At 43.7% G+C, this 72,089-nt stretch overlaps 1 protein-coding gene across 1 annotated transcript; it reads right to left on the reverse strand.

Annotated features, from left to right (window-relative positions):
* Positions 1–14,894: 14,894 nt before the first annotated feature.
* On the reverse strand, positions 14,895–37,637 carry LOC311149716 (uncharacterized protein). Its single transcript, XM_084186924.1, has 5 exons — positions 37,360–37,637; positions 26,706–26,871; positions 17,851–17,932; positions 17,287–17,632; positions 14,895–16,900 (listed from the first exon to the last, which is right to left on the reverse strand). Exons 1-5 carry the CDS (start codon positions 37,429–37,431, stop codon positions 15,335–15,337), a joined length of 2,232 nt encoding a protein of 743 aa, XP_084043050.1. The 5' UTR covers positions 37,432–37,637; the 3' UTR covers positions 14,895–15,334.
* Between the last annotated feature and the right edge of the window lie 34,452 nt (positions 37,638–72,089).

The raw sequence follows: 72,089 nt of genomic DNA on the forward strand, positions 1-72,089 counted from the left end.
TCAACATGACAAGCCACCAGGGTCAGACAACTTGGATGGAAAATTATTGAGGGCAATAGTGGGTGATATTGCCACTCCTATTTGCCATATCTTCAATCTAAACCTACTAGAAAGTGTGTGCCCTCAGGCCTGGAGGGAAGCAAAAGTAATTATGCTACCCAAGAATAGTAAAGCCCCCTTTACTGGCTCAAATAGCCAACCAATCAGCCTGTTACCAACCCTTAGTAAACTTTTGGAAAAAATTGTGTTTCATCAGATACAATGCTATTTTGCTAACAGACTTTCAGCACACTTACAGGGAAGGACATTCAACAAACACAGCACTTACACAAATTACTGATTGGCTGAGAGAAATTGATGATAAAAAGATTGTGGGAGCTGTTTATGTTAGACTTAAGTTCGTTTCAGAATGGGTGGCAAGGAATAAGTTAGTCCTACATATTTCGAAAACTAAAAGCATTGTATTTGGGACAAATCATTCACTAAACCCTAAACCTCAACTAAATCTTGTAATAAATAATGTGGAAATTGAGCAAGTTCAGGTGACTAAACTGCTTCATGTAACCCTGGATTGTAAACTGTCATGGTCAAAACATGTTGATACAACAGTAGCTAAGAAGGTGAGAAGTCCACCCATAATAAAGCGCTGCTCTGCCTTTTTAACAACACTATCAACAAGGCAGGTCCAACAGGCATGTCTAGTTTTGTCACACCTGGACTACTGTTCAGTCGTGTGGTCAGGTGCCACAAAGAGGGACCTCGGAAAAGTACAATTGTCTCAGGACTGAGCAGCACGGCTGGCCCTTAAATGTACACGGAGAACTAACATAAATGTAAATCTCATGGCTCAAAATGTAGGGGAGATTGACTTCATCACTACTTGTTTTTGTAAGAGGTGTTGACATGCTGAATGTACCGAGGTGTCTGTTTAAACTACTAGCACACAGCTCGTACACCCATGCATACCCACCCCACAAGACATGCCACCAGAGGTCTCTTCACAATCCCCAAGTCAAGAACAGACTATGGGAGGTGCACAGTACTACATAGAGCCATGGCTAATATTCCAAATCAAATCAAATCAAATGTTATGTCACATGCGCCGAATACAACAGGTGTAGACCTTTCCGTGAAATGCTTACCTACAAGCCCTTAACCAACAATGCAGTTCAAGAAATAGAGTTTAGAAAAATTTTACTAAATAATGTAAAAAATTAAATAAAAAGTAACACCATAAAATAACGAGGCTATATACAGGTGGTACCGAGGCAATGTGCAGGGGTACAGGTTAGTCAAGGTAATTTGTACATGTAGATAGGGGTAAAGTGACTATGCATAGATAATAAACAGCAGCAGCATAAGAACAAAGGGGAGGGGTGTCAATGTAAATAGTCCGGGTGGACATTTGATTAATTGTTCAGCAGTCTTATGGTAACTGATGCAAGCAGTAGAATCAGATTTTAAAAACCAGTTAAAAATACACCTTATGGAATCGCTGTGAAGAGACGCACACAGGCACAGACACACTCTTACACATACACATGATAAGACACACACTCTACACACACACGTACACATGGATTTTGAATTGTAGCTATGTGGTAGTAGAGTAGTGGCCTGAGGGAACACACTTAACGTGTTGTGAAACATTTTATGAAATGTAATGTCATGTAATATTTTTAATTGTATATAACTGTCTTAATGTTGCTGGACCCCAGGAAGAGTAGCTACTGCCTTGGCAGCTAATGGGGATCCTTAATAAATATATAAATAAATAAATACAAATACCTAACAAATCAATACACGCAAATCCCAAAAAATAAGAAATATATAATTATTAGAGCGAGCAATGTCAACTATCCGGAATATAAATGTATATGTATATGATGGTGTGGATTGACATTATGGACAGCATATGAATAGAAAAGGTGTGTACAGCAGCAGTTATATAGGATGAGCCATGACTAGAATACAGTATATACATTTGAAGTGGGTAAAACGGTATGTAAACATTATTAAAGTGACCAGTGTTCGATGACTGTGTACATAGGGCAGCAGTCTCTAAGGTGCAGGGTTGAGTACCGGGTGGTAGCCGGCTAGTAACAGTGACTAAAGTTCAGAGTGGGGTACTGGGCGGAGGTCGGCTAGTGGTGAATATTTAAAAGTCTGATGGCCTGGAGATGGAAGCTGTTTTTCAGTCTCTCGGTCCCAGCTTTGATGCACCTTTACTGTCTCCGCCTTCTAGATGGTAGCGGGGTGAACAGGCCGTGGCTCGGGTGGCTAAGGGCCTTGATGATCTTCTTGGCCTTCCTGTGCTGTAGATATCCTGAAGGGCAGGCAGTGTGCCCCCGGTGATGCGTTGGGCTGACCGCACCACCCTCTGTAGAGCCTTGCGGTTGAGGACAGTGCAGTTGCCGTACCAGGCGGATTCAGCCCAACAGGATGCTCTCAATGGTGCATCTGTAGAAGTTTGTTAGGGTCTTTGCGCCTTCTTCACCACACTGTCTGTGTGGCTGGATCATTTCAGGTTGTCAGTGATGTGCACGCTGAGGAACTTGAAGCTTTTCACCCTCGCCCACTAAGGCCCCATCTATGTGGATGGGGGCATGCTTCCTCTGCTGTCTCCTGATGTCCACGATCAGCCCCTTCGTTTTGTTGACATTGAGCGATAGGTTCTTTCCTGGCACCACTCCATCAGGGCCCTCACCTCCTCCCTGTAGGCTGTCTTGTCGTTGTTGGTAATCAGGCCTACCACCCAGGGCCCCTAGCTTAGTGATGAGCTTGGAGGGCCCTATGGTGTCATCTGCAAACTTGATGATTGAGTTGGAGATGTGCGTGGCCACGCAGTGATGGAGTACAGGAGGGGTCTGAGCACGCACCCTTGTGGGGCCCCCGTGTTGAGGATCAGCGTAGCAGAGGTGTTGTTGCCTACCTTCACCACCTGGGGTCGGCCCGTCAGGAAGTCCAGGACCCAGTTGCACAGGGCGGGTTTCAGACCCAGGGCCCCTAGCTTAATGATGAGCTTGTAGGGCACTATGGTGTTGAAGGCTGAGCTGTAGTCGATGAACAGCATTCTTACATAGGTATTCCTCTTGTCCAGATGGGATAGGGAAGTGTGCAGTGCGATGGCGATTGCCGTCATCCGTGGATCTGTTGGGGTGGTGTCACGGTTTCGGCCGAGGCTGCCTCTCTTCCTTGCTCGGGCAGGCTTCGGCGTTCGTCGTCTCCGGAATACTAGCTGCCACCGTTGCATGTTTCTATGTTCGTTTGCTTTTGTCTGATTGTTGTCACACCTGTTATCATTTAGTGTCATTAGTGTCCTATTTAGTTCTCGTTGTGTTTTTCAGGTGTTGTGTGTGATTGTTTTACTGTCGTGCCGGTAGGCTGGATATTTACTGTTTGCTCGGTTGAGCTAGTTTGCTCCTTAGTTTTGGAGTATTTTGTCGCACCTGTTTGTGCGCTTGTGTTTACGCCTACGTGCGGAGCTTTTGCCTCAGGGCATTTATTTCGTGTTTGTTTTGCTGTGCCTCACTAAAGTCTGTTGGACTAACGTACTGCGTCCTGCGCCTGATTCCACCCACACCCACCTACATCTACCTTGACAGAATCACACACCATACTCGATGGAATCAGCAGGAGCCGCAGCAGCACAGGCGACGTTGGAGGACAGGATCCGTGAGCAGGATGACCAGATCCTGCGGATGGGGTCCGCACTGCAGGAGGTGATCACCACCATCCGAGGCTGGGAGACCCGAGGGACTCCTCCACCGCCATCCTCCCTGCCCGCACCATCGGCCACTCAGCCCATTCCCGCTCCGGAACCCAGAGGAGTTCGACTCTCGCTCCCGAGGGCCTATGATGGGACCGCGGCCGGGTGTCAGGGATTCCTTCTCCAGGTGGAGCTTTACCTGGCCACCGTGCACCCGGCGCCCTCGGGACACGAGAGTGTGTCCGCCCTGATCTCCTGCCTTTCCGGGAAGGCGTTGGAATGGGCCAACGCAGAGTGGAGGAGGATCGACGCTAACACCATCACCTACGAAGAGTTCTCCCGCCGCTTCAGGGCGGTGTTTGACCATCCCCCGGAGGGGAAAGCGGCGGGGGAGCGTCTGGTCGGCCTCAGGCAGGGGAAGAGGAGTGCCCAGGAGTTCGCCTTGGAGTTCCGTACCCTAGCGGCGGATGCAGGGTGGAATGAGCGGGCTCTCATCGATCACTACAGATGTAGTCTACGCGAGGACGTCCGTAGGGAGCTGGCCTGTAGGGACACCAGCCTCTCGTTCGACCAGTTGGTCGACATGTCCATCAGGCTGGATACCCTGCTAGCTACCCGCGGACGTTCCGAGGGGGGTCCGTCCATTTCACCCTCCAGCGCCTCCGAGCCGTGCCCCATGGAGCTCGGGGGCGCTGGCGCTAGAGAGAGGAGGGGTCGGCTTACGAGGGGGTCCATCTCCTGCACCAACTGTGGTCGGGGAGGACACACCGCGGCTAGGTGCTGGGGATGGCCTCCTCGGGGAGAGGACGACAGGTCCCGCACTGGGGAGTCCTTCCAGGTGAGTAGGCGCCCCACTCACCCAGAGCTCTCTGTTGCACATTTCTGTATATCTGTGCATTTTCCACAGGTAGCACCTCATTTCTGATTGACTCGCCTGCGTATCCGGTGGTGCTGGGCATGCCCTGGTTGAGTACCCATAACCCATCTATTTCGTGGCAGGAGAGGGCTCTGATGGAGTGGTCTGCCCAGTGTGTGGGTCGATGTTTAGGCGTTTCCATAGGGGCTACCTCGGTGGAGAGTCCAAACCAGGTGTCCGCATTGCACGTTCCCCCTGAGTATGGGGATTTGGCTATTGTGTTCAGTAAGTCGAGGGCGACGCAGTTGCCTCCCCATAGGCAGGGAGATTGTGCGATAGACCTCCAGGCAGGAGCTGCGCTCCCACGGAGCCATGTGTATCCTCTGTCTCAGGAGGAGAAGAGAGCTATGGAGACGTACATAGACGAATCTCTGAGACAAGGATACATACGGCCTTCCACTTCCCCTGCGTCCTCGAGTTTCTTTTTTGTGAAGAAAAAGGATGGAGGATTACGCCCGTGCATTGATTACCGTGGTCTCAATCAGATCACGGTGAAGTACAGTTATCCACTCCCGCTGATTGCGACCATGACGGAGTCATTGCACGGGGCGCGTTTCTTCACTAAATTAGATCTCAGGAGCGCGTACAACTTGGTGCGCATTAGGGAGGGCGATGAATGGAAGACAGCCTTTAGTACCACCTCGGGCCATTACGAGTATCTTGTCATGCCATACGGGTTGATGAACGCTCCTTCAGTTTTCCAATCATTCGTTGATGAGATCTTCAGGGACATGCAGGGGCAGGGGGTGGTCGTGTACATAGATGACATTCTCGTGTACTCGCCTACCCGAGTCGAGCATGTGGCCCTGGTGCGCAGAGTGTTGCGGAGGCTGTTGGAGCACGACCTGTATGTCAAGGCAGAGAAGTGTCTGTTTTTCCAGGAGTCGGTCTCCTTTTTGGGTTATCAGTTGTCTGCGTCAGGGGTGAAGATGGAGGTAGACCGGGTGTCGGCCGTGCGTAATTGGCAAACGCCAACCACTGTGAAGGAGGTGCAGCAGTTCTTGGGGTTTGCGAATTACTACCGGAGGTTTATCCGGGGTTTTGGACAGGTGGCAGCTCCCATAACGTCTCTTTTGAAGGGGGGTCCGGTGCGTCTGCAGTGGTCAGCCGAGGCGGACAGGGCGTTTGGGAGGTTGAAGGACCTGTTTACCTCGGCCCCGGTGCTGGCGCATCCGGATCCCTCTTTGCCATTTCAGGTAGAGGTGGACGCGTCAGAGGCCGGTATAGGAGCCGTGCTTTCGCAACGGTCCGGCGCGCCACCTAAACTCCGCCCCTGTGCTTTTTATTCCAAGAAGCTCAGTCCGGCGGAGCGAAACTATGACGTAGGGGACAGGGAGCTGTTAGCCGTGGTACAGGCCCTAAAGGTGTGGAGGCACTGGCTTGAGGAACACCCTTTCCTCATTTTGACGGACCACTGTAACCTGGAGTACATCCGGGCAGCGAGGAGGCTGAACCCTCGCCAGGCGAGGTGGAATATGTTTTTGACTCGGTTCACATTTAAGATCACATACATCCCTGGGTCACAGAATGGTAAGGCAGACGCACTGTCTCGGCGGTATGACACGGAGGAGAGGTCCGTGGAGGCCACTCCCATACTGCCGGAGTCTTGTCTGGTGGCACCGGTAGTGTGGGAGGTCGATGCTGAACTCGAGCGAGCGTTACGCACCGACCCTAGTCCACCTCAATGTCCGGAGGGTCGGAAGTACGTTCCGCTCGAGGTTCGGGATCGATTGATCTATTGGGCTCACACGTCACCCTCCTCTGGACACCCTGGTATCGGCCGGACAGTGCACTGTCTTAGTGCCAAGTACTGGTGGCCCACGTTGGCGAGGGATGTGAGGGTTTATGTTTCCTCCTGCTCGGTGTGCGCCCAGTGTAAGGCGCCTAGACATCTGCCTAGGGGTAAGTTACTACCCCTGCTCGTTCCACAACGACCATGGTCTCACCTCTCGGTGGATTTCCTCACTGACCTTCCTCCTTCACAGGGGAATACCACTATACTGGTCGTTGTGGACCGGTTTTCTAAGGCCTGTCGTTTGCTCCCCATGCCGGGCCTTCCTACGGCCCTGCAAACTGCCGAAGCACTATTCACCCATGTGTTCCGGCACTACGGGGTACCCGAGGATATTGTGTCTGATCGAGGTCCCCAATTTACCTCCAGAGTCTGGAGAGCTTTTATGGAGCGGTTGGGGGTCTCGGTGAGCCTCACCTCGGGTTACCACCCGGAGAGTAATGGGCAGGTGGAACGTGTGAACCAGGATGTGGGTAGGTTTCTTAGAACATACTGCCAGGACCGGCCGGAGGAGTGGGCAAGGTACGTTCCCTGGGCCGAAATGGCCCAGAATTCCCTACGCCATTCCTCCACTAACCTAACCCCTTTCCAATGTGTGTTAGGTTACCAGCCGGTTCTGGCACCTTGGCAGCAGAGCCAGATCGAGGCTCCTGCGGTGGATGAGTGGGTGCGGCGCTCGGAGGAGACATGGAACGCTGCACACGTCCACCTGCAGCGGGCCATCCGTCGTCATAAGGCGAGCGCCGATCTCCACCGCAGTGAGGGACCGGTGTACGCACCTGGTGATCGAGTCTGGCTCTCTACCAGAAACCTGCCCCTCCGCCTGCCCTGTCGGAAACTGGGTCGGCGGTTTGTAGGGCCATTTAAAGTCCTGAGAAGGTTGAACGAGGTGTGTTACAAATTACAACTGCCTGTGGAGTATAAAAGTATTAACCCCTCGTTCCATGTGTCTCTTCTCAGGCCGGTGGTAGCTGGCCCACTCCAAGAAAGTGAGATCAGGGAGACTCCTCCGCCCCCATTGGACATCGAGGGGGCACCGGCGTACTCTGTGCGGTCCATCTTGGATTCGAGACGTCGGATGGGGGGTCTCCAATATCTAGTGGAGTGGGAGGGGTACAGCCCGGAGGAACGGTGCTGGGTGCCGAGGAGAGACATTTTGGACCCGTCTCTCCTGACGGAATTCCATCGTGGGCACCCGACGCATCCTGCTCCGCGTCCTCCTGGTCGTCCCCGAGGCCGGAGTCGGCGCACGTCTGGAGCCGCGCGTCAAGGGGGGGGTACTGTCACGGTTTCGGCCAAGGCTGCCTCTCTTCCTTGCTCGGGCAGGCTTCGGCGTTCGTCGTCTCCGGAATACTAGCTGCCACCGTTGCATGTTTCTATGTTCGTTTGCTTTTGTCTGATTGTTGTCACACCTGTTATCATTTAGTGTCATTAGTGTCCTATTTAGTTCTCGTTGTGTTTGTCAGGTGTTGTGTGTGATTGTTTTACTGTCGTGCCGGTAGGCTGGATATTTACTGTTTGCTCGGTTGAGCTAGTTTGCTCCTTAGTTTTGGAGTATTTTGTCGCACCTGTTTGTGCGCTTGTGTTTACGCCTACGTGCGGAGCTTTTGCCTCAGGGCATTTATTTCGTGTTTGTTTTGCTGTGCCTCACTAAAGTCTGTTGGACTAACGTACTGCGTCCTGCGCCTGATTCCACCCACACCCACCTACATCTACCTTGACAGGTGGTATGCAAATTGTAGTGGGTCTAGGGCAAGTGCCAAACTCATTCCACAGATGGCCGAGTGTCTGCGGGTTTTCGCACCGCCCTTGTACTTGATTGATGAATTAAGGTCACTAATTAGTTAAGAACTCCCCTCACCTGGTTGTCTAGGTCTGAATTGAAAGGGAAAACCAAAAACCCGCAGACACTCGGCCTTCCATGGAATGAGTTTGACACCCCTGGTCAAGGGTGTTGGGTAAGGTGGAGGTGATATGATCCTTAACTAGCCTCTCAAAGCACTTCATGATGATGGAAGTGAGTGCTACGGGGCGATAGTCAGTTACCTTCGCTTTCTTGGGTACAGGAACAATACATTTTACATTTTACATTTTAGTCATTTAGCAGACGCTCTTATCCAGAGCGACTTACAGTTAGTGAATACATATTTTTTTATACTGGCCCCCCGTTGGAATCGAACCCACAACCCTGGCGTTACAAACGCCATGCTCTATCAACTGAGCTACATCCCTGCCGGCCATTCCCTCCCCTACCCTGGACGACGCTGGGCCAATTGTGCGCCGCCCATGAGTCTCCCGGTCGCGGCCGGCTGCGATGGCCGTCCACAATGGTGGACATCTTGAAGCAAGTGGGGAAAACGGACTGGGATAGGGAGAGATTGAATATGTCTGTAAACACTCCAGCCAGCTGGTCTGCACATGCTCTGAGGACGTGGCTACGGATGCCGTCTGGGCCGGCAGCCTTGCTAGGGTTAACAAACTTAAATGTCTTACTCACTTCAGCCACAGAGAACGAGAGCTCAGTCCTCGTGAGCGGCACTGTATTTTCCTCGAAGCGGGCACAAAAGGTGTTTAGCTTGTCCGGGAGCAAGGTGTCGGTGTCCACGACGTGGCTGAGTTTCCCTTTATAATCCGTGATTGTCTGGAGTCCCTGCCACATACATCTCGTGTCTGAGCCGTTGACTCCACTTTGTCTCTGTACTGACGTTTTGCCTGTTTGATTGCCTTACGGAGGGCATATTGCTTCCATCTAACAGATCTGCAAACATCGAAGGGATAGGGCCAAGGGGAAGGGATAGGAAGTGAATTGGGATCAGTTGAAAGTCAACATGGGTGCCAGTATTCTCGGTCACCTGTCACACATACTTCCTGCTTCACACAGGAAACTGCATTTCTGACTTCCTCTGTGGCTCACTGGAGAGGGGTGGTCGCTCACCAAAGGTCAAAGGTCACCCTGCAGAGGATGGCCGACAACTTCCACACCACCGCAGTCCTCAGGAGCAGCTTCTCAACATGGGAGAAAAAGGTAGGGAGACGAAGCACAACTGCCTCTCCTCCAAGTGTGCACTTGTACACTAACCTCTCAAGGAATTTACTGGTGTAGGGAATATGATGGAAAATCCCACCAGCCCATGCTTACACCAATCCAATGCTGGAATACCTGAAAGTATTTTTTTTTTTAAAGGGGAGTGAACAAATGTTCACTTGGGAGAGAAGAGGAAGTGGGCTAGAGTGAGAGATACAAAATATAATTTTCATAATTGACTTTTCTTCGTCCAGTGACATCCAAAAACGCAGACCATTAGTGAACATAAACAAACACAATTTCTCAGCTAGGCAAAAAAAGGCAAAAGTTAGAACGTTTTACCCACACATCGATTTATCCTCCAATTTATTGCTGTTGGTATAATGGGTTAATAACATCCTCTCTCTCAGCGGATGTTGATTAGAGTAAGGCCAGACCCGGAGGCCCGGGCCCAGCTGGTGAGGAGGGCGGTGTGGTTGCGGAGGAGAGGAGAGAGACTGAGGACACACAGCGCCTTCGCCCTCTGGACAGCACGCCTCAGACAAAGCCAGGCCGTCAGCGCCTTCTACACACACACCATGCTCACCAGGTTGTGTGTGTGAGAGAGAATATATGTATATTTTTTATTACAAACAAAACATGATTTTTCAAGGGTATAGGGGATTAAGAGAAATACAGGCACTACTCTAGATGCTCCAGTAGTTTCATTTGCAATGTTTCGACCGCTAAGGACCTTTTGTTCAAGTTTCACTTAATTCTCCTATGTGGGATTTTGTTGGATGTGTGTACATGACTTATCACCCTATTTCCTGTTAATAGGATTTCTCTTGACCAGTACCAAATCCCTCCTTTCCCTTCCCTGCGTGTGTGTTTGTAGGGTGTTTACGGCGTGGGAGCGATGTGTCCATTCCCAGAGGGAGATGAGCACTCTAGCCCATGCCCACATCCAACAGAGGCTGCTAGGCCAATCCCTGGCCCACTGGAGGGGGTCTGCCGCCCGCATCCTGGAGTTCCGCAGGAGAGGCCAGGAGAGACTGGCGCTGGGGGCCAGAGAGGGTCTGCAGCGCTGGAGAGATCATACCCACAGTGGGTCTCACTTAATAATCCGGGGGCCTGTTCAGGGGGATTTAACGTTACAGAATATTCAAAAAGAAATGTATTGGGTAGAAATAATTAATGTCTGTCAAAATAATAGGGAATCTTGTCAGCTCTATTCATTCTATTTCAACAAAGCCGTTTCAATGTCTCTGAATACACACATTTTTCCTAATCCATAGCTGGGAGGGAGCGGATGCACACTTTTGTTCTAGCCCAGCCCTACCACACTGGAGTCAACTGATCCACTAACCACCAAGCCCTTGATCAGTTGTTGTGTTAGGGCTTGGCTAGAACAAAACTGTAACCGCTGGGCGTCTCCCAGGAATGGGTTGAGAAACACTTTTCTGAGTGTGTTGTATCAGCCTCTGTACAATGGGGGATAGTTTTACAGCAACTCCACTTTTCTCACATGCCATACACTTAATGTAAGCAAATATACACTTGGAACAGAACTTGGCCCAGTGCAGTCAAAATTCTGTTTATCCTGTGTTTTGTATCATTATTGTACAGCAGCTGATGAAACTAACACTGTAAAAGTGTGAAAACCCCAATTTCTGTGTGGATTCTCCAAAGGGATGTGTGAGCTGAGACAGCTACTGGGTCAGTATGTGGAGAGTGAGAGAAGGGCAGCGAAGAGGAGAGCTCTACACGCCTGGGTCCAGGCCACTGTGAACGCCAGGAAAGCCCAAGACTTACACCAGCAGGCTTTCATGAGCAGGTCAGTGGCAGTTCTGTTCTATCTGCAATGGAACTGAACGTTTCACCGCAGAGGCCCAGGGCCCTTATTTATAAAGCGTCTCAGAGTAAGAGTGATCACTGTGTATGATCATATATCAATATTGCAGTCTACTTTTAGCTGTTTGTATGGTAAGGTACTGTATGTGATAGGGCTGTGACGATCATGGAATTTTGGATCAGTAATTGGCCAGCCAAATAGCCACGGTCTCTGGAATAACCGTTTGAATAGAAAAAAACTCAATTTTTCTCCATTCCTCCGCTCCTGACTGCCATGTGCTTCCACATTATATTTATATGTGTGCTGCTTCTGCACCTTTCTATGTGTCCGCAGAAAAGTTATTTTTCACTAAATTAAATATTGGTTTAATTATACCTACAGAACATGTTTGGTCAAATCTTGATCAATCTTCCCGTCTTTCCTATCTAACCCCAATGACAATCATATTTTCCATCAATATGCAAATAGCATTTGCACTTGCCTGTCTCACTGTAAACCAGTGGTAGTCAGGGCCTCATTACTAACAGGCACTCAGGGCACGTGCCCTGGGGCCTCCAACCAAAACTTACTTAGGGGCCCAAAAGGCTAGAGCCAGCTCTGCTCAGATAGCATATGAACATGGCATAAGCCATGGTAAAATGTGTAGAAAAGCAGGAAATTTGCTTTAAAACTGAAAAACGTGGTTCATGTTCAAATGTGTAGAGTATAAGTATTACCACTGTTAGTAATTGCGCAGCTTGCAAGCGGCTCTCAGGAACTTAATTGTCAGCTTGCGAAAATATACAACATTTTAGTAGGGGTCCTCGCCCAGGGGCTCATTAATATTTGGGGGTCCATGACATTAAAAAGTGTGAAAACACCTTGCTTGTTACACAAGGAGCAACAAAGTTTCATCACGTTGTTAAGAGTCCATGTTATCACAGAAACGTACTCAACCGCACGAATGCCTGGCCATCCCGACTTCCAAGGTTTTTATAGTCAACTGAAAAATGAATCATGAAAAACCATTTAGTAAACTGAAATCAAATAATTTACAAACCCGTTTCAAAAACTATACTGAAACCATCTTTGACTCCAAAACTAACCAAAATAAAAACCATCATTAATTATCTTTAGCAGAAATCTTATGGGGGTTTTCAAGCTTTTTGTTGGTTTTCAAGCTACTGAATCTGGTGGGTAAATGCAGCCAGGAAATGGCATGTTTCAAAAGGCCTAGCTTGTGCATCACTATCACTAACTAGCTAACGGGAAAAAAGTCTAGGTAGCTAACTTGATTCGGTCACACTATTTGGATAGTCCCATATAGATGATCTGCAGATGGTCATACCATCAACAATCTATCTGTTGATAAGCAACTGCTTGCTAAGGTTAGGGTTAGGTTTAGAATAAGGGTTAGGATAAGGATTAAGGTTTGGCTAGATTAGGGTTAGTAGATAGATAGTTGAAATGTTGTTGACAGTTATTGAACAACTACTGAACATCTACAAACCACCTACTTGGCCATACAGCTATAGGGTTCTCATTTGAACAATTGACCACAGCGGGGCCAACGTGTACAACTCTCCCAACGCTCTGTCTAACCGTTAATAATCACAGCGTGCAATACGGTTTTGGAAACATCCGTAATTCTACTTTCATATCACCCCAAAATGATTTTACAAATACAAAAGATAATTAGGGCTCTATTTTAACAAACCTAACGCAATGGTAAATCTAAGCGCAGGCGGTAGCGCTATAGGTTCAGGGATGTGTCAGAAAAGATTGGTTGTAATGAAATTAAATGAAAATTAAAAATGCCTAAGGGTTTTGAACATATGAAATGGAAAACAAGCAATTGTTACAGGTTGCAGATAACTAAATACGAGGTTCACCGGTATTCACCGAGGTTCTGATCTCTCGTTTCATTATGGGCATGGACACGTAGCCTACATCATGGAGAGGGTTTTACTCACGTCCAAAATGGGACCTGCATGGCTAAAATAATGTGGGCCTGCATACAATGCATAGATTTAAAAAGGAATGTCAGCTGTTTTACTCCTCTCAAACTTTATATTTTAATAAAGCTTTGTTGATTAAGAGTTATTTCCAAGCGGTCTCAGGAGCCAAACCCTTTATCGACAGTCTTTACTTCGTGATTGCATTGGGCAGGACAAAAAAAAAAGCCTTAATTGAGCGGAGGGGAGGCTATGCTTGGTTTTTAACTCAAAAAAACGAAATGGGAAAACACATGTTTCTAAATATGAAGTATACAGGCCCCAAAAGCACATTAGGCTACTCTTGTTCCATGCGCATATGGGCAGTGTGTGTTACGGCTGGATAGGCTGCGTTTCCGCTGTCAAAATGCATGCCATAACCCACTGCGTTACTGCTAAAACCAGCATTTGGTTGGTCTTAAATATCCCTACCAGCGCTGCCTGAAATTAGCACTTTGGCTCATGTTTTTTAAGGACAGGCCTAAAATATTTCCACCCCTTCCATCTGAGCGCAAGCGTGCTGATATAAGACAGGTAAATTGCCGAACCTGGCGTTAGGGATGGAAAATGTTAGTGCGCTAGTTTTTATATGACGAAATTGCAAAAAAAAACGTGCGTTTGACATGGAATGACTCCAATGTAGCATTGGAGTCATGAAAAGGGCTAACCTAACTAATGACCTTATGTATTACTGCCTCCCAGTTCCAGAATTGACATACCAAAAACTATAAAACTTTCTGTCCCCAACAAACTGAACCTAAATCATATAAAAACAAAATAAATATTTTTATACAACTGAAACTAAAAACTAGCAAATCAGATCTGAAAATGAACATAGGAAAAACTATGGATTGCCTCTGAAGCTAAGCAGGGTTGGTCCTGCTCGGTCCCTGGATGGGAGACCAGATGCTGCTAGAAGTGGTGTTGGAGGGCCAGTAGGAGGTACCCTTTCCTATGGTCTAAAAAACATAATATTCCAATGCCCAAGGGCAGTGATTGGCGATATTGCCCTGTGTAGGGTGCTGTCTTCCGGATGGGACATTAAACGTGTGTCCTGACTATCTGTGGTCACTAAAGATCCCATGGCACTTATCGTAAGAGTAGGGGTGTTAACCCCGGTGTCCTGGCTAAATTCACAATCTGGCCCTCATACCATCATGGCCACCTAATCATCCCTAGCTTCCAATTGGCTCATTCATCCCCCCTCCTCTACCCTGTAACTATTTCTCAGGTCGATGCTGTAAATGAGAATGTGTTCTCTGTCAATTTACCTGGTACAATAAGGGTAAAATTAAAAAAAATTAAAACCTTGCCGTCTGCATGCCGCGTTCACGTGCTAGTCGGAACTTGGAAATGTCTGACTTGCTAACTGGTTGAACGCGGCATATGTATAACTACAAGCAGTTAGCAAGTTGTACATTTCAGAGTTTCCTAGTTCCGACCCCCCCCCCCCCCCCCCAAAAAAAACTGTTACACAGTTATGACAGTTATTTTATTTTCATGACTATCTTTATCCATAACAGTTGGTTACATGGATATACGGTAATTGTGCCAGCCCTAGTATATGAATGTCTAGATGTTGGGTTGCAAACATTTTGGAAAAGGTAGCAGTAATATCATTACATTTAATAATACAAGTAAAATAGACATGCTATATTGAAAAGTTTATTACAATCTTGTCAGAAAAATATATCAATTGCAATCCAAGATAACCTTTTATCAAAGACTAAGTATAGGAGGCACTTTCCATTGTCTGCAGTAGTAGTTATTGTTATTGAACTATTTTCTTAAATGATCATAACTGATAATGTAGACGTCAAGTTTGTTAGAACACAAATGTTGAACATTAGGAATCAGGTGGCAGGCGTATGGCCAGGGCTCAATGTAACTCTGCAATGCAAAGTAGTGCATTATACAGGGAATAGGGTACCATTTGGGAGGCACAGTAGTTTCCTTGTGGAATCTTGAACCTTGGGGACATTTGTGTCCCTTCATAACAGCATTTTTCTTCTTCAATGTATACAAAATATAGAAAACCGAGAAAGAAAAACAGAAAACACTGGCCAACTCTTCAGTAACTAGCAGTTAATTTGGCATCGGTTCAAAAGCCTCATATACATTTTGAATTGGCCTACAACTCTCTAAAAGTTCAGAAAGACCAGTCTCTATTGATGGTACTTGTTCATTCAGGTTAGAACCATCAAGCTCTTCGCAAGCAGTTCCCTCATGCATCTCTCTAATGGTTTTTGGTCTTCCCCTGCCTCTCCCCCTTCCTCTTCCGCTGCTTGTGGCTTTCCTTTTGCTCCCTCTCTCCTCCACTGGGTCGCTCTGCCTCTCTTTCTCCAGCTCCCACTGTTTTGCAGATTTGTGTTTATTCAGGTTCGATCCATCAAGCTCTTTACCAACAGTTCTTGCATGCATCTTTCTGGTGGTCCCTGGTCTCCCTTTCGGTCTGCCTATTGGTCTACCTGTAGTCCTCCTTTTGCTCCCGCTCTCCTCCTCTTCTGGGTTGAAGTCAAAGTCACTGTTGCTCCCGCTCTCCTCCTCTTCTGGGTTGAATTCTGAGTCACTGTTGTTCTTACTCTCCACAAACTCCTCAGGGTCAAAGGTCTGTCGTTTCCTCTTCCTCCCTGCCCTGAGTGCCCTCTTCACTCTCTTCTGCCCAGTCTCTGCGTTTGGCTTTCGACTCTCCTCTATCATTACCTGTTGTTCAGTCTGAGTCACTGAGTTTGAGATGGGCTCCTGTCCCTCTTCCTTCTCCTTGGTCCCGTAGCCAAGGCCTGGGTGGTAGCGCTGGATGTGGCTTTTCAGACTCACGTTGTGGTTGAAGGACTTGTCACATTGCTGGCACTTGTAGGGCCGCTCGCCCGTGTGGAGGCGCATGTGGGACTTGAGATGGCTCGCTTGGTTGAAGGAGCGCTGGCACTCGGGGCATGTGTAGGACTTGTCCCCGCTGTGGACTAGCATGTGTCTTTCCAGGATGTGTTTTTTGTTGAACTCCATTTTACAGATGTTGCAAATGTGTTGTGTGGGCCCTCTGTGGCCTTGAATGTGGCTGTCTCTGGCTTTAATGTCACTAAATCTTTTGGGGCAGTCGGGGCATTCATAGGGCTTTTCCACATGCGGGTGGCTCTCCTCGTGCCTCAGCTTCTCCGGCCTGCTTTGGAGCGGCTTGAGGCAGTACTTGCACTCGTGCACGTAGCCTGGCTTGTGGATTCTTCTGTGAATGTTGAGAGAGACCTCGTTAACGAACCGCTTGCCACAGTCCTGGCAGACGAACGGCTTCACGTGCTCGCAGACGTGTGCCTTGGAGCCTTTGGTGAACGTGCCGCAATCCGGGCAGAGTGCCGGGGACTCCCCTTCGGAATCTGAGGCTAGAGGTTCACCTAACTCCACCTCAGGTTCCCACTCCCTATCAGAGCTCTCCTCCTCCTCCTCCTCACTAGTCTCCTCCTCCTTCATTTCTTCCTCCCCCACCTCTTGTTGTTCCTCCTCCTCTAATGACTGACGATTCTTCTTAATGGATTTGTCGTCGTGAACTTCGTCATCCAAACAAAGAGTCGTCTCAAACACCAGGGTTTGAATGTCCTCTAGACCTTTGTTGCAGATATCACCATCTTTACTCTCCAACAGACCACTTTCCTCCACAGTCTGCAAGGACAATGAACAATAATGAGCAATAGCTACAACGAATCAGTAATAATCTTCAATGTACTTACAATTGGCACTCTTATACCAATAGTTCCACATAACTACTGGCTAGAGAGAAACACAATGCAGATGAGAAATGGACATCAATACCCCACAGAACCTCCCTAAATATGTAATATTCTATGGACAAATGCATCTCAACCTATTTTGACTATGGACAAAAATACTGCCAACCTCCTGATTTCACTTAGTTTACAAATCATAGCCATAGCTGATGACAATTGTGGTTACTGGTTTACTTGACTAACACCTCCCCATTTAAAAAGTTTGTTGTTTTCATGGCTTGTGTGTTTTTGCATTCATGCATTGTAAACAAAAAATGCTACCTTCAGGGTCTGAGCATTGAAGGTACCAGTTGGGCCAGTTGAGGTGCCAGTCTGAGCATCAGTGGATGTACCAGTTGACATGCCAGTGGGAGTATCAGTTGTGCCAGTTGATACTTTGGCTGCTGAGGAGGTCAGGTATCCAGCTGGGAGGTTAAAGGGCTGACTCTTCCATTGGCTCCGGTGGTCACAGTGGTTGCAGAACCGGTTGATGGTGAGCAGGGTGTCATGGATGAACTTGTCGATGCTGCAGGAGCCGCGACAGACCGGACAAGTCTTGAACAACGGAAGGAGGCAGTCTTCGTAGACCACGTACTTCCTCGCCATGTACACCGTGACAGAGTTTAAACTGGAAGAAGATATATTTCTTTATCAAAGGTTACTACAGATTGGGCTTCGCAAGCAGGCCGGACAGTGAGACCGCTCAAAAGTAATTAAGCATAGTTGTATGACAATTTTCAGTTGAACAGTCGCTCATAGATTAGGAGGACAGGTGGCCTAAGTCATTAGCCAATTGATTTAGAATAGTTTGCCACGGGCTACTTAAAGTAAAATGAAAGTTTATACCTGTTCACTTCCCTGTGTGGTATGTCCTCCGTAAACCTAGTATTGACTCCGACATTCTTCTGAATTGGCTGCACTTGGATGGCTGTAAATCAAATACAAAACAAATACAGTAGCATGTTACAGGTCATTTCCATGTAAAAGGACCCATAAGCACCAACGTGAAGTTCATAGGAGCATGTTGAATTGGGTGTCAAATGAAAGTTGAATCTATATGTCTGAGAACTTAAGGCATATATACAGTGAGGGAAAAAAGTATTTGATCCCCTGCTGATTTTGTATGTTTGCCCATTGACAAAGAAACGATGAGTCTATCATTTTAATGGTAGGTTTATTTGAACAGTGAGAGACAGAATAACAACAAAAAAATCCAGAAAAACACATGTCAAAAATGTTATAAATTGATTTGCATTTTAATGAGGGAAATAAATATGACCCCCTCTCAATCAGAAAGATTTCTGGCTCCCAGGTGTCTTTTATACAGGTAACAAGCTGAGATTAGGAGCACACTCTTAAAGGGAGTGCTCCTAATCTCAGTTTGTTACCTGTATAAAAGACACCTGTCACAGAAGCAATCAATCAATCAATCAGATTCCAAACTCTCCACCATGGCCAAGACCAAAGAGCTCTCTAAGGATGTCAGGGACAAGATTGTAGACATACACAAGGCTGGAATGGGCTACAAGACCATCGCCAAGCAGCTTGGTGACAACAGTTGGTGCGATTATTTGCAAATGGAAGAAACACAAAATAACTGTCAATCTCCCTCTGCCTGGGGCTCCATGCAAGATCTCACCTCGTGGAGTTGCAATGATCATGAGATCGGTGAGGAATCAGCCCAGAACTACACAGGAGGATATTGTCAATGATCTCAAGGTAGCTGGGACCATAGTCACCAATAAAACAATTGGTAACACACTACGCCGTGAAGGACTGAAATCCTGCAGCGCCCGCAAGGTCCCCCTGCTCAAGAAAGCACAGATACATGCCCGTCTGAAATTTGCCAATGAACATCTGAATGATTCAGAGGAGAACTGGATGAAAGTATTGTGGTCAGATGAGACCAAAATGGAGCTCTTTGGCATCAACTCAACTCGCTGTGTTTGGAGGAGGAATGCTGCCTATGACCCCAAGAACACCATCCCCACCGTCAAACATGGAGGTGGAAACATTATGCTTTGGGGGTGTTTTTCTGCTAAGGGGACAGGACAACTTCACCGCATCAAAGGGCCATGTACCGTCAAATCTTGGGTGAGAACCTCCTTCCCTCAGCCAGGGCATCGAAAATGGGTCGTGGATGGGTGTTCCAGCATGACAATGACCCAAAACACACGGCCAAGGCAACAAAGGAGTGGCTCAAGAAGAAGCACATTAAGGTCCTGGAGTGGCCTAGCCAGTCTCCAGACCTTAATCCCATAGAAAATCTGTGGAGGGAGCTGAAGGTTCGAGTTGCCAAACATCAGCCTCGAAACCTTAATGACTTGGAGAAGATCTGCAAAGAGGAGTGGGACAAAATCCCTCCTGAGATGTGTGCAAACCTGGTGGCCAACTACAAGAAACGTCTGACCTCTGCTACTTACTTAGTACTTATTTCCCTCATTAAAATGCAAATCAATTTATAACATTTTTGACATGCGTTTTTCTAGATGTTTCTGTTGTTATTCTGTCTCTCACTGTTCAAATAAACCTACCATTAAAATGATAGACTGATAATTTCTTTGTCAGTGGGCAAACGTACAAAATCAGCAGGGGATCAAATACTTTTTTCCCTCACTGTACATTTTCCAACCATTTTCCATCCCAAAAAATTTGAATAAGCAAAGGCTTTGATTTCTTGCCAAACAGATGGAAAAGGGGTCTTTGAAAAAGTGTTACGGTACTAGAAATACATCAAAGCACAATGTTGAAGTAAAGACCCCTGCCAACTAATACACATATTTATACTGAACAAAAATATAAACACAGTGTTGGTCACATGTTTCATGAGCTGAAATAAAAGATCCCAGACATTTTCCAGTCGCTCAAAAAGCTTTTTTCTCTCCAATTTTGTGCACAGATTTGTTTACATCCCTGTTAGTGAGCATTTCTCCTTTGCCAAGATAATCCATCCACCTGACAGGTGTGGCATATCAAGAAGCTGGTTAAACAGCATGATCATTACACAGGTGCACCTTGTGCAGTTTAGTCACACAACACAATGCCACACATGTCTCAAGTTTTGAGGTAGCGTGCAATTGGCATGATGACTGCAGGAATGTCCACCAGAGCTGTTGCCAGAGAATTGAATGTTCATTTCTCAACCATTAGATGCTTTCAAAGTCGTTTTAGAGAATTTGGCAGTATGTCCAACCAGCCTCACAACCGCAGACCACGTGTAACCACGCCAGCCCAGGACCTCCACATCCGGCTTCTTCACCTGCGGGATCGTCTGAGACCAGCCACCTGGACAGCTGATGAAACTGTGGGTTTGCACAACCAAATAATTTCTGCACAAACTGTCAGAAACCGTCTCAGGGAAGCTAATCTGCGTGCTCGCCGTCCTCACCAGGGTCTTGACCTGACTGCAGCTCAACATCGTAACCGACTTCAGGGATGCAAATACTCACCTTCAATGGCCACTGGCACGCTGGAGAAGTGTGCTCTTCACGGATGAATCCCGGTTTCAACTGTAGATGGCAGACATTGTGTATGACGTCGTGTGGGCAAGCGGAGTGCCCCATGGTGAGGTTATGGTAAGGGCAGGCATAAGCTACAGACAACTAAGACAATTGCATTTTATCAATGGCAATTTGATTGCACAGAGATCCTGAGGCCCATTGTCGTGCCATTCATCCGCCGTATTCACCTCATGTTTCAGCATGATAATGCAAAGCCCCATGTCGCAAGGATCTGTACACAATTCCTGGAAGCTGAAAATGTTCTTCCATGGCCTGCATACTCACCAGACATGTCACCCATTGAGCATGTTTGGGATGCTCTGGATGAAAGTGTACGACAGCGTGTTCCAGTTCCCACCAATATCCAGCAACTTCGCACAGCCGTTGAAGAGGAGTGGGACAACATTCCACAGGCCACAATCAACAGCCTGATCAACTCTATGCGAAGGAGATGTGTTGCGCTGTATGAGGCAAATGGTGGTCACACCAGATACTGACTGCTTTTCTGGTATCTGTGACCAACAGATGCATATCTGTATTCACAGTCATGTGAAATTCATAGATTATAGCAACCAGGAAATGGCATATTGCACCTTTAAACTCAAAATTATCTTACCAATTTATGCAGTTGAATTGGCTACAATGGGAAATCATAGTATTCACAAACCACAGTTGGGTCACCTGCAACTGTCCTCCCTTCCACTGGCATACTGTTATGTTCAGCTAATAACCATTTTCTTTTATCTTTCTGTTGTCTGGTGGTCAAAGCAAGAGTGTGAAAAGTCTGGACAACCCCTCCCCCTCTCTCTCCCTCCAATTAATGTCACCATTGTAAAGTGTTCTAGCCTGTATGGACATTGTTTTGCGAACAGTAATTAACAGTTTCAACATTTCTACATGCCGTGTCGGATTATTCAAGTGTGTTAACTTGTGTGCAGCATGAGTGGGGAGCTAACATGATACAGCCCAGACTCCCAGTGCAGGCTAAGTGGAGCAGGCATGGTGCGCTTGCACTATAAGGGAGACATCGGAGAGATACATTTGACAGAAGTACCAAAAGTAAAATAAAATAAACGAGCCCTTTTTCATGTTCTAGTGTCTAAAGTACTGAAGTAGTGCGGGCCTCCCGAGTGGCGCAGCGGTCTAAGGCACTGCATCGTAGTGCTAGAAGCGTCACTACAGACCTGGGTTCGATCCCAGGCTGGGCCGCAGCTGGCCGCGACCGGGAGGGTCTGTAGTGGGGAGGGTTTGGCCGGCTGGGATGTCGTTGTCCCATCGCGCTCTAGCGACTCCTTGTGGCGGGCCGGACGCATGCACGCGGACTTCGGTCACCAGTTGTACAGTGTTTCCTCCAACACATTGGTGTGGCTGGCTTCCGGGTTAAGCGGGCAGTGGGTCAAGAAGCAGTGCGGCTTGGCAGGGTCGTGTTTCGGAGGACGCATTTGGTCTTAAAATAATAGCCAGTTTGTAGAATGATACCCAAATATGCAAAGGAGGATATTGCATATTTCTACCTTTTGTGTGTCTATTTAGGATACTTTACTATGGAAGAGAATGCCATTCATATCCATAATTATGCATTTCTGTGTAGTACAGATCAGGGACCCATGATGAAATTCCGTTACCGCAATTATATTATGGGTGTAAATCGAGTAATCGAGTACTGGAGTATGTTTCATTTGAAACAGGGCTGAATTTGGCAAGAAGAAAAACTTTTTTTTCAAGGTTACAAACCAAAATCTGTCTTTTCGATATACAGAGGTTCGATTTAGTTTATTATGTCTGTTCCTTTGAATTTTCAAAATGGATGAACAATTCTACATTGAACACTGCATGTGGATGAATTATGGCCAGGACATCAGTTTGATGAGTAGGCCTAGGCTTAATGATTCTGATGAAAACACACTCTTTGTCTTTATCAAACTAATGTTGTTGCATATTTTCAGTGCTGTGGTAACTAGTGACAACCGCAATGTAGCCTAACGATTTGAACACACTGACTGCGTCATTGCACAAAATAGTATGCAGCATCATCTAGATATGTGTGCAACAAAAGTTAAAACATTCACCTTCTGCTACCATTTCTGTCAACCCGTTTACCCATACAGTTTGACGCATACGTTCGATAAATCCAACGTATGCACCACACAGAACGCACTGCAACTGCCTCTGCAACGCAATGCTGCAAGGCAAACGCAGCGTTCCATTGGAAATGAATGTACTTCTGGTGTACCAAAACGCAATGACGCAGTCGGTGTGTCCTAAGCGGAAAATGACGCAATTATTTCAAAACTGCAGCTCCTTGTTGGGATACATATTTCCCTACTTCGGTCAACCAGTCCATTTAGAATTTGTGATAAAACTGTCATTTGTCAAGGAATGTAGCTTGTGTATCCCATCAGTTAGATTAGTTTTTATAGGCATTTATTTCTGTAGGCGCACCCAGCGGAACGCAATTGAGTGAGACACGGCGGGGAAAGGGGATTGAGAGCAGAACTGTGATGCTTGGTTTGTTTTCTTGTTGCGTCCCACAAATACACATGTACAAATAGAACACTAAAGTCAAAGCAAATTAACGTTGTCTTCAAGACAGTATTTGAAAAATTGATCCCTGGTTAAAGATCGAGTTTTGACATCAGTTCGAGTACTGTATTAATCATGCCCATCTGTAGTTAAATGGAGAAGACACATTTCGGTTGAATGCATTCAGTTGTGCAACTGACTAGGTATCCCCTTTACCTTCACTAATTGACCATTAATTAACATAGACGTTTAGCATCTCTGGGCTTCTAGCAAGCTGCTGATGCGCGCCTTTGGAACATCTACATTTCAAAAAGTCGAATAAATCCATTTAATATACACGATCACAATAAAATCCATGATTTATTTAGTTGTGATATGCCCACAAATTTAGAATGTCTTAGAAATCAAAACATATGGGCTGCATGTTGCGACTCTATATTGATGATCTGGAAAAAGGCATGCACTCTGATCATTGAGCTTCCAGTGGAGAGAGCGAGAGAGAAAATTGCATTGCTGCTCTGCTTGTGTGGCAAGCAAGATAAGATATCTAATCAATGGAAGATGCACAGAATTAAAAGTGAAATAAGAAGGAAAGGCTACAATGACCAAAAGCCGGGTAGGCTACTATTTATAAATGAATGGAGTTGTTGTTATTTGTAGGCTAACTGTAGGAAGGTGAGAAACGCAGTAAAGTTAAGGCTAGCCTCAATTAGCTAGCTTCTCTCGGTTTGATGCAGTCATGACAGGTAGTATGTAATCGGATGGGATGATAAATAACTAGCAAGAAGTTAGTCTAGAGCGAGTTAACTGTGGTTGCTGTCTCTCAGAATGTACAAATAGTCAAAGCAAATTAACGTTGGTCTTCAAGACCAGAATAGCGCCGGAGGAGATGGCTGCCGTTTTACAAGCTCATAACCAATTGTGCTATTTTGTGTGTTTTTTCACGTTGCTTGTAACTTATTTTGTACATAATATTTCTGCCACCGTCTCTTATGACCGAAAAGAGCTTCTGGATATCAGAACAGTGATTACTCACATCGAACTGGGCAAAGATATTTTCTTTATTGAGTCGGACGCGAAGGATTTACTCCAGATACCCGACCAGGCCCAAATCCCCGTCATTCGCATGAAGAGAAGACACCGATAAAGGGGACGCAGGTCCGGGTGCCTTGTGATAATTCATCGGCGAGTGGGTAACTCGCCTCTACCATCCGTCCTATTGGCCAACGTGCAATCATTGGGAGAATAAACTGGATGAGATCCATTCAAGACTATCCTACCAACGGGACATTAAAAACTGTAATATCTTATGTTTCACCGAGTCGTGGCTGAACGACAACATGGATAATATACAGATGAAGTCGGAAGTTTACATACACCTTAGCCAAATGCATTTAAACTCAGTTTTTCACAATTCCTGACATTTAATACTAGTAAAAATTCCCTGTCTTAGGTCAGTTAGGATCACCACTTTATTTTAAGAATGTGAAATGTCAGAATAATAGTAGAGAGTGATTTATTTAATCACATTCCCAGTGGGTCAGAAGTTTACATACATTCAATTAGTATTTGGTTGCATTGCCATTAAATTGTTTAACTTGGGTCAAACGTTTCATGTAGCCTTCCACAAGCTTCCCACAATAAGTTGGGTGAATTTTGGCCCATTCCTCCTGACAGAGCTGGTGTAACTGAGTCAGGTTTGTAGGCCTCCTTGCTCGCACACGCTTTTTCAGTTTTGCCCACACATTTTCTATAGGATTGAGGTCAGGGCTTTGTGATGGCAACTCCAATACCTTGACTTTGTTGTCCTTAAGCCATTTTGCCACAACTTTGGAAGTATGCTTGGGATCATTGTCCATTTGGAGACCCATTTGCGACCAAGCTTTAACTTCCTGACTGATGTCTTGAGATGTTGCTTCAATTTATCCACATAATTTTCCTTCCTCATGATGCCATATATTTTGTGAAGTGCACCAGTCCCTCCTGCAGCAAAGCACCCCCACAGCATGATGCTGCCATCCCCGTTCTTCACGGTTGGGATGGTGTTCTTCGGCTTGCAAGCCGCCCCCTTTTTCCTCCAAACATAACGATGGTCATTATGGCCAAACAGTTCTATTTTTGTTTCATCAGAACAGAGGACATTTCTCCAAAAAGTACGATCTTTGTCCCCATGTGCAGTTGCAAACCGTAGTCTGGCTTTTTTATGGCGGTTTTGGAGCAATGGCTTCTTCCTTGCTGAGCGGCCTTTCAGGTTATGTCGATATAGGACTCGTTTTACTGTGGATATAGATACTTTTGTACCTGTTTCCTCCAGCATCTTCACAAGGTCATTTGCTGTTGTTCTGGGATTGATTTGCACTTTTCGCACCAAAGTATGTTCATCTCTAGGAGACAGAACACGTCTCCTTCCTGAGCGGTATGACGGCTGCGTGGTCCCATGGCGTGTAGTTTTGTTTGTACAGATGAACGTGGTACCTTCAGGCATTTGGAAATTGCTCCCAAGCATGAACCAGACTTGTGGAGGTCTACAATTTTTTTTCTGAGGTCTTGGCTGATTTCTTTTGATTTTCACATGATGTCAAGCAAAGAGGCACTGAGTTTTAAGGTAGGCCTTGAAATACATCCACAGATACACCTCCAATTGACTAAAATGATGTCAATTAGCCTATCAGAAGCTTCTAAAGCCATGACATCATTTTCTGGAATTTTCCAAGACGTTTAAAGGCACAGTCAACTTAGTGTATGTCAACTTCTGACCAACTGGAATTGTGATACAGTGAATTATAAGTGAAATAATCTGTCTGTAAACAATTGTTGGAAAAATTACTTGTGTCGTGCACAAAGTAGATGTCCTAACCGACTTGCCAAAACTATAGTTTGTTAACAAGAAATGTGTGGAGTGGTTGAAAAACAAGTTTTAATGACTCCAACCTAAGTGTATGTAAACTTCCGACTTCAACTGTACATGTGGTTAGATTATTAATAATTATAATGTATTAATTGAACAATAATGGATGTTTGTCTGTTTTCATTAAGATGCAAAAAGTTTTTTTTTTACAAATTAAGTTTGTAATATAGACTGTCTGTATCTGTCTCAGAAATACACCAATTACTTTAAAAGCACCGCAAATGACCTAGACCCATTTTGGCATATCAAAACAACAAAAAAACAAGTATTTTAATTTTGGGATGGTTCAAGTTCAATTTGACAGTTGAAATTGCACTTCGGGACGGTGAGGGGGAAATAATTAGTTGCAAGCCCTGCCTCTAACCCCCTTCACCATTTTGTCCTCATCATTCAGATTATTCAAATTCAATCATGAAGTGTTTAGAGAGTGATTAAAGGGACAACAAAGCACTGAGTACCAGGCCATTAGAGAGGGCTGTTAGCAAGTTGGGTAGGCTACCCATCAGCTGCATTAATTTGCGCAGTTTTCGATGGGATTACCTTGACTGTGGTAATATGATCACCGCGACAGCCTAGTCTCAGGGCAATTCCGTGGGAATTTGACTGCGGTCATGACTCGTGACTGCCGGTGTGGCGGTAATATGGTCACCGCGACAGCCTAGTCTCAGCGCAATTCCGCTACCAAGGAATTGCCCTACACACCAATTCATTTCAGCTGTAATTGAAAAGAAGGAAAATATTCTACAAAAGATACAAGCCATATGCCTCACCTTTGTTTTTATTTTTTTCTCTGTAATAATAAGCCTGTGTTGACACGTTGTGTTTTAACGGTACCAGAACGGGTCTTGGAGGTGATGGTACCATAATGTTGCATGCTGGTGGTGGTTCATATTGACATCCCTCATCTTTTGTCACACCCGACGTCGTGTGTTCCACCTAAACAAAACAAGTACAATGTAAACAACCGGGGTTAGGAATATTTGCCTAGATAGGCTAGCTATTTTCTTTACCCTTCGCCAACGGTACAACGTCGAACTTCAAGTTCAGCCTTTTTTGCAAATCCCATCTTCACTTGAGTGAAATTGGTGAAACACTCATCTGTAAAGTGAGCCCTGCAGATACTCGTTTCTGAAGTAATTTTAAACTTTTCACCAGGCTTAATGTTACACTCAGCAAGAAACAGCAACCACTCAAGCAGGAGTCAAGGGTCTTTAGGAAGGCTGTGTTGAAATGCTAACAAATTCTTGGCACATCCTGTTACCGAACAAGATTTGGTCATTACTATAAATAATCAAATCCATAGATCATATAGAACAAACAGACAATACTCTCAGGCGTGGTGTTGTAGAACCTCTGATTGGGTGTTCTCAAATATTTTCAACCCACGGGAAAAAGTAGCTAGCACAATCTCTGGCTAGTATCTCTATGCTGCGGTGGAAACATTAGCTATATTGTTAATACGTTTTCAGAACAGAAACTGTTTTAATGAGCAAATAGCTTGTGAGCCAGACAGTTATCAACTTTACGTTGTTGCGAAGTATGCTAAACAATTTTGTGGTGCCACGAAATTTCACAGTGCCGTGAAAAAGTATTTGCCCCCTTTCTGATTTTCTCTATTTTTGCATATTTTCGATACTGAATTATCAGACATTTTACAAATAAAACAATGTATACTTATTTTATTGATTTAATTAAGAATTGTTTGGTTTTTGCCTGGCATAATGGGACCCATGTTCTCCAAAAAGTTGACTCAAGTTTGCCAAAACCACCTGGAAGATCATCAAGACTCTTGGAAGAATGATCTATGGACAGATGATTCAAAAGTATAACTTTTTGGATGACATGGGTCCCATTATGCCTGGCTAAAACCAAACACTGCATTCCACAGTAAGAACCTCATACCAACGGACAAGCATAGTGGTGGTAGTGTGATGGTTTGGGGATGCTTTGTTGCCTGAGGACCTGGATGACTTGCCTTAATAGAAGGAACCTTGAATTCTGCTCTGTATGAGAGAATTCTACAGGAGAATGTCAGGCCATCCATCTGTGAGCTGATACTGAAGTGCAGCTGGGTCATGCAGCAAGACAATGATCCAAAACACACAATCAGGTGTACATGAAAATGGCTAAAAAGCAAGACATTTTAAGTTTTGGAATGGCCTATTCAAAAGTCCAGACCTAATCGCAATTGAGATGTTGCGGCAGGACGAGCAGTTCGTGCTTGAAAACCCACAAATGTCGCTGAGTTACAGCAGTTCTGCATGGAAGAGTGTGCCAAAATTCCTCCAGCGACGTCAGAGACTGATCAACTACAGGAAGCGTTTGGTTGGAGTCATTGCAGCTAAAGATGGCACAACCAGTTATTGAGTGTAATGGGGCAATTACTTTTTCACACAGGCATTGAGTGTTGCATAACTTTGTTTATGAAATAAATGAAATAAGTGTGTTACTTGTTCACTCAGGTTCCCTTTATCTAATATTAGGTTTTTGTTAAAGATCTGATTACATTCAGTATCAAAAATATGCAATAGTAGAGAAAATTAGAAAGGGGGAAAATACTTTTTCACGGCACTGTATATGTATGCCCCAATGCAATTATGCAGTCTAGTAAATCCACAGTGGCATTTGAACTTTTTTTTTTTTTTTACTGTCTAAATAAGTAAGTTATATAACAACATTCCAACCTTGTTTAGCATCATCTAGTCCAAATATGGCATTATTCCACTATTTTTATTCGTTTGGATCAGTTTCAATGGGGGACCTCTATTTTGAAGACGAACTGCAAATTCCACTATTGTGGCTAATCCTTATTGTGGCTAGCTTTACACAGGTGCACATCATGCTTATATGTGTCCTATTTCACACATGTACACCTGTGTGTTAATAGCAATTACTGTACAGCTGAAGTCTGAAGTTTACATACACTTTAGCCAAACTCAGTTTTTCACAATTCCTGACATTTAATCCTAGTAAAAATTCCCTGTCTTAGGTCAGTTAGGATCACAACTTTATTTTAAGAATGTGAAATGTCAGATTACTATTAGTTATTATCCATAACTTATTTTGTGTGCGATTTGAAAATGATCTGTTCAAGGACACACATCTGGTGTATTAGAAGCAATTACTGGTACCATGATTGTTTTCGAACATTGACCACGAAGATTGCCATTTTTGCATTTACTATAATGAGGATCCTGTTTTCTGCAAACAATGCCTGCAATACCACGGTCAGCCATGAACTAACGTGGCTTCAATGAGAAGGGGCAGTCTTTCTCCCCTGATTAATACCCATGTGTGAATTGAAAGTGTTTTTTTTGCATATCCCAACTCTCCCCGAGACACCCTCGGAGAGTGGGATCACGGCCAGGATTAGCTGCTTTTAGCAAAAAGGTTGTATGTACATACACTAGCATTGCTTTCAATTGTGTTGGGTTGCACAAAAACAGTCCGTGGGAAACCAGAAGTTAAATACAATTCCATTTCAACTTACTGTGCCGATGGGCAGGACGGTTGGTCATTATGACGGAGGGAATTTAAGACAAAATATCTAAAGCAGGGGTGTCAAACTCATTTTAGCTCAGGTGCCACATGGAGGAAAATCTATTCCCAAGTGGGCCGGACCGGAAAAATCATGGTATATATAACTTAAAAACAACAACTTCAGATCGTTTTCTTTGTTTTAATACGATCAACATACAACATAAAGCTGGAGCCTGAGGACAGTGTGTCCAAAATAGTACAAGCACAACATCACTATTAATCATAAAACACGTCAAGTTTATTTGAAAATTCTAAAGAAAAAGAACACACAAACACACAATGCCTCAGTGATTAACAGAACTGTTTCACAGATCACAGAACTATATCAGGGTGTCATTTCTCAGGCAGAAATGTAGATAAAAATAATGAAATCCTGTTTCCCAAACAAGTGCAAGAACCACAGAGTCAAGAATAGGTTAAATATACAAATAAAATAAAAACAATTAAAAACAATAGCACATCAACATAAAAACATATAAACATAAATCTGAAAGCGTTGCTCAAACTCCCGTAACAGTCCCGTTATTTTATCTTTGAACCGCTTCACGTCTGCCACATGTTGGGTCGCGCACACATTTTTCAGACAGGGGAAGTGAGCTGCATCACCACCGGCAAGTTGCGTCTCCCACAATGACAGCTTCAACTTGAAAGAACGTATGCTGTCATAATACTGCGTGACAACTTTGTTGCGCCCTTGCAGCTGTTTGTTCAAGTTATTCAGGTGCTCTGTAACATCCACCATAAATGCAAGGTCCTGCATCCATTCTGCGGAATGAAATTCTAACACTGGTTTGCCCTTTTCTTCCATGAACTGTTCAATTTCTTCTCGTAAATCAAAGAAACGCCTCAGCACAGCACCTCGGCTTAACCATCTTACCTCAGTGTGGTATGGCAGGCCATAGATGTGGTCTTTCTCTCTGAGAAGGCTGTCAAACTGACGGTGATTCAGGCTTCTGGATCGGATGAAATTAACAGTTTGGATGACCACCTTCATGACGTTATCCATCTTTAATGACTTGCAACACAAAGCCTCCTGGTGCAAAATACAGTGAAAAGTCAAAAAATCACATCCTCCATTTGCAGATTGCACTTTCTCTCTGAACTTTGTCACAACGCCTGCTTTTTTCCCGATCATTGAGGGCGCACCATCTGTAGCCAGGCTGACAGCGCGGGACCAGTCCACTCCGACCCTGTCCAGCGCGCCGACGAGTGCGGTAAAAATATCAGCTGCTGTCGTTGTATCTGTCATCGGCACCAACTCCACGAACTCCTCGGTGACGGTCAATGTGTCATCAACTCCGCGGATGAAAATGGCCAGTTGTGCAACATCTGTAATGTCCGTGCTTTCATCAATTGCAACCGAAAACGCAATAAATGACTTTACTTTTTGCTTCAACTGGCTGTCCAAATCCACTGAAAGATCGGAAATCCTGTCTGCAACTGTGTTTCTTGTCAGGCTGATATTTGCAAAAGCCTGCCGCTTTTCAGGGCACACAATCTCCGCTGCCTTCATCATGCATGTTTTTACAAATTCACCCTCACTAAATGGTTTTGAAGCCACTGCGATTTCATTAGCAATTCATTAGCAATGAGGTAGCTAGCTTTCACTGCAGCGTCACTGATGTCTCGGCTGTGAGTAAACACAGACTGCTGTTTCTTCAGACCCGCCAACAGTTCATTCACCTTCTCTCATCTCCGCTGTCCTTGACAGTTGTCATATTTGTCGGCATGAAGACTCACATAGTGGCGACGAAGGTTATATTCTTTCAGCACTGCAACATGCTCTGAACACACCAAACATACAGCTTTCCCATTCAATTCCGTGAATAAATAGGATGACCATTTTTCTTGGAACACTCTGCGTCCACTTTTCTCTTTTTTGACAGAGACATATTGGGGCAATGAGGGTGCCAAAGCACATAATGTTTAAAAGTAGAAGCCGTAATAAATATCGCGGGCAAAACAAAGTAGCTCATTGGCTGCACGTGCTTGACCTATTTGCTCTGCCCCGGTATAAACAGTTTGCTTGCTTAACACAATTGCTATTGCGCCATCCAGTGGACGCAATTGGAACAGCAGTTTATTTTATTGAAAAATTGCAGCGCATTTTTATACTTTACACTTTTTTATATTTTTTTTATCATCTCGCGGGCCGGATTAAACCCGTTTGCGGGCCTGATCCGGCCCGCGGGCCAGACGTTTGACACCCCTGATCTAAAGGATCATATTATTAAACCCTTTCCAAACGTGGGTCTGTTGTAGACCCACTTCCTCTCTGCTTACCTCATGTCAAAATAAAAGTCCTGCATGTGCGCCATATGGACAAAAAAGGAATAACTTGTGGGGGACTTTTATTTTGATTTGCTAGCAACAACATTGAGTCACCATCAGTCGAATACAACCACCTACTTTTTCCTAATTTGTGTTGCTCAACTGGAGACATAGAGGCCTTGATGTACTGCGTAGGCTAGGTCTGACCACATTTAGTCGACTGGTCAATTGTTTGGTCGATAGGCAGGTGTCGACCAAGATTTTATTTTGTCTAGCAGTCGCAAATATATAATAAAAAAATGTGGCCACACAATAAACCTGTCTGAATTACTCCTGTCTGAGTGGACTAATCCATTGTGGAGGCCGCGGGGATGGCACACCAGGATCACCAGTAGTACTTTTACCGTTAATTTCCATAATTTCTAATCTACAATGTTTGTTTGGTTACTGTAATTTCTGTTAATGCATTCAATATATTATTATTACAGTCTTACCGTTGTCATTGTAGGAGTGGACATGTTGTTTGACATATTATTATTATTATTATTATTATATTATTATTGTTTGCACAGCGTACAAATTAGGCTACAAAAAATGTTTTGGTGTATTTCATTCCATTTACGAGTTGTCAATTTATTCATTGTCTTGTTTGGAGCGCTCCTGTCAATCTTGAGTAAGGACACGCACATGATTACGCATATATAAGTAGGACTAGTCTACCTGGCCTGCGCGCAAATGTAGGCCTATAAATGTGCCTATTTGGAGATCTGATACTATTTCTGATTGTCTTAACTCACCATCACTGTGGAGCTTCTAAAAGTAATGTTTTCTTCTCCTCAAACAGCAAGTAAACAAAGTCTGTTTTTACATCCATTGAGAATTAAAATAGTTCCTCAATGTAGCCCATTTAAAAATCTTTCCAGCTCTCACCCTTTCGATTACCACTCAGCATGAAAGGAGAAAGATGTCAAATCACATTTTATGTCATATGCGCCGAATACAACAGGTGTAGACCTTACCGTGAAATGCTTACTTACAAGCCCTTAACCAACAATGCAGTTTTAAGAAAATATTTACTAAATAACTAAAGTAAAAAATAAAAACACTAAAATAATAATGAGGCTACATACAGAGGGTACCGGTACCGAGTCAATGTGCGGGGGTACAGGTTAGTCGAGTTAATTTCTACATGTGGGTAGGGGTAAAGTGACTACAGCGAGTAGCAGCAGTGTAAAAACAAAGGGGTGGGGGGGTGTCAATGCAAATAGTCTGGGTAGCCATTTGATTAATTGTGCTCTGTTCCGGTAGAAACTTCATAAAATAGGCCTACCGGATTACTTCTTATCCCTTGCGCAAATAGCCTACAGCAGTGTCTGTCTGTCCGGAGCTCACTGGCATGGGAGGGCCCAGAATATTTTATACAATGTTGCAAGTTTGCTTGCATGAGCTTCCCACCAGACCAAGTTAATACAATAGTTGATACAATGTTTCAAGTAAACTTTTTTTTAAATAAGAATGCGTGTTTTGGCAGAAATGCCCTCTGGAACATGTGAACTTTCATGTGCCTTAATAACAAACTTGTATGCCATCTGTAAATACGAATAAAATTGTTAAAATTACGAGCCTAGTTGGTTTAGCCACAGAAAAAGACAAGGAACCTTCCTGCTAGCCATGATGATTGGCTGAAATAATAGGTGGGCAGGACATGCCGAGAGATGAGTTCAGATTGGTCTGCCATGTAGCATGCTTCTATCTATAACATGAGCTGGTCAGTATGTGTAGGTAATCCTTTCTAACGCAGCTTTTTTGAAAGATATCACGTAGTAGAACTGCAAAGGTGTTGCTCTCCACTTTCTGGAGGACCGAGTTTTGAAATCAGTGGAATGCACAGTGGAATTAGAGTATGATAGCTAAGGAAATTGAGAAAATTCTGCCGTTTGATTGCAAATATGCAGATGGAGTCAAAAAGAGAACACACAGAAGGCTGTTGTATAAAACACCTGTCTCCGATTACATCTTCAAACTAAGGCAACCATGGCATCCGTGACAGAGGGAGAAGCGCCCATCCATGTATATGGGTAAGATAGTCTAGCTAGCTACATTTTCAGATATTACAAGTTTCTAATTTCGTCAGAAAGTCGTTTTCATTTCAAGTTAAAGCGTGCTGGCTCGCTAGCTAACATTACGTGTATGATCTGTGTAGTAATATTCGTATCTCAGAGACATTTGCATTGCTAGTTATAGCCTAATGTTAGCTAGCTAGCTAACATTGAACCTGGTTGGTTAGCTACCTGCAGATTCATGCAGGGTAGTAACGCTATGAGTTGGGATTATGGTTAATTGTTTAGCTAGCTATCTACATGTCTAAACAAAAGACCCCACTGCAAGTAACCATTTCAATAGAATGTTAATGTCACTGCGACAACTGTCGATAGACGTAGCTGGTAAATTCGCTTTTATCCAATGTAAAAAACACAATTTCAAATTTTGCTACATAAGACTGAATCGAGCCGGTCGGTCACATATTGGCAATGGCAATAGAAGTTACTTTTAGATTTGTATTATTTTCATTTAGATAGAATTTCGATTAACCACGACATTGATTTTGAGATATGAAGACTTTATTATAAATTAAACTGTTCCACAACAATGTGCATACGAAAATCTTTTTCTTCAGGTTAGGCTATATTGATCTCTGGCGCCCTCTTTAGTAATTAGTGTCTTCATTTTTTATTTCAGTGCTTAAAGCATCAGACAAGCTCAGTAGCCTACATATAGTTGATTTTATTCAAACATAGGGTGTGTCTATATATGGAAAAATTCATTTTAATGGCGACCAATCGATTGGTCGAAAGAACAGACGACTCTCGTCGACTAAGATTTAGTCGGAGACAACCCTAACCTGATGCCCCGTTTACATTGTGTGATGTATGTCATTACGCTGTACGTCATCTTCATGCAATCTCGTTCCGCTACTGGACGGAGAGCATACGCTCTCGTCAAAAAAACAATAATACTGGCTCTGGTCAGAGATCGCATTTATTTTGGGAGATTGCAAAATAGGACCTTTTCAAGACAGGAGAAACATATTGTTTCAGTTGATAAAACATGTTTCGTTTAGTTACTTTTTGCTGAATTTGTTTCTTTCTAGCAAGTCAAGCTAGCTTACAGAGTCATTACCATCACAAACTTAAATGGGAGGCAACAGTCATAATTTGCTTAACAGACAATGTGTATTATTTAACATTACTATTAAAATAGTACCCACATATAGGAATGGGTAATTGTTTATCAGTTGCTAGCTATCCCATAAATCCATCACCTATAACCACATTTTCATCTCTGGTTTGGTAACTTCCTGTTCTTCAACGGACTCTAGCTGGACTGAAGATGTCAAAGTATGCGGCATCCGTAGCTCGACGCGCAAGGGGCGTTGCGTTTCCACACCGTTGTGGACTCTCAATTGAAATGCATGACATCCTGCGCAACATAACGGAGTGCTTATGGGTAATGTGAACTTGGCTTGAGTTTCAATTGGCACAAACCCGTTCGCGCTGAGTTGAGCAACACAAATGAGGGAAAGGTCGGTGGTTGTATTCGATATAAGTTTGTATTAAAATTATTAATTTCAGCACCCTGCTGAAGGACCGCAGTTGTACAGACAAACATAGGTACAGGTAAGCATTTTCAGAATTGACAGTATCGACTGATGGTGACTCAATGTCGTTGCTTGCAAATCGCGCGACCAGTTAAAAATATTCCACTCCCCCACCATATAAGGTCATGTCTACACTTGACAGTTCATGCAGCTTTTGTGTTTGGAGTTCTGATCATGGAATTCCGAACATGTCATGCGTCTACACATACATTTAAGTGTGTCTACCATGTCCACATTGCTCTATATTCAAATGCCTGTATGCAATCTGGAAACGGTTGAACAGGCTAAATCTGATAACACAACAACAACTTGATGGCAGTTGCCAACTACTGTCGCTAGCTAACTAACAAGCTAACCCCTGTAACTGGCCAGCAAGCTAGTTAACAAAGATAAAGGGATTGCAAACCGGTTAGCATAACTCTAGGCAAACCAAAAATATTTGTCTAAATAAACTAGCATTTATGAAGCCAACAAACACGTTCCTCAAACATTAGGAACGTATTTCCTCCAACGTTTAATGAAAAAACGTGAGCGCGGAGAGCTGATGTCGCCCACTGTATGCGCTTTAGCCAGGTGTACACTACATGATTTGGGGACCGATTTGGCTGTCCTAGACACTTTTTTGAGATCGGAGACAAAATCCCCATGCCTACTCGTGTGCACAGCAGTCACTAACGCTCGTTTAATGTGAGCGGGTGAGAGATGAAATCTGAGGGTTACCGATGTCTTTGAGCAGTCCCAGACGTCCTGATATTTTCAAACATGTTTGATTTTATCGGCACAAAAAAAGAGAAGCCAGTGAGATTAGCTTCGCAATATTTTCCCCGTTGTTTTTGCTAGCTAGCTAATTATTAACTAACATTAGTGAGATATGGAACACCGTTTAGGTCTTTGCGTGTCAAAAAAGATGCACGTCAAATAACACTATTTGACGTGTCAAATTAGCTTGTTGACCAACCAGGACCCGAATATTACTGCATGTCACATAATTTAACGCGTTTATTAATTTTTTACGTAGTTATTACACATTGATTACACTATCACTCGTATTTCATGTCATAACGATTCTTCGATACCTATGCTATGATGCTGGTAAAGTTGTCTCGCGCACCTACAGTGCTGGTCATAAAAAAAAGCTAGCTAGCCGATGGATGCAAACAATGTTCTTCCCCAAAAGCAAAACGACATCTGTTTCAGTAGCTATAGTTAGCTAAAAAGCTAATATTTGAGTAAACTCTATACAGTTGTGTTCTGCGGGTGTCACCGAGTAGACTACTACCCCATTTCATTGCTCTACATTCCAACCTTGTTTAACATGATCTAGTCTAAATATGACATGATTCCACCAATTGTAACTTTCTGCATCACTTTAAGAGGTTCTTTTATTTTGAAGGCGAACCGCAAATTCTCACTGTTGTGCCTAGCTTCACAACACACAACCCGGTCCGGTCGAGCCTCACTAGCCAGATGAAGCTAGCTGGCTGCTTATAACGTTAGCTTTGGGCAACAGGGTTAAGTAGCTGGCTAACTATTTATTTTCATGAACCGAAGTTCAATTTCAATAGGCGAACAACAAGTGGCTACCTAGCTAATACTTACTCACAAGGATTCCTAAATCATTGCTAAGAATAATGAAAATAACTGCAGTTTCTACTGGTCATTGTTTTCAGGCTGGTTGGATTGGTGCTAGCTAGGGACCAAGCTAAAGCTAGCTAGTTACCCCCCAGAAGTTGCGGTCGAACAAATAATGCCTTATTACCAACGCGGTATTGTAAACACATCGTTCGTGGCCAGTGTGTGCTTCTTTGCAGACTTTTTTTGTACAGCTTTGACTGCTACTGATAGACGTGCAAATTCAGCACACACAACATTCTATAATATAATTGTGTTATTTGACGTGTCAAATTAAAAGCAAAGACCCAACCGGCGTTCCATAGGGAGACAGGTAAACTTACCGATACTTCATGAATCGGAAAAATTGTTGGGATGGCGTCCGGTTTCAGAACAAATAGTTTGGCATACCCCATTGACTTCGGCCCCCAATTTAGAAATGAATCCCTGTTGAAATGCGCGCTGCAAATTCGTGTTGTAGTACCGATATGAACATCTGGATTCGAAGTAAAAAGAAACTGCACCCACTGTCTTCTGATTTCAGGGTCTTTAGGAAGACTGTGTAAAGTATCAGTCCTGGCTTTGGAACAACCAAGAACGCTACAAGTAGTTACCGGCGGTATGTGCGACATGGTGGAGTGGCTAGCAAACTGTTAGCTAACGTTACTGTTTACATTCTTCAGAATACACGTCTGTTAGGTTTGGGAGGGGAGGGAGGGGGGGGGGGGTTGTACAAAGTCGTCGTCTTCTTCTTCAGTGGGTTTTTATCGGCGGTTGGCATCCAACGTTATGATGCATTACCGCCACCTACTGTACTGGAGTGTGGGCCAGAGACGGAGAAACTAAATCCTAACTGCCAGCCCCGATGCTCTTCAAAAAGATAACAAAATATTTGAAACTATATCTAATGACGTTCTACTCAATATACTCTTTAAACTAATTTCCTGTATCCCCTTCATATTAGATCTCAGCCTCTCTCTTTCCCTCTGATACTGCCCACACTGTAGCAATACATGCTCCACCATCTCTGTTTCCTGGCAATAATCACACTTTCCTGTAGGATGCTTTCCTATCACATTTAAGGTCTTATTCAACTGGCTATGTCCCTCCCTTAATCTTGTAAAAATAGCCTCTCTTCAGTCCCTTCCTGCTGTCCTCCCCGACTTTCCTCTGTACTTGAAATAAATGCCTGCCCTTGGTATCTCTATCCCTCTGCTTCTGCCATCTCTGCACCATCACTGTCCATATCAGGCTTTTCCCCTCTGCCTTGCTCATTGAACTACAATATCAACATCCCCACTACTAAGTGCTTGTTTAGCCAGTACATCAGCTGCCTCGTTCCCCTCCACCCCCACATGGGCTGAGACCCAAGTAAATATTATCTGTACACCCATCTGTCTAATCCTGCCATGGGTTTGTATCACCTCATAAAGCAGGTCTTGTCTGCTACGTGAGCTAAAAGACTGGAGACTCATTAACACTGCACATGAATCAGAGCAAATAACTACTCTGTCTGAATGGCCACTCAGGGAAGTTAGGAACCAATATACACAAGCAGTCAGGAAAGCAAAGGCTAACTTTTTCAAACAGAAATGTGCATCCTGTAGCACTAACTACAAAAAGTTTTGGGACACTGTAAAGTCCATGGAGAATAAGAGCACTTCCTCCCAGCTGCCCACTGCACTGAGGCTAGGAAACACTATCACCACCGATAAATCTACAATAATCGAGAATTTCAACAAGCATTTTGCTACGGCTGGCCATGCTTTCCACCTGGCTACCACTACCCCGGCCACCAACTCTGCACCCTCCGCTGCAACTTGCCCATGCCCCCCCCCCGCTTCTCCTTCACACAAATTCAGACAGCTGATGTTCTAAAAGAGCTGGAAAAATCTGCACCCCTACAAATCAGCTGGGCTAGACAATCTGGACCCTTTCTTTCTAAAACTAGCCGCCGAAATTGTCGCAACCCCTATTATTAGCCTGTTCAACCTCTCTTTCGTAACGTCTGAGATCCCCAGAGATTGGAAAGCTGCCGCGGTCATCCCCCTCTTCAAAGGGGGTGACACTCTAGATCCAAACTGTTACAGACCTATATCCATCCTGCCCTGCCTTTCGAAAGTATTTGAAAGCCAAGTTAACAAACAGATCACCGACCATTTCGAATCCCACCGTACCTTCTCCGCTATGCAATCCGGTTTCCGAGCTGGTCATGGGTGCACTTCAGCCACGCTCAAGGTCCTAAACGATATTATAACCGCGATCGATAATAGACAGTACTGTGCAGCCGTCTTCATCGACCTGGCCAAGGCTTTCGACTCTGTCAACCACCGCATTCTTATTGGCAGACTAAATAGCCTTGGTTTCTCAAATGACTGCCTCGCCTGGTTCACCAACTACTTCTCAGATAGAGTTCAATGTGTCAAATCGGAGGGCCTGTTGTCTGGACCTCTGGCAGTCTCTATGGGGGTGCCACAGGGTTCAATTCTTGGGCAGACTCTTTTCTCTGTGTATATCAATGATGTCGCTCTTGCTGCTGGTGACTCTCAGATCCACCTCTACGCAGACGACACCATTTTGTATACATCTGGCCCTTCATTGGACACTGTGTTAACAAACCTCCAAACGAGCTTCAATGCCATACAACACTCCTTCAGTAGCCTCCAACTGCTCTTAAACACTAGTAAAACTAAATGCATGCTCTTCCATCGAACGCTGCTGGCACCCACCCACCCGACTAGAATCACTACTCTCGACGGGTCTGACCTAGAGTATGTGGACAACTACAAATACCTAGGTGTCTGGTTAGACTGCAAACTCTCCTTCCAGACTCACATTAAGAATCTCCAATCCAAAGTTAAATCTAGAATCGGCTTCCTATTTCGCAACAAATTACAAAAATCTCTGAAGCTGGAGACTCTTATCTCCCTCACTAACTTTAAGTATCAGTTGTCAGAGGACCTTACCGATCACTGAACCTGTACACAGCCCTTCTGAAATTAGCCCACTCAACTACCTCATCCCCATATTGTTATTTATTTTGCTCTTTTGCACCCCAGTATCTCTATTTGCACATAATCTCTTGCACATCTAGCATTCCAGTGTTAATACTAATTGTAATTATTTTGCACTATAGCCTATTTATTGCCTTACCCCCATAACCTTCTACATGTGCACACACTGTATATATATTTTCTGTTGTATTTTTGACTTTATGTTTTGTTTTACCCCATATGTAACTCTGTGTTGTTGTTTTTATCGCACTGCTTTGCTTTATCTTGGCCAGGTCGCAGTTGTAAATGAGAACTTGTTCTCAACTGGCTTACCTGGTTAAATAAAGGTGAAATACAAAATAAAAATATAAGTATCCAGACGTCTCTTAAACAAATCAGATGGATCAACACTCTCCCTATCTTTCTGTAGTTTCTCCAACACTTCTAGATCAACTACTGGAGGCGGGAGTAGCCATGGTGGATTTATGTACAAGTGCATGCACTATTCTGATTACGTAGTGCTACCGCCACCGGTAACATTAACCCCCCTTTCAACATTGTTTTAGGACTTTCACGATTGCTGCGAGCAAAGACTGATTATGATTGATTGTGTTGATGTGCAGCAGCATTACAAGATATAGCATGTCCTTTACATTATCTAGCTAAAAACGTACTACTTGGTTAGTTGCCGCTGCCGGGTGCAAGATGGATGGGACAGAACCTTGATGGAGGATCAAGCTCTTAGTAAATCCACTTGTGTACCTATCCTGATTTGCAATGCAGTCCGATGAGAAGTGTGCTGTGCATATGCGCAGGTACTGACTGAACTTCTCTGGCACTTGATTATTAAAAATAAATGTAAGCCAAATCAGAAGAAGTGTCTGTTCTGATGGAAGACGGTGCAAAGAAACAGTTTCAGCCTTGCAGCCACCTACTGCACAAACTATCGCTCTCTTGCTTTTTCTCGTCATTACCCACAGATGAAAGGGGAAGTAATCAATATATTTATGCAAGCCAACAACGACAAATTATCTAGGTAGCTAGCACTGGAGCCTGATGGGATAGTTCAACTGAGGTATAAAGAAGGGATAATACGTAGCGTCACCAGACGCTGTGAAGTATGTGAAGCGCGCAAGAATAACTAAGTACTTCCATATCACGGATTTTTGGACTCTTAGAATAAGAGTCCCGTCCTTTTGTAAATGAAAAATGACGGTGAAAATTATGGAAATGTTCACAAAGATATATTTTACACAAGTTATCATACAAATAATAATTAAGTATTTATTTGCGATATTATGTGATTTATTTTTTCAAGCCTAAATGGTGAACAATGGTTTTTGTGTGTACTCCTATCATTTATTGCACCGACCACAATTTTCTGTACTTCGTGTTTGAGTAAATGTGGTGTCAATTCTACTCAGAAGCACTTCTAGTTTCCAATTGTACAGAATATACACCAAGAGGAGCATCACTGCTCATTCTGCGGCCCTTAAAAAGTTGCCAATCAGCTTAAATCAAATTGTTTTTTCATATTGGACATACATATTTCACATATTGGACATACATATTGAATCGTACACAATTCAGACCCCTTGACTTTTTCCTCGTTTTGTTACATTACAGCATTATTCTAAAATTGATTAAATAAATGTAACCTGCACTGTACTGCACGGCTGTATCTCTGCGTTGTGTGTGATTGATTGGGACTATAGACGTGGACTTCGGAGATCAGGCTGTTTTAATGAATCAGAATTCTGTCTGCATCCAAAAGAAAATACAAAACATTTGTAGAGCACAAATATGTTCTGCCCATTGTCGCCTCTTTCTCTCATAGTGCATCAACATTATTTTTAGAATACAAAAATGAGTACAACCTCTCCTTATAATGTATCAACACAACATACATTTTACATAGATAAAACCACATACCTGCATCCAAAAGAAAATACAAAACATTTGTAGAGCACAAATATGTTCTGCCCATTGTCGCCTCTTTCTACAACATAGATGCACAATACAAAGGACTGGAATCAGTGGAGGAGCTAGCCATCGTTCACACATACAATACCTTAGCTAGCTAGTAAACACATGTTGAATTCAGAATGTTAATATCATCCTAAAAAGTACAATTACAATTGCATCTTAACAATACCATCCACTCATGAGTAAACTCTAAATATACAACATTATTCATGACAAAACACTGTGTGTACGACTTTGTGCTTGAAGGAATCGAACTTTTCTGAAGACGACAGAAAAAGCGTGCCTACCTCTCATAGTGCATCAAAATTATTTGAGCACGAGCACGCAGGGCAAAACGTAAGTACACACTCCCCTATTCCCAGGATTCAGGCACGCATAATAACAAATCAACATGCTATATAATATATGAACATGGTGGAATTCACAAAGTACTTTAACAACTGTTACATTCACCCCTCTTGAATTTCACCAACCTTGTAAAACGAAACAAAATAATCTACCAAACTCAAGGCATAATTCTGAATTCAGCTCAAAGCTACCCATAGGGTTCAGGGAAAGTGAAAGTTGGTCAGACCTTCAACTGCCCCTAGATGCATAGTGCCTCTTACACTATATCTACCTTAGCCGTAAAATAAACTGTCATTCTGTACTATATCTCTGTACTATGTTCAACTTGCACCTTCTGGGGGATTGACTCAATTAGTCTCTTGACAGGTTTAACTACCCTCCCCGCCCTTGTGCGACCCACCACTGGGCTAGGGGCCATGGTGACTAACATTGGTTCTGGCCTTAGATCAGGGGTGTCAAACTCATTTTAGCTCAGGGGCCACATGGAGGAAAATCTATTCCCAAGTGGGCCGGACCGGAAAAATCATGGTATATATAACTTAAAAACAACAACTTCAGATTGTTTTCTTTGTTTTAATACGATCAACATACAACATAAAGCTGGAGCCTGAGGACAGTGTGTCCAAAATAGTACAAGCACAACATCACTATTAATCATAAAACACGTCAAGTTTATTTGAAAATTCTAAAGAAAAAGAACACAAACACACAATGCCTCAGTGATTAACAGAACTGTTTCACAGATCACAGAACTATATCAGGGGGTCATTTCTCAGGCAGCAATGTAGATAAAAAGAATGAAATCCTGTTCCCCAAACAAGTGCAAGAACCACAGAGTCAAGAATAGGTTAAATATACAAATAAAATAAAATCAATTAAAAACAATAGCACATCAACATAAAAACATATAAACATAAAGCTGGAGCCTGAGGACAGTGTGTCCAAAAGCACAACATCACTATTAATCATAAAACACCAAGTTATTTGAAAGTTCTGAGGACAAAGAACACACAAACACACAATGCCTCAGTGATTCACAGAAGTATATCACAGATCACAGAACTATATCAGGGTGTCTCATGTAGCACTTTAAGTGGGGTTGCATAGTTTATTTGACTCCTGATACCTGGCATCTTTTAGCTTTCACCAGCGCATCAATATCAGGCGTCACATCCTGAGTGGCAGCCAACTTCAGGATGTGATTCAAGTGCTTGTGCGTGAGCCTTGAGCGCAGCTTTGTTTTATTTATGCTAATTATAGAGAAAACTTGCTCACAAAGATATGTGGTTCCAAACATGCACAACAGTTTTGCAGCGAGGGCTGTCAAGTTGGGGTAACCTGGCAAGAGATTCTGATTAAATGTGTCCAAGCCAGCTGCGGCAAATTTGCCCTTCAAATCCGAGTCACACTGCTAGTCTATTTCAAGTTGGATGCTGACGGGCAGATCAAAGGGATTCACGGTGAATGGCGAGCAAAAAACGTTGAAGTCTTTCTCCAGTTCACCAAAAATCTGAAAGCGTTGCTCAAACTCCCTTAACAGTCCCGTTATTTTATCTTTGAACCGCTTCATGTCTGCCACATGTTGGGTCGCGCACACATTTTTCAGACAGGGGAAGTGAGCTGCATCACCACCGGCAAGTTGCGTCTCCCACAATGACAGCTTCAACTTGAAAGAACGTATGCTGTCATAATACTGCGTGACAACTTTGTTGCGCCCTTGCAGCTGTTTGTTCAAGTTATTCAGGTGCTCTGTAACATCCACCATAAATGCAAGGTCCTGCATCCATTCTGCCGAATGGAATTCTAACACTGGTTTGCCCTTTTCTTCTTCTGTTCAATTTCTTCTCGTAAATCAAAGAAACGCCTCAGCACCTCGGCTTAACTATCTTACCTCAGTGTGGTATGGCAGGCCATAGATGTGGTCTTTCTCTCTGAGAAGGCTGTCAAACTGACGGTGATTCAGGCTTCTGGATCGGATGAAATTAACAGTTTGGATGACCACCTTCATGACGTTATCCATCTTTAATGACTTGCAACACAAAGCCTCCTGGTGCAAAATACAGTGAAAAGTCAAAAGATCACGTCCTCCATTTGCAGATTGCACTTTCTCTCTGAACTTTGTCACAACGCCTGCTTTTTTCCCGATCATTGAGGGCGCACCATCTGTAGCCAGGCTGACAGCGCGGGACCAGTCCACTCCGACCCTGTCCAGCGCGTCGACGAGTGCGGTAAAAATATCAGCTGCTGTCGTTGTATCTGTCATCGGCACCAACTCCACGAACTCCTCGGTGACGGTCAATGTGTCATCAACTCCGCGGATGAAAATGGCCAGTTGTGCAACATCTGTAATGTCCGTGCTTTCATCAATTGCAACCGAAAACGCAATAAATGACTTTACTTTTTGCTTCAACTGGCTGTCCAAATCCACTGAAAGATCGGAAATCCTGTCTGCAACTGTGTTTCTTGTCAGGCTGATATTTACAAAAGCCTGCCGCTTTTCAGGGCACACAATCTCCGCTGCCTTCATCATGCATGTTTTTACAAATTCACCCTCACTAAATGGTTTTGAAGCCACTGCGATTTCATTAGCAATGAGGTAGCTAGCTTTCACTGCAGCGTCACTGATGTCTCGTCTGTGAGTAAACACAGACTTGACCTACTTGCTCTGCCCCGGTATAAACAGTTTGCTTGCTTAACACAATTGCTATTGCGCCATCCAGTGGACGCAATTGGAACAGCAGTTTATTTTATTGAAAAATTGCAGCACATTTTTATACTTTACAAAATCATCTCGCGGGCCGGATTAAACCCGTTTGCGGGCCTGATCCGGCCCGCGGGCCGGACGTTTGACACCCCTGACTTAGATCATGTCTTTTCAGGTAGAGATAGCTTGCGAAGCAACAGTTGCTCTCTTATCACCTCACATTCACGCATTCTTCTCTCTTCCATAGCAGGCATAAAAGAAACAGACCGGACAAGTAGATGCGCAATGGATTATGATCATTGTAGTTAATTACCACGTTTTATGCGCTAAACTATGTAGAATATTGGCCTGTTGGAAACTACCATTCCCTACTACATCACACAGTTCAGGCTGGATCTGATTTGTCTCTAGAGAAACTGTGCAATGTGCGCATTGAGCTCACAGAAAAAAACCAGAACGAAATGTAATATTAGTAATTGAACCGATGTCAGTCAATTAGTTGTTTAAAAAACTAAAAATAACCTACATTTTGGTTAATCGCTCAGCACCAGACCTTCTTCTTCTAAGGTATTATGGCGGTCTGCAAACAATCGTTAGAGATGCATGCCGCCACCTACTGTCCGGGTGGTAAACTATATACCGTTTTTGACGAACATTCTAGAATTCTTGATTATTGAATCTTGGCCCCAGACCACTTCCTGCTGCATGGCGCTGTATAACTGGGCTTGTTGATCATTGCTAGACACGTTGTTTGTTGATCATTGCTAGACAACCATTTTCAAGTCTTGCCATAGATTTTCAAGTAAATTTAAGTCAAAACTGTAACTCGGCCACCTCAGGAACATTCACTATCTTCTTGGTAAACAACTCCAGTGTAGATTTGGCCTTGTGTTTTAGGTTATTGTCCTGCTGAAAGGTGAATTCATCTCCCAGTGTCTGGTGGAAAGCAGACTGAACCAGGTTTTCCTCTGGGATTTTGCCTGTGCTTAGCTCCATTCAGTTGATTTTTTTATCCTGAAAAACAACCCAGTCCTTAACGATTACAGCCACCACTATGCTTGAAATTATGCCGAGTCGTACTCAGTAATGTGTTGTATTGGATTTGCCCCAAACATAATGCTTTGTATTCAGGACATAAAGTTCATTTCTTTGCCACTTTTTTTGCAGTATTACTTTAGTGCCTTTTGGAATATTTGTATTCTGTACAGGCTTCCTTCTTTTCGCTGTCAATTTGGTTAGTATTGTGGAGTAACTACAATGTAGTTGATCCATCCTCAGTTTTCTCCTATCACAGCCATTAAACGCTTAACTGTTTTAAAGTCACCATTGGCATCATGGTGAAATAATTTGTAATTACATAATTGCAGTTATTGTTTAGGCCAGTGACACAATCTCAATATAATCCATTTAAAATTCAGGCTGGAACACAACAAAATATTGAAAAAGTGAAGGGGTGTTTAATTATTTTTTTACCTAGCTAGCTACCGTAGCATTTTTGAATTACTATACTTTTTTGAATTACCCTGGCTTTTGTAGCTAACTAGCTAACCTTAGGTCTCTCCGTCGATCAGAAGCAAGGATGGTTCTGTGCTATGTAATAATATAATAATATAATATGCCATTTAGCAGACGCTTTTATCCAAAGCGACTTACAGTCATGCGTGCATAATTTTTTTTTTGTGTATGGGTGGTCCCGGGGATCGAACCCACTACCTTGGCGTTAAAAGCGCCATGCTCTACCAGCTGAGCGACAGAGGACCACTACGATTGTAACCACTACGATAAGCACACGTGTATTTCATCGTTTTCCGACCTCTGTAAGCGACAGGCGTCGCTGGAGCTGTGTGATAAGGTAAGCCCTGTTTGCTAGCTGCTAACAAGCTATTTTGGTTAGGTCAAAGATCTGTGGTTAGCTAGATGCTTTTGAAAATTAGCTAGTTAACCACTGACTGTAGTTACGTGTACAACGCACGTTACCTTCCTTACAAGTAAAAAGAAAACCAGCATAGGCTAGCATAATGTGTTTGTGTTATGATAAACAATGCGTTTTCTTGTCCAGATAAACATGGTGATACAGCATTGAAAGAGACCCACCACTGACCAAATGTCTCTTTACATCCCTCAAACCATCTAGTGCATGGACATTCTGTGCCAGTGTGATCCAAGCATGAGCTTCCAGTTGTGGAGACTACGGCACATCGAGCCTGTGGATGGACAGGTCAGTACCTCATAAAATATGATACAATATTGTGTAAAACATTGAATTTGTAGATGCAGCGACATTTTGACTTTATGTCCACTTTTCCCCATGTTTTAGACATGAGGCGTGACATGCTGAACATCAGGCTCACCCCACGAGAAGCAATGCATGATCAACGCCACCCTCAGCAAGGAGATCTGCTGGAAATGATGTAATCTCTCTCTTACTCTCTCTCACTCTGGGGGTAAGGCATAATTTAAACATCACATATATAAATTCCCACTGTGCCCATGATAAAATGCAATGTGAATTTTGTTGTACTACTGAATGCAGCTGTGAAGAGATGCACTCAGACCAGCCTTTGTGATTGAACTTACATTAACTACATTACTTTCGTTGGCTGCTTTGAGCAAAACTTGAATCAGTGGAGGGTCCTCCTCCGAGGAAGGGTAGGACCATCCTCCTCACTGAATTTCATGAAAATAAAAATAGTGAAACATTAAAGTTGTCCTTTTTAGATAAACTATACTAAATATATTCACGTCACCAAATAATTGATTAAACACACTGTTTTGCAATGAAGGTCTACGGTAGCCTCAACAGCACTCTGTAGGGTAGCACCATGGTGTAGCCGGAGGACAGCTTGTTCCCATCCTCCTCTGGGTACATTGACTTCAATATAAAACCTAGGAATCTCGTGGTTCTCACCCCTTTCAATAGTAATTATGACAACATCCGGAGGATATTCTTACACCTATCAGAGCTCTTGCAGCATGAACTGACATGTTGTCCACCCAATCAAAGGATCAGAGAATGAATCTAGTATTGAAAGCATAAGCTACAGCTAGTTAGCACTGCAGTGCATAAAATGCGGTGAGTAGTTGACTCAGAAGGAGACAGACAATAGTTGAACAGTTTTGAACAAATACATTTCTTCAAAAATTAAGGAGAAGCAAGAGCGAGAGAGCTAGCTAACTATATTTTGGGGGTTTTCTTTCACTTTCACTTACTTAGCTAGCCAATGCAGCTAGCTAGCCTACTCAAACAACCGGCTCAAACGGAGAGGGATGCTATGTTACCTAGCTGGCTATGGCTATCCAAACTGGAAGTCTTCTAAGTCAATGTAAGCTTTTAGTTTTATAAAGTTATTGCCACCGGGGCCTGCCGGTGTAACTGCTAAACTGTTTGCTAACTGTACAGTGCACTGCGTGATTGTAGTGGGTTTACTAAAGCGTTAGTTCTAACAGCTATGTTGACTTGGCGTTAGCTAATATGATGACAACGATGTAGGCTGTGTGTAGCGGTTATGATATGAAGGTTTTGTTAGAAATTGCGTAATTCAAATCTGGTATTGGAATAAGAATCAAGAGATCTTCAATCCAAGCTTAATTTATTATATGCAAAATGTATGTATGTATGATAAGTATGAAGGTTCGTATACGGGCTCACTGAAAAACCACGCAGGGCAGACAGAGAACTAGAATGATTGTTTACAGATTATTTCTCAAATACTCTGACAGAAAGCCTCCACCTCTTCTGTTGGCCAACCAGAGCAAAGGACTGAGTGTGGTCCAGACTCCATTCAGCCAATCCGTTGGCGCAGGGGTTGGTCCCAACTCCTCGGCACTCCATTTGTTGCCAGGCATAGTTGCTATGATAATAACCTGCGGAGTCAGCACCCAAAAGACACCATTCCACTGTACTCCATGTTCAAGGACAGTTTCACAGACTACAAAGAGAGAGTGTTCGTATCTGTGAGAAATACAAGTCTTATCTCATCCTAGCCCCTAACGTTCCCCACATGAATAACAGGCTGTTATGTGAAACAATCTATATCAGTACAGTTCATTAATGCATTCCTTCCAAGCTATCCATCACATACAGATCCAATTATGAGAAAAATAGAACCCAACAGTTTGGCTTGGAAAGGTTTTTTCGCCTGGTCACAGACTGCTGATGTGTTGTGCCCTAAATTCCACAAGTGAAGGGAAAAGGTGAGAGGAGGAGAGCGCGTAGATGCGAGAAGGAATTACCAAACGATCAAAGGGACCACGCTGTCTATATGTGGCTGCTATGAAAGTTAACTGTGTTTGCGTGTGATCAGGAGTATATTCATTCCGCCAATTCTGTTGAAAAACGTTTCTTAAACGGAAGCAAACGTAGCGAAACGGGGATAAACATATCTGAATTTGTCCAATAGAAACTCTTGTTTGCAACTGTTGGACTAATGATTACTCTCTAGACCAGCTAGATGCAGGCAAGATTGTGCAAGACGGTATTGAATGTGTCAATGTCTGTCACCTTGATTACTCAAATTTCTCTCGACCTAGCACCTACAGTACGTTGTAAACTTTCATTCATAGGATAGGTTGTAGCAACCTCATGATGGGTATAGGAAAAATTAGTGTCATGTAGTAGCCTAAACCTATTGATGTTACATTGAGCTGGGTTAATGGAATATATATGACAGTCATCTAATATGCTGTAATAGAAATAAGGCCATGCTCACCAAATAAATAATAATCCTCCCTCATCTTAAACGGCACCGACCGCCACTGACTTGAATGTAACATAACCAATTCTAGGAGCCTATTGTTTGTGTATGATCTTTATTCATTGTTCACTTGTTTTTCAACAATGCCAGATACAGACAAGGATGACTGGGGCCTTCAGCAAGTAAGACACAGGGAGTAAGAAATAATTAGAACATAATAATAATAATAATATGCCATTTAGCAGACGCTTTTATCCAAAGCGACTTACAGTCGTGCGTGCATACATTTTTGTGTATGGGTGGTCCCGGGGATCGAACCCACTACCTTGGCGTTACAAGCGCCGTGCTCTACCAGCTGAGCTACAGAGGACCACACTGTTTTATAAATTCCCACCCTGCCCATGATAAAATTAACTACAGTGCCTTGCAAAAGTATTCATCCCCCTTGGCGTTTTTCCTATTTTGTTGCATTACAACCTGTAATTTAAATGGATTTTTATTTGGATTTCATGTAATGGACATACACAAAATAGTCCAAATTGGTGAAGTGAAGTGAAAAAATAACTTGTTTCAAAAAATTCTAAAGAATTAATAACGGAAAAGTGGTACGTGCATATGTATTCACCCCCTTTGCTATGAAGCCCCTAAATAAGATCTGGTGCAACCAACTACCTTCAGAATTCACATAATTAGTTAGATTGCACACAGGTGGACTTTATTTAATTGTCACATGATCTGTCAAATGTCTCTCAGTACATATACACCTGTTCTGAAAGGCCCCAGAGTCTGCAACACCACTAAGCAAGGGGCACCACCAAGCAAGCAGCACCATGAAGACTAAGGAGCTCTCCAAACAGGTCAGGGACAAAGTTGTGGAGAAGTATGTAGCTCAGTTGGTAGAGCATGGTGTTTGCAACGCCAGGGTTGTGGGTTCGATTTCCACGGGGGGCCAGTATGAAAAATAAAATAATGTATGCACTCACTAACTGTAAGTCGCTCTGGATAAGAGCGTCTGCTAAATGACTAAAATGTAAATGTAAGTACCGATCAGGGTTGATTTATAAAAACATATCCGAAACTTTGAACATCCCACGGAGCATTTTAAATCCATTATTAAAAAATGGAAAGAATATGGCACCACAACAAACCTGCCAAGAGAGGGCCGCCCACCAAAACTCACGGACCAGGCAAGGAAGGCATTAATCAGAGAGGCAACAAAGAGACCAAAGATAACCCTGAAGGAGCTGCAAAGCTCCACAGCAGAGATTGGAGTATCTGTCCATAGGACCACTTTAAGCCGTACACTCCACAGAGCTGGGCTTTACGGAAGAGTGGCCAGAAAAAAGCCATTGCTTAAAGAAAAAAATAAGCAAACACGTTTGGTGTTCGCCAAAAGGCATGTGGGAGACTCCCCAAACTTATGGAAGAAGGTACTCTGGTCAGATGAGACTAAAATTGAGCTTTTTGGCCATCAAGGAAAACGCTATGTCTGGCGCAAACCCAACACCTCTCATCACCCCAAGAACACCATCCCCAGCATGGTGGTGGCAGCATCATGCTGTGGGGATGTTTTTAATCGGCAGGGACTGGGAAACTGGTCAGAATTGAAGGAATGATGGATGGCGCTAAATACAGGGAAATTCTTGAGGGAAACCTGTTTCAGTCTTCCAGAGATTTGAGACTGGGATGGAGGTTCACCATCCAGCAGGACAATGACCCTAAGCATACTGCTAAAGCAACACTCGAGTGGTTTAAGGGGAAACATTTAAATGTCTTGGAATGGCCTAGTGAAATCCCAGACCTCAATCAAATTGAGAATCTGTGGTATGACTTAAAGATTGCTGTACACCAGCGGAACCCATCCAATTTGAAGGAGCTGGAGCAGTTTTGCCTTGAAGAATGGGCAAACATCCCAGTGGCTAGATGTGCCAAGCTTATAGAGACATACCCCAAGAGACTTGCAGCTGTAATTGCTGCAAAAGGTGGCTCTAAAAAGTATTGACTTTGGGGGGGGTGAATAGTTATGCATGCTCAAGATTTCTGTTTTTTTGTCTTATTTCTTGTTTGTTTCACAATAAAAAATATTTTGCATCTTCAAAGTGGTAGGCATGTTGTGTAAATCAAATGATACAAACCCCCCAAAAATCCATTTTAATTCCAGGATATACGGCAACAAAATAGGAAAAATGCCAAGGGGAGTGAATACTTTCACAAGCCACGGTACATTACTTTAGTTGGCAACTTTGAGCAAAACTTTTATAACCTATTATGGGAGCTTAGTGTGTGTATGAACTATGTGGAATATTTTTGGACCATTGGCTTCCCTGAAAACAGGTACTGACAGAAGGAGCAATATGAGTCTGTCAGAGGTCGTCACGCTGGATGGTGGTCCACACAACGAAGAAGCATGTGACCCCTCCAGTGATGTGGAGCTGACCTTGGACCTGGTGCCAGTAAGGATGTTCTTCACGGAGGCAGTAAGACTCTCCCTCCTTGATATAGAAATCCTTCGACTTCACTGACTCTTCAATGGTAAGGTCCCTTGCACCATAGGGACACTTGACCTCCACCACTGCTGTGGTGCCCACCAGACCATACGGTGAGGCACCCAGGATCCCAGACCCTGTAACCCAAAGCTCTGACTCCTGTACATCCATCCCTGTAGCCATTTTGAATGCCTTGATGCCCTCCTCTTCGTTGTCTGTGCCCCACTTTACAGACAACACCCCATCCAACAACTGATCTGAGGACCCTTTTTAGCAGCGACGGAGTAACGCGATTGACCCTAACCACTGCTGCAAAATTGCTGGCCGTCAACCTCCCTCTCCTCATGGTGTGCTAGTTGGGGTTGGTGCGCTGTCCAACTGTTGCCTGCTGTATAACTTACAGAAATGTGCTATATAAATAACGTTTTATTTGATTGATGACATTACAGCTGTAGAATATTTAATAAACTGTCATTTTCATGAGGACAAGTGCACTTTCTTTCCATAAACTATTCATTGATAACTTATAAATCATATAGTGGGAAGGATCCTATAAATCAAGACTGTGTACCACTCCAAATAAATAAATACTGTGCCTTTGAAGATTTGTCTCTGGTCATGTAACTACAATACAGGCTGGTAGTCTAAAAGTCAATTCTGAATGTCAATAGATTTTTTGATTTATCCTCGTCAATGACAACATTCTAGAACTGAGTTATTTATTCTAATCTGGTTAATTATTATATAATTGATTAAGTGACTCTTGACAGCTGTATAGAACTCATTGTATTGCTAAGATACTTAAAAGTAAAACAACATTATTTTTTTATCTACTGCTCTGCTAACTAGCTAGCTAAAGTGTAGTCAGTGGCTAGATAAGACAGAGAAAGGGGACGTAAGAAGTGCAACACTTTATTCAATTCATTTCAATACAGCAAATGGATTAATCATGGATTGGGCACAGAAGGTCTCTGATCGCGCTGGTGAACTGGAGCTGACAGTGTTGGCTAGAGATGACATGCAGGAGCTTCCTGTTGGAATTTGTAGTCTTGCTAAGGTCTTCTCTGTTGCTAATTAGCATTTTTTTTTAAATTCAGAGTAAATTGAGGCAAATATATTGATAACTGAGAGAGAATTACATAGTTACACTATATATACAAAAGAATGTGGACACCCCTTCAAATTAGCAGCGATAGCCCCTCCTCGCGAAGCAAGAGTTAGAGTACTGAACTACTTAGACCAGTGGTCACCAACCGGTAGATTGTGATCCTCAAGGCATTCCTAGTTGATCACCAAACATTTCTGTAGAAAAGCCAATGATAAAGGCTTGCTTGCTCTTATTATTCTTATTATTTTTTGTGTTGTGCTGTTCGCGGTAGGTGCACTTGATTCAGAAGCCCTGTGCACCAGGTAAGCAAAGTGTTCCCATTTTGAACCATTTTAATTTGTCTGAAAAAACAAACTCTGCTCACCCGGCGGACTTGGAGATCTGTGGCAAAATCGAGTGTGCCTACTGCACTGGCCAATCGGATAGCTCAAATCAGATGGGATGGCATATCGCTGCAGAATGCTGTGGTAGCCATGCTGGTTAAGTGTGCCTTGAATTCTAAATAAATCACAGACAGTATCACCAGACAAGCACCCCCACACCATCACACCACCTCCTCCATGCTTCACGGTGGGAACCACACATGCGGAGATCATCCGTTCACCTACTCTGCATCTCACAAAGACACAGCGGTTGGAACCAAAAATCTCAAATTTGGACTCATCAGACCAAAGGACAGATTTCCACCAGTCATTAGACTGTCCATTGCTCGTGTTTCTTGGCCCAATCAAGTCTCTTCTTCTTATTGGTGTCCTTTAGTAGTGGTTTCTTTGCAGCAATTCGACCATGAAGGTCTGATTCACGCAGTCTGAACAGTTGATGTTGAGATGTGTCTGTTACTTGAACTCTGCGAAGCATTATTTGGGCTGCAATCTCTGAGGCTGGTAACTCTAATTAACTTATCCTCTGCAGCAGAGGTAACTCTGGGTCTTCCTTTCCTGTGGCAGTCCTCATGAGAGCCAGTTTCATCATAGCGCTTGATGGTTTTTGCGACTGCACTTGAAGAAACTTTCAAAGTTCTTGAAATTTTCCGGATTGACTGACTATGTCTTAAAGTAATGATGGACTGTCGTTTCTCTTTGCTTATTTGAGCTGTTCTTGCTATAATATGGACTTGGTCTTTTACCAAATAGGGCTATCTTCTGTATACCACCCCTACCAGAACACAACTGATTGGCTCAAACGCATTAAGAAGGAAATAAATTCCACAAATTAACTTTTAACAAGGCACACCTGTTAATTGAAATGCATTCCAGGTGACTACCTCATGAAGTTGGTTGAGAGAATGCCAAGAGTATGCAAAGCTGTCATCAAGGCAAAGGGTGGGCTACTTTGAAGAATTTTTAATATAAAATATATTTTGATTTGTTTAACACTTTTTTGTTTACTACATGATTCCATATGTGTTATTTCATAGTTGTGATGTCTTCACTATTATTCTACAATGTAGAAAATAGTAAAAATAAAGAAAAACCCTGGAATGAGTAGGTGTGTCCAAACTTTTGACTGGTACTGTATATATATGTATATGTTACTGCTCGACTAAAACAGTCTCTGTCGACCAACAGCCGAACGACCAAACAATCGACCAGTCGACTAATTGGGGTCAGCCCTAGTGTTCCTTATATGTAGGCTTTGGATTGAACGAAACGGCACTCACTTTTTTCTATAGAGCACTTGGAAACAACTGCACTGTGAAACCTATCATTACAACAATTATTATCTGGGTGTTTTTTTCCCTGGTCGCACTGATGCTCCCAAAATAAAATGTCAGGTTACACAGCAAAATATCAAAGAGCATATGCGACCAAAATAGTTGCACTTTAGAGCCCTGTGGTTGATAGTGTTTCTGTGACCCATTGTGCTTGGGTTGTGGATTGCTCTGTTCAGGTATATCTGTCATAATATTGCTTGTCTTTCTGTCATGGTCTTGACTCCAGATATGTGGTGGACGTTTTGAGTGTTGATGAAGCGTGGTTATCTGAATGGCAGTTTTATTGCTTTGGTCTGTGTTCTTTGTAGTCTGTTCATTTGATTTGTGGAAGTTGTAATCCAGGCAGGTAGTACATATTCAAGGATTGATCTGATGTAACTGGTGTAAACTTTTTTAATGGTTTCAGGTGCTGCTCTGTGTTTCCTTCCACAAAGTGTTTTTAAGTGATTGATCCTCTTCAGTCCTTCGGTTCTCAATATGTGTTATCCACAACATGTTTCTTAGAAATGTTACACCCAGGAACTTGGCATCTTTTTTCCATTTTCATTGTTTCATTATACAATTTGAGGGTAATGGATTTCTTTGGTTTTAGGTTTGTGTTTCTGGTGAATAAGATGCACTGTGTCTTTTGAGTGTTTAGTTTCACTCCCCACATGGATGACCTCTTAAAAAAAAATATCTATGCACTTGGTGTGTTTTGTGGAAGCTAGTTGTTGTGGACATTTGGAGCTGGTCCAGTAGCAGAAGTCGTCGGCAAATTGTGATACCTGTCCGACATAGGGTGAGGTGGGGGGTAGTAAATGCCTGAGATGTAGATGTTTCATAGAAGTGGGCTGAGGACTGCACCTTGAGGGACCCCAGCTTCTGGGCTGAATGGTGGAGAGATGGCTGTGGAAACCTTGACTTTGATTAGGCTGTTATGGAGGAATCTTGAGATGATATTTCTGATTGAGTGCGGGAGTTGGAGGTTGTCTGCTAGTCTGTGGCACAAAATTATCCTTTTGACCGGTGTGATTTATATACCTCAATGGGCGGGACCAGCAGCTGCTGCGGGAGGATCTGCAAATAAAATATGAACTGTCATTGGTCTATTATAATCAGATCAGATTATTACGTAATGGTCTGGGCCAAAACTCGACCCGCCCAAAACTAGCTGAAATTCCAGCCGTTTAAAAAATTAAAAACTACTCTTACACAATTAGAGCATTATCATTTTCACAATTTCAGAGTGTTATTCCGACCTCTGCACTGCCCCTTTACAAATAAATCAAAGCCATATCAGACGCAATGATTGTTCAGTTGGAAGTGCAAATAAACATTTACTGCCTTGCAGCCAGCTACTGCTTTTGCTCCTCATTGCCTAAAGTGAAAGTGAAACTCGTTGTAGAAAGATGAGGTCCAAGTTTCCCACTTGGAAAGTATCAAAACCAACTAATAGGAAGCTCCATGCAGAAAACGTATGCACATTTTTTACTCTGAGGCTCAGAGATTCCGAGTTGTCTTGAACACACCATTACCATTCTGCCAGCAGCACAAATGATGACGTTTGTATATAATGAGGAAGCCTGCATTTAAAAACATTGCAACGTTGATAATTAATTAAAAATATATTACATTTTATAAATGGCCATTTTTATTGTGCTTTTAAGCAAATGCAAGAAGGAATTTATGAAAACCAAAGTATGCTTAAAAAAAAAAAAAAACATTTTAAGACCACTATTAAAAAAATACAATGTTCAGACTGGTATGTTCACAAAATTGTGCTGTAGAGACAAAAAAAATTTTTGCAGAGGTGTTGGAAGGACTCCTACAGACAGCGAGTCACTTGGCTGTGGCTTGATATATACAGCAGGCAGACAGGCATCAAGGCATTCAGTTACTGTTCGATTGAATGTTAGGTCACTCGTTTTGCCCATTCTAAGGGACTTTGAGCGTTGTATGATCGCCGGTGCCAGGCGCAGCGGTTCCAGTATCTCAGAAACCGACAGCCTCCTGGGCTTATCACACACGACAGTGTCTAGGGTTTACCGAGAATGGTGCAACAAACAAACAAAAATCTAGTCAGCGGCAGTCCTGTGGGCAAAAACGGTTAGTTGATGAGAGGTCGAAGGAGAATGGCAAGAATCATGCAAGCTAAGAGGCGGGCCACAAACAGGCAAATAACGGCGCAGTACAACAGTGATGTGCAGAACGGCATCTCGGAACGCACAACTCGTCCGTCCTTGTCACGGGTGGGCTATTGCAGCAGACGACCACACCTGGTTCAACTCCTATCAGCTAAAAACAAGAAGAAGCGGCTTCAGTGGGCACACAATCACCAACACTGGTCAATTGAGGAGTGGAAAAACATTGCCTGGTCTGACGAATCCCAGTTCCTGTTGCGTCATGCTGATGGCAGAGTCAGGATTTGGCGTAAGCAGCATGAGTCCACGACCCCATCCTGCCTGGTGTCAACTGGCAGTGGTGTAATGGTGTGGGGAATGTTTTCCAGGCACACGTTACGTTCAGGCTGTTCTGGAGGCAAAGGGGGGTCCGACCCGGTACTAGATGGGTGTACCTAATAAACTGAGAGTATATCTGGTGTCATTTCATGGGGACTGAGGAATACAGAGTGTTGCTGGCCCATTCCATTGGCCCCAATGCAATACGCTGTATATTAATTAAGTATTGGCTTAGAGAAAACTATTTTTTGTGCTTAGGTAAAAGTGGGGTTAGAAGTACTAGGTAGCGTCTGTAGAATCAGCAACGCACTATAAATTACATATTGGCTTATAGAGAAGAAAACAGCCCATGGCCCAGTCCCACAGGTGAGACAAGGGGCCATTGGCACAACTAGGGCCGCTGTGAGGTCATTCATCTCTACTTCATGTTTGAGTGTGATTTCTTTTTTTTTGTGGAAAAATGTCAATGCCTTACATTTTCCAGTTGCTTCTGTCTTCCACTCAGACTACTGCAGCGATGGCACGCCCAGGCCCAACGCAGCGCCAGAGAGCAGAACACCATCATAGCCATGAAGACGCAGAGGCACAGAAGAACTCAGCTTGGGGCCTTTACTTCCTGGAAGGAGCGTGTCCTCTACCAGCAGAGCTTAGCCAGGGCAGTAGCACGCCACTGGAGACAGAGGGCACTCGAAAGCAGGGCAGCCAGCCACCGCATCACCTGTCTGACATGGTACTCCTTCACCCAGTGGAGATGGGCGCTACACAGGCGGAGAGACAGGTATTAGGTATACCAAATAAGTAGACAAATAAATTATGTTTTAAGGTGCAGAAGATAACTAATGTACCATACACTGTAAAATACAATTTGAACAGGCAACATACTTGCCTGGCAACATAAGTGTCTTTTATTTATTTATTTATTTATTTAACCTTTATTTAACTAGACAAGTCAGTCAAGAACAAATTCTTATTTACAATGACGGCCTACACCGGCCAAACCCAGACGACGCTGGGCCAATTGTGCGCTGCCCTATGGGACTCCCAATCACGGCCGGTTGTGATACAGCCTGGAATCGAACCAGGGGGTCTGTAGTGACGCCTCAAGCACTGAGATGCAGTGCCTTAGACCGCTGCGCCACTCGGGGTCTGTGCAGTTAGCGCACCTTTCATATTCTGACTTGGAAACACGAGGTGTGAGTTTCCTACTTGAACAGTATCAGAATCAACCAATACGAAGCTCAACGCAAGAAACGGTTGACTACATAGTGCTAAATACTTTTTCATGATTGTCTGCTTCATGTCATATAATAATATTGACGTCCATGTGTGTGCTCCCTAGGCGCCAGCGGGCGAGGGCGCTGGGTAGGGAGTGGGCGCGGCGTGCCAAGCAGAGCGTGGATGACCAGGAGAGGGCGACGGAGCTCTTTCAGCAGAGACAGAGGAGAGACATCACAGAGAGGTTCTACTACTGGGTCACAGCCCATCAGTCCTCACTGACCAGTTTGGTATTCCACAACCAGACTCTGTGCAAGAGGTGTGATGATGGGGAAGTGTGTGTGTGTGTGTGTGTGTGTGTGTGTGTGTGTGCTGTGTTGCCTTACGACTCAAACTGAATTCTTCCACTGCTCTATATATTTCAGTCTGAGACAGCCGTCGCTGAAGTCGTTTGGGGTGACGTCAAAATGAGGGGTGTTGTACAAAACAAAGTTATCAGCAATTGGATTATCTCTAACCAATCCGAGTATCCAAGCCAATTACGAATTTTCGAAACGCCGCTTTACCTAAGTGTGTTCTGGCTCTGGCCCAACGCATCGGTTTCTGGGAGCAATCAGAATGTTTAGATTGTGTTTGCGTTCTAGAAATCGCCGGGTAGGTACTCAGTTCCAGACTCATTGCGGAGACGAAACTAAAGTCTGTGGGCGTGGCGTAGCGTTTGGCCGGAGCAAGGGGTTTGGGTAGCCAGGCAATGTGTTGTGTGTGTGTGTGACTGTGTGTGTGAGAGAGAAAATGTAACTAATCATTTGTCCTTGAATAAGGAACATTTGCCCGACAATATCAAAGCAGTGTGCCATGCATTCCAGTACTAGTTTGCTACTTGATTTTTCTCAGAACTGCATGTACTATATTTCACAAAGGGACATTCCTCCAATAACTTTTGAGTGGATTGGACAAGTAATTCTGTGTAGCATTCAGATTTACGCTCACCTCTTTTCACTTCTCTTTCTCCCGTGCAGGGTTTTCCAGAGCTGGCAAGCCTACACCGGCCCTGCCCTGGCACGTAGGCACAGAGGTGCCAGGTTCCATCTTGGCAGAGCCAGGAGGCTGGTGGCCCTGTGTTTTACCCACTGGAGGAGTGAGCTGGAGCAGGCTCGAAACAGACAGAAGGTCCTGGAGCAGAGACTGAAACACATACACTTCAAACTCACTGCTGTCACCATAAACCACTGGAGAACGGCCACTAGAGGGTGCATAGCGCTCAAAAACTTCAACAGAGGGACAATACGTCAGGTGCAGCATCCCTTCCCTTTATACACACAGGTCCCATCTCGACACAACCCTAAGGCTTTAGCCCTTTTGGCACATGCACATTTGAGAGGACTGCTGAAAAATCATATAATTAGATGATTGTCAAATCATTCAATAATTCATTATCAATGATGTTCATTCTATTTCTATGGGGGAAAACAACAAGCCACACCAAGCCTATCTGAGAAAAAGGAACTAGGAAAGAAGTTGCAGTACTACCATATTTCTAATACTAATCCAATTCTTTCAGTTTCACACAACTGCAAAAGGGGTAGTGGTTGTTTCTGGACAGGGTCATATTCACATATTTAGCAGGAACTGAAGGAAGGTGACATCAATAAGGTGACATCTTCATGGATCAAAATAAAAAAGACTTTTGTGTCGACCTAACAAGACTCATTCAATCTGTATTGTACTTTCCCATCAGTAAGTATCCAGTGTGTGTTTGTTTTAGTGTTTTGATCACTGGAGAGAGAGGACACACACATCCAGAGCAGTCCCTATGCTGTGTGTACAGAGAGAGAGGAGAGCAGCACGGGAAGTTCTGCTAGGCTGGTGGCAGTGGACCAAAGGTAGCGACATGATTTGTAATGTATCATTCTCTAACACATTGAACAGAGGGACTGTTTAATATGTGGTGTTGCCTTTGTTTGAGAGCCAAGTGGCTATAAGGTTCCATATTTCAGCGTTTCTCAATCCATTCCTGGGGATCCCCAGGGTGTGTACATTTTTGTTCTAACCCTGTACTAGCAAACCTGATTCAAGGGAATCAGCTTGGTGATTGATTCATTAGTTAGGTGTTTGGGTGTGCTAATGCAGGGCTGAAATAAAAAGGTGCACATCCGGGTGTGCAACCAAGGAATGGATGGAGAAATGATGCCATATTCCAATGTGTCGCATTCACATGGTGAAGTATGGCAAATTATGGCAGCCATTTTGTGCTGAAGCACTCCCTGATCCCCACCCACACACGGTCTGTTTGTGTTGGTCAGAGTCTAGAGGCCAGAGGCAGATGGGGGAGGCAGTGTGGTTGTGGCTGGAGGGTCGCAGAGTGACCAGTGCCTTCCAACTGTGGCTCAGAGTCCACCGTCGCCACCAAGAGGCCTCACGGCTGGGCCGGGCTCACCTAGTGCGCAGGTATGCTGTTGGTTTTCACCGGTTAGATGTACAGTGCATTTGGAAAGTATTCAGACCTCTTGACTTTTTCCACATTTTGTTAAGTTACAGCCTTATTCTAAAATAGATTCAATTGTATTTTTTCCTTATCAATCTACACACAATACCCCATAATGACAAAGCAAAAACAGGTTTGAGAAATTGTTACAAAATGTATTAAAAAGAAAAAACTTAAATATCACATAAGTATTCAGACCCTTTACTCAGTACTTTGTTGAAGCACCTTTGGCAGCGAATACAGCCTCGAGTCTTCTTGGGTATGACGCTACAAGCTTGGCACACCTGTATTTGGGGAGTTTCTCCCATTCTTCTCTGCAGATCCTCTCAAGCACTGTCAGGTTGGATTGGGAGCATCGCTGGACAGCTATTTTCAGGTCTTTCCAGAGATGTTCGATCCGGTTCAAGTCCAGGCTCTGGCTGGGCCACTCAAGGACATTCAGAGACTTGTCCCGAAGCCACTCCTGCGTTGTCTTGGCTGTGTGCTTAGGGCCGTTGTCCTGTTGGAAGGTGAACCTTCGTCCCAGTCTGAGGTCGTGAGCACTCTGGAGCAGGTTTTCATCAAGGATCTCTCTGTACTTTGCTCCGTTCATCTTTCCCTCGATCCTGACTAGTCTCCCAGTCCCTGCCGATGAAAAACATCCCCACAGCATGATGCTGCCACCTCCATGCTTCACCGTAGAGATGGTGCCAGGTTTCCTCCAGACGTGACGCTTGGCATTCAGCCCAAAAAGTTCAATCTTGGTTTCATCAGACCAGAGAATCTTGTTTCTCATGGTCTGAGAGTCCTGTAGGTGCCTTTAGGCAAACTCCAAGCAGGCTGTCATGTGCCTTTTACTGAGGAGTGGCTTCCGTCTGGCCACTCTACCATAAAGACCTGATTGCTGGAGTGCTGCAGAGATGGTTGTCCTTCTGGAAGGTTCTCCCATCTCCACAGAGGAATTCTGGAGCTCTATCAGAGTGACCATCGGGTTCTTCGTCACCTCCCTGACCAAGGCCCTTCTCCCCCGATTTCTCAGTTTGGCCGGGAGGCCAGCTGTGGGAAGAGTCTTGGTGGTTCCAAACTTCTTCCATTTTAAGAATGATGGAGGCAACTGTGTTCTTGGGGACCTTCAAAGCTGCAGAAATGTTTTGGTACCCTTCCCCAGATCTGTGCTTCGACACAATCCTGTCTCGGAGTTCTACGGACAATTCCTTCGACCTCATGGCTTGGTTTTTGCTCTTACATGCACTGTCAACTGTGGGACCTTATATAGACAGGTGTGTGCCTTTCCAAATCATGTCCAATCAATTGAATTTACCACAGGTGGACTCCAATTAAGTTGTAGAAACATCTCAAGGATGATCAATGGAAACAGGATGCACCTGAGCTAAATTTCGAGTCTCATAGCAAAGGGTCTGAATACTTATGTAAATAAGGTATCTGTTTTATATTTGTAATACATTTGTAAAAATGTCTAAAAACCTGTTTTAGCTTTGTCATTATGGGGTATTGTGTGTAGATTGATGAATAAGCCTGTAACGTAACAAAATGTGGAAAAAGTCAACAGGTCTGAATACTTTCCGAATGAATACTTTCATAAGTATTCACCCCCCCCCTGGATTTTTTTCCACATTTTGTTGTGTTACAAAGTGGGATTTAATTTAATTTAGATTTTTTGTCATTGAATTACACAAAATATTCTGTAATGTCAAAGTGGAAGAAAAATTCAACAAAAATAAACAAAATAATTAATGAAAAATAAAACTAACATTCCTTGATTAGATAAGTATTCACCCTCGAGTCAATACAGGTTATAATAATATAATAAATATAATATGCCATTTAGCAGACGCTTTTATCCAAAGCGATTTACAGTCATGTGTGCATACATTTTTACGTATGGGTGGTCCCGGGGATCGAACCCACTACCCTGGCGTTACAAGCGCCATGCTCTACCAATTGAGCTACAGAGGACCACAGGTTAGAGACACCTTTGGCAGATTACAGCTGTGAGTTTTCTTGGGTAAGTTTCAGGCAGGTAGCCTAGCGGTTAAGAGTGTTGGGCCAGTAATCGAAAGGTCGCTGGTTTGAATCCCTGAGCCGACTAGGTGAAAAATCTGCCGATGTACCCTTGAGCAAGGTACTTAACCCTAATTGCTCATGTAAGTCGCTCTGGATAAGTGCATCTGCTGAATGACTAAAAGGTAAATGTAAGAGCTTTACACACCTGGATTGAGCAATATTTGCCCATTTATTATTTGCTAAATTCTTCAAGTTCTGTCAAGGTGTTGGGGATCATGGCTAGACTGCAATTTTCAAGTCTTGCCATAGATTTTCAAGCAGATTTAAGTCAAAACTGTAAGCAACTCCAGTGTAGATTTGGTCTTAGGTTTTTGTCCTGCTGAAAGGTTAATTCCTCTCCCAGTGTCTGGTGTAAATCAGACTGAAGCAGGTTTTCCTCTAGGATTTTGCCTGTGCTTAGCTCCATCCCGTTTCTTTTTATCCTGAAAAACTCCCCAGTCTTTGCTGAGGTCAAGCATACTCATACCATGATGCAGCCACCACCAAGCTTGAAAGTAAGGAGACAGTTACTCAGTGATGTTGTGTTGGATTTGCCCCAAACATAACGCTTTGCATTTAGGACAAAATGTGTATTAATTTGCCATGTTTTTTGTTTGTTGCAGTATTACTTTAGTGCCTTGTGGCATACAGGATGCATGTTTTGGGATATTTTCAGTTTGTATATTTCTATTATTTTCGCTCGGTCATTTAGGTCATTATTGTGGAGTAACTACAATGTTGTTGATCCATCATCAGTTTTCTCCCTTCACAGCCATTGAACTATGTAGCTGTTTTAAATCACCAATGGCCTCATGGTGACATCCCTGAGCAGTTTCTTTCCTGTCCTGCAGCTCAGTTCAGAAGGACAACTGTATCTTTGTTGTGTCTGGGTGGTTTAATACATCATCCACAGCATAATTATTAACTTGACCATGCTTAAAGAAATATACAATGTCTGATTTGAAAAGCTCCCTGGTCTTTGCAGTTGAATCTGTGCTTGAAATGCAATACTTGACTGAGGGACCTTACATATGTTGTATGTATGAGGGACAGAGGAAGGGGTAGTCATTAAAAAATAATGTCAACAGCAATTATTTCACACAGATTGAGTCCATGTAACTTAATATGTGATTTGTTAAGCCAAATTGTACCCCTGAACTAATTTAGGTTTGCCAAAACAAAAGGGGTGAATACTTTTGCAACAATTGTTTTAGTTATTTAATTTGTTAACATTTGTAGAATTTTCTTTTCACTTTGACATTATGGAGTATTTTGTGTAGATCAAGGACCAAAAAATCACAACTAAATCCATTTAAATCCCACTTTGTATGCAATAAAATGTGAAAATGTTCAACTAAAATGTAATTTTAAATGTAATCTATGTAAATCCATAAGTAATTATTTATCTTGAGAGTGCCATAAACAATAACTAGTAATTCTGCATACTCCCAAGAAATGGAATGGCAGTGGGTTCAGAACAAGTCCAGAGTGTCTGCTAAATGACTAAAATGTAAAAAAAAAAAAAAAAAAGGTCCTGGATGGCAGGGAGCTCGGCCCCAGTGATGTACTGGGCCTTACGCACTACCCTCTGTAGCGCCTTGCGGTCGGATGCCAAGCAGTTGGCATACCCGAGTGGCGCAGTGGTCTAAGACAGGCTCTGTCGTAGCCGGCCGCGACCGGGAGACCCATGGGGTGGCGCACAATTGGCCCAGCGTCGTCCATGGTAGGAGAGGGAATGGCCGGCAGGGATGTAGCTCAGTTGGTAGGGCATGGCGTTTGCAACGCCAGGGTTGTGGGTTCGATTCCCACGGGGGGCCAGTATAAAAAATATATATATATATATATATTTCATGTATGCACTCACTAACTGTAAGTCGCTCTGGATAAGAGCGTCTGCTAAATGACTAAAATGTAAATGTTGATGTAAATGTAATACCAAGCAGTGATGCACTCCACCCTCTCCACTACAGCCCCGTCGATGTGGATGGGGGCGTGTTCGGCCTGCCGTTTCCTGTAGTCCACGATCAGCTCCTGTCGTTGAGGGAGCGGTTGTTGTCCTGGCACCACACTGCCAGGTCACTGACGACCTCCCTATAGGCTGTCTCATCAGTGCCTAAAATTAACATCTGCCAAATGCGGGTAGATTTTGGCATTGGCGGGCAGTGGTGAAAAAAGTACTCAATTGTCATACTTGAGTTAAAGTCAAGATACCTTAATAGAAAATGACTCAAGTAAAAGTGAAAGTCACCCAGTAAAATACTACTTGAGTAAAAGTCTAAAAGTATTTGGTTTTAAATATACTTAAGTATCAAAAGTAAATGGAATTGCTAAAATGTACTTAAGTATCAAAAGTAAAAGTATAAACCATTTAAAATTCCTTATATTAAGCAAACCAGATGGCACAATTTTCTTGTTCTTTTTTATTGATGGATAGCCAGGGGCACCTCCAACACTCAGACATAATTAACAAACAAAGCATGTGTTTAGTGAGTCTGCCAAATCAGAGGCAGTAGGGATGACCAGGGACGTTCTCTTGATAAGTGTGAATTTGACCATTTTCGTGTCAAAATGTAATGAGTACTTTTGGGTGTCAGGAAAATGTTTGGAGTAAAAAGTACATTATTTTCTTTAGGAATGTAGTGAAGTAAAAGTAAAAGTTGGCAAAAATATAAATAGTAAAGTAAAGTAGAGTACAGATACCCCAAAAAATGACTTAAGTAATATTTGAAAGTATTTTTACTTAAGTACTTTACACAACTGTTGGCAGGTAATATGTCTATTTCACCAGCCATGTTGGCGGGTGGTCAGGGCTCCACAGTGAGAGCATTTCATTCGCATTTGTGAATAAAAATAGTCAAGTATGATCACATTTATAGTAAGATAAATGCTTCAGTAGCTGTTTTCAAAGTATTTCTGTCGTTTTGTGTCATAGCTGGTAAATGAATCGCACAAAGTAAAATAACTACAAATCCTATAGAGCCTATCCCACCTCGCGCTGCAACACTGACGGGCTGGGGGCTGTGCGCACGCGAAAGCTGAGTTAAATATTCATTTTTAGAAGCGCTGCGCAAAGGCATAAAAGTTGGTCTAATTTACTTGAAATGAAAGTCTACTAAAGTGGGACGTTGTCCTTGTGTGTGTATCTTGTCTATTTATATTGTTTTGTTCACAAGCTAGGTTGTTTTTCAATGTTTGAGTTTCAACTGCTAGGTTAGCTTCTCCGGTGGGGTTTATCAGCGGTTGGCATCCAATGATATGGTGCATTACCGCCACCTACTGTACTGGAGTGTGGGCCAGAGACGGATAAACTAAATCCTACCTGCCAGCCCCGTTGCTCTTAAAAAAAGATAACAAAATATTTGAGACTATATCTAATGACGTTCTACTCAATATACTCTTTAAACTAATTTCCTGTATCCCCCTCTCCCTCATACTAGATCTCAGCCTCTCTCTTTCCCTCTGCCTCTGATACTGCCCACACTGTAGCAATACATGCTCCATGGTCTCTGTTTCCTAGCAATAATCACACTTTCCTGTTGGATGCTTTCCTATCACATTTAAGGTGTTATTCAACCGGCTGTGTCCCACCCTTAATTTTGTAAAAATAGCCTCCTCTCTTCTGTCCCTTCCTGCCGTCCTCCCCTCCCCGACTAATACGTTTCCTGACTGCCACCCCACATTCCTGCACTACAAATGCTGACCCAGTACATCCTGTCCTTGGATCTTTTGAACCATCTGTGTAAATGGCCACAAAATCCTGATACACAGTATCCAGACGTCTCTTAAACAAATCAGATGGATCAACACCCTCCCTATCTTTCTGTAGTCTCACCAACACTTCTAGATCAACTACTGGATGCTAGGGAAGCAAAGACAACGCTTCTACTAGACAGACTCAATCTCACAGGCACAAACATGACTTGAGTCACGTTACCACAGTACCCTCCCGCACTTAAAGGGGCAAGTGAACATTTGTCTCATCTGTGTTATTTCTGTTCAAATACTCAGGTCACAAAAAAATGAAATTTAAGAATATACAGTGCCTTGCAAAAGTATTCATCCCCCTTGGCGTTTTTCCTATTTTGTTGCAGTACAACCTGTAATTTAAATGGATTTTTATTTGGATTTCATGTAATGGACATACACAAAATAGTCAAAATTGGTGAAGTGAAATGAAAAAAATAACTAAAGCCCCTAAATAAGATCTGGTGCAACCAATTACCTTCAGAAGTCACATAATTAGTTAGATTGCACACAGGTGGACTTTATTTAAGTGTCACATGATCTGTCACATGATCTCAGTATATATACACCTGTTCTGAAAGGCCCTAGAGTCTGCAACACCACTAAGCAAGGGGCACTCCAAACAGGTCAGGGACAAAGTTGTGGAATAGTACAGATCAGGGTTGGGTTATAAAAAAATATCCAAAACTTTGAACATCCCACGGAGCACCATTAAATCCATTATTAAAACATTTAAAAAGAATATGGCACCACAACAAACCTGCCAAGAGAGGGCCGCCCACCAAAACTCACGGACCAGGCAAGGAGGGCATTAATCAGAGAGGCAACAAAGATAACCCTGAAGGAGCTGCAAAGCTCCACAGCAGAGATTGGAGTACCTGTCCATAGGACCACTTTAAGCCGTACACTCCACAGAGCTGGGCTTTACGGAAGAGTGGCTAGAAAAAAGCCATTGCTTAAAGAAAAACATTTGCAAACACATTTGGTGTTCGCCAAAAGGCATGTGGGAGACTCCCCAAACATATGGAAGAAGGTACTCTGGTCAGATGAGACTAAAATTGAGCTTTTTGGCCATCAAGGAAAACGCTATGTCTGGCGCAAACCCAACACCTCTCATCACCCCGAGAACACCATCCCCACAGTGAAGCATGGTGGTGGCAGCATCATGCTGTGGGGATGGTTTTCAGAAGCAGGGACTGGGAAACTGGTCAGAATTGAAGAAATGATGGATGGCGCTAAATACAGGAAAATTCTTGAGGGAAACCTGTTTCAGTCTTCCAGAGATTTGAGACTGGGACGGAGGTTCACCTTCCAGCAGGACAATGACCCTAAGCATACTGCTAAAGCAACACTCGAGTGGTTTAAGGGGAAACATTTAAATGTCTTGGAATGGCCTAGTCAAAGCCCAGACCTCAATCCAATTTAGAATCTGTGGTATGACTTAACGATTGCTGTACACCAGCAGAACCCATCCAACTTGAAGGAGCTGGAGCAGTTTTGCCTTGAAGAATGGGCAAAAATCCCAGTGGCTAGATGTGCCAAGCTTATAGAGATATACCCCAAGAGGCTTGCAGCTGTAATTGCTGCAAAAGGTGGCTCTAAAAAGTATTGACTTTGAGGGGTGAATAGTAATGCACGCTCAAGTTCAGTTTTTTTGTCTTATTTCTTGTTTGTTTCACAATAAAAATTATTTTGCATCTTCAAAGTGGTAGGCATGTTGTGTAAATCAAATGATTCAAACCCCCCAAAAATCCATTTTAATTCCAAGTTGTAAGGCAGCAAAATAGGAAAAATGCCAACGGGGGTGAATACTTTCGCAAGCCACTGTACCACATTACTTCTTACTAGTAATACATTTACTGTTTTAGAAACATTACAAAGCATGCTCATCTGTTTTTTTGTGTTTTGTTGGTGTAATTTCAGGTAAAAATTCTGAGTGGCTGGTAGACTGAAAAGTAAATTTTAGGCACTGTGTCTCATCATTGTCGGTGATCAGGCCAACCACCGTCGTGTCGTCAGCAAACTTAATGAGGGTGTTGGAGTCGTGCGCGGTCACGCAGTCGCAGGTGAACAGGGAGTACAGGAGGGGACTATGCACACACCCCTGAGGGTCCGCCGTGTTGAGGGTCAGCGAGGCGGATGTATTGTTGCCTACCCTCACCACCTAGGGGCGGCCCATCAGGAAGTCCAGGATCCAGTTGCAGAGGGAGGTGTTCAGTCCTAGGGTCCTGAGCTTAGTGATAAGCTTGGAGGGCACTATGGTGTTGAATGCGAAGCTGTAGTCAATGAACAGCATTCTCACATACACTATATATACACAAAAGTATGTGGACATCCCTTCAAATTAGTAGATTTGGCTATTTCAGCCACACCCGGTGCTGACAGGTGAATAAAATCGAGCACACAGCCATGAAATCTCCATAGCGTAGAGCGTAAAAATGTCCTCGGTTGCAACACTCACTACGGAGTTCCAAATTGCCTCTGGAAGCAACGTCAGCACAAGAACTGTTCGTCGGGAGCTTCATAAAATGGGTTTCCATGGCCGAGCAGCCGCACACCAGCCTAAGATCACCATGCACAATGCCAAGCATTGGCTGGAGTGGTGTAAAGCTCGTCGCCATTGGACTCTGGAACAGAGAAAACGCGTTCTCTGGAATGATGAATCACGCTTCACCATCTGTCAGTCAGACGGATGAATATGGGTTTGGCGGATGCCAGGAGAACGCTACCTGCCCGAATGCATAGTGCCAACTGTAAAGTTTGGTGGAGGAGGAATAATGGTCTGGGGCTGTTTTTCATGGTTCAGGCTAGGCCCCTTAGTTCCAGTGAAGGGACTTTGTGGCAACGGTTTGGGGAAGTCCCTTTCCTGTTTCAGCATGACAATGCCCCCGTGCACAAAGCGAGGTCCATACAGAAATGGTTTGTCGAGATCCGTGTGAAAGAACTTGAATGGCCTGCACAGAGCCCTGACCTCAACCCCATCGAACACCTTTGGGATGAATTGGAACGCTGACTGTGAGCCAGGTCTAATCGCCCAACATCAGTGCCCGACCTCACTAATTATCTTGTGGCTGAATGGAAGCAAATCCCCACAGCAATGTTCCAACATCTAGTGAAAAGCCTTCCCAGAAGAGTGGAGGCTGTTATAGCAGCAAACGGGGGACCAACTCTATATTCATGCCCATGATTTTGGAATAAGATGTTAGATGAGCAGCTGTCGACATACTTTTGTTCATGTAGTGTAGGTGTTCCTCTTGTCCAGGTGGGAAAGGCCAGTGTGGAGTGCAATAGAGATTGCGTAATCTGTGGATCTGTTGGGGCGGTATGCGAATTGAAGTGGGTCCAAGGTGTGTGGGCTGATGGTGTTGATGTGAACCATGACCAGTCTTCATGGCTACAGATGGGAGTGCTACAGGGCGTTAGTAATTTAGACAGGTTACCTTGGCGTTCTTGGGCACAGGGACTATGGTGGTCTGCTTGAAACATGTAGGTATTACAGACTGGGTCAGGGAGAGGTTGAAAATGTCGGACACTTGCCATCTGGTCAGTGCATTTTCTGAGTACGCGTCCTGGTAATCTGTCTGGCCCCACGGCATTGTAAATGTTAACCTGTTAAAAGTTCTTACTCACATTCGTTACAGAGAGCGAGGTCACACAGCCATCCAGAACAGCTGGAGCTCACATGCATGGTTCAGTGTTGCTTGCCTCGAAGCGAGCATAGAAGGTATTTAGCTCGTCTGGTAGGCTCGCGGCTGGGTTTCCCTTTGTAATCCGTGATAGTTTGCATGCCCTGCCACATCTGACGATCATCAGAGCCGGCATAGTAGGATTCGGTCCTAGTCCTGTATTGACGTTTTGACTGTTTGATGGCTTGTCTGAGGTTGTAGCAGGATTTCTTATAAGTGTCCAGATTAGTGTCCCGCTCCTTGAAAGCGGCAGCTCTAGCCTTTTGCTCAGTGCGGATGTTGCCTGTAATCCATGGTTTCTGGTTGGGATATATACGTATGGTCACTGTGGGGACGGCGTCGTCAATGCACTTATTAATGAAGCCGGTGACTGATGTAGTAAATTCCTCAGTTATCGGATGAATCCCGGAACATATTTCAGTCTATACTAGCGAAACAGTCCTGTAGCCTAGCATCCGCTTCATCGAACCACTTCCGTATTGAGCTACTTCCTGTTTGAGTTTTTGCTTGTAAGCAGGAATCGGGAGGATAGTTATGATCAGATTTGCCAAATATGTTCTAGCAAAGATGTGTCCGTAGCAGATTGCTAAACTGTATTGAAAACAATTGCTTTCTGGTCACTAATCTTGGTCAACAGTCAAGATGCGCAACGTTTTGGTTTTGAAGCACAGATTAGAAATTGGTGCAATGCCATAGGCCTATGTTAGAGACCAGGTCGAATAAGCAAAGGTATGCTGCATGGAGAGTAATCCACAGAGACTCTGTGCCACAAAATGAGTGACAAAACATTACAAAACCTGGCCAGATCATTTCAAGTCATCAGTCTCAAGTTAAAGTCGAGTCCCCAGTCCTTGAGGCTCCAAGTCAAGTCTGAAGTTATTTTATTTTCTATCAAGTCATCAAATTTGTGGCTGGAGTCAGACTTGAGACCAAGTCATGTGACGCGTGTCCACACCTCTAGGCTATAGCCCCCATCTCCCCTAATCTGATGTGTTCATAAATGCGCTGCTACTCACTGAATGTTTCAGAGACAGTTATGGTAGTTGATGGACAGTCAGAAGATCGAATTAAATGGTACTGTAGGCAGGACATCCCAGCTTCAAGTGGTGTCAGAATACAGAGTTTGCTTTCCCCTGCTCAGACGTTGCATGCATCAAGCAATGGTTGCGTGCCACGTCATCGACTGTGTCATCGACTGACAGATTGCTATAACATAACATGTAGAAGCACGCTAGTCCCCTCTTTAGGGGACTTAACATCTAAGAAGTTTTAATAATAAATAAGTATTTATTGAATCTACTTCCATTGTCCTCCAAGAGTGGCCAAATTTCATTCTCTTCAGGTAGGCTTCACATACAGTGTAGGTCATCTGTAACCTTTGAGTCACAGTACAGTTGAAGTTGTCATACGGCATCACATTGCTTGCC

This window comes from Coregonus lavaretus (genome assembly GCF_964263955.1).
Source record: "Coregonus lavaretus genome assembly, chromosome: 22".
Classification (NCBI taxonomy): domain Eukaryota; kingdom Metazoa; phylum Chordata; class Actinopteri; order Salmoniformes; family Salmonidae; genus Coregonus; species Coregonus lavaretus.

Excerpts from the sequence above, each read along its gene's own strand:
- LOC311149716 (XM_084186924.1), bottom strand. The coding sequence starts at position 37,431 with ATGGGGTATGCCAAACTATTTGTTCTGAAACCGGACGCCATCCCAACA. Across the intron at positions 17,933-26,705 it reads AGAAAAAAATAAAAACAAAG|CCATCCAAGTGCAGCCAATT; the intron begins GTGAGGCATATG and ends TTTGATTTACAG. Across the intron at positions 16,901-17,286 it reads TCAATGCTCAGACCCTGAAG|ACTGTGGAGGAAAGTGGTCT; the intron begins GTAGCATTTTTT and ends TTGTCCTTGCAG.